The sequence below is a fragment of the Castanea sativa genome, chromosome 7 (assembly GCF_040712315.1).
Source record: "Castanea sativa cultivar Marrone di Chiusa Pesio chromosome 7, ASM4071231v1".
Classification (NCBI taxonomy): domain Eukaryota; kingdom Viridiplantae; phylum Streptophyta; class Magnoliopsida; order Fagales; family Fagaceae; genus Castanea; species Castanea sativa.
This window is the reverse complement of record NC_134019.1, coordinates 23647010-23711159: the sequence shown is the minus strand read 5'-3', so window position 1 is coordinate 23711159 and position 64150 is coordinate 23647010. Positions and strand designations below refer to the sequence as shown.

Below are 64150 nucleotides of genomic sequence, written 5' to 3'. Positions count from 1 at the left end.
GGGTGCGTTTTAGGCAAACGCGGCTTAACTAGGGTCTTAGGCCGCATTTTTGCAAATGTGGCTAAAAAAAATGCGGCCTAAGACCCGCGTGTTTTGTAGTGTTACTAAAAACAAATAATAAATGACGCGATTAAACAGATCCTATCCCCGCAACCATTCCTCGGACTCAGTTTTCAAGGTGACAATATGTTGTCCGGCACGTCTAATTTTAGTTTGAACGTGATAGATCCCTGTGTGTTGGCGTCCCCACTTTATTTGCTAAAGAAGGTGTTCCTGATAGAGAATGGAGTTGTATTGAGTGATTCATTGATGCTCTAGTCTTAAAAAGAAGGGGGAAGGGCGAACACTCAGTGCACGCTGTGTTCCTAATAGACGCGCCCTAATACGTTTTTTATTTTGGCCGACTTGGCCAAACACATGAACATTCCAATCACTTAGGCAAGTCTGAAGGTGTTGTAATTTTTTGTAAAAATCATTAATGAAATTAGGAGATCGAAGCACATGACTTTCATGGTTTGCCCAACACGATACAATAAGATGACGAAAAAGTGGGTGAGTTGGCCACATTGGCTGAAACAAAAAATGTTTATGAGCAGCAGTTTCCCCACCCTCGATCAGTGGAAACAATGATGGGGTGGTGGTCAAAATGGAACCTAGGTAGCGTTAAACAGTGTGCCTTTAAGAAAAGTAATTGCCATGCAGCATTATGGAGGGCCCTATCCAGTCTTTCCCGAATATGGCACCTCCAATCCAAATGTTTATTCGCCCATGTGCACTTGGGCCCACTAGTAGCTAATTCTTAAAAGTCCACACATGGTTAGGCATGAGTGGAAGGCCTGAACAAGAGAAGAAAGAAGAGGTCCGCCACCAAACTTATCATTAGAGTCTAAGAGTTCATTAAAGTCTCCCATTGGCACATTAAATTCAGAAGCTAGCAGTTCTAATTGATTCCATAAATGCAAACGTTTATGTAAAGTAGGAGGGAGATGCATAAATTGCCGAAAAAAAAGCCAAGGAGAAATATTAGGTTGAGAATTTACCCAGATAAGTATGGCGCACTCTGCTCTATCGCACGAACCATATCTAAGTTGCATTTACGATCGTCCCACATGACCCAAATGCCACCCGATAGGCCAATGGGGTCCACTCGGAAATGTCTCAGGAACCCTACTTGCCCTATAACATGTTCAGCATGATTACCACTAATTTTTGGTTCTAGGATGATCAGAATGTCAAGACGATAGGCATTCATAAGATCCTGCACGATTTCAGACAGAAACGGGCATTGCCCGCTCCCCTAACATTCCAAGTTGCTATTTTCATGGATGCAGATGGAGGTGGAAGGTGCATCCGAGTAGGTTGAGCCTAAGAGGTGGACGATGATATCCTCTCATGTGGAGAGGGCAATGGAAAGGGCTGAAACGCCATCAGTGGATCCAAGTAAATTTTGTATTGCGGCGGCAGCACCACACACCCTAGACAAGATATGATGCTGGCAACTAGTGTTCTTAGTGACTCGGAGAAATGCGTTATAACCAACTTGTTGAGATGAAGGTCCACTGAGGACATCATTTCCTCCCCAGTCAAAAAGTTGACAATTGGGAAGGGAAGTGCAACGTCCCCGTTCGTCATGTTTTCTTGTGCTTGGGGTGCTGGGCTTGAAAGAGTGGCGAAGACCCATCTTGTAGACCGACGACGAGGCCAGATATGAAGAGGACGATCTGTTGGACCGGTGGGAGAAGGAGGCAGAGTAGGTGGCACCTCTTTTTGAGGATTTGGCTCCCACTCCAGTGAGGGTGGATCGTTCATGTCCATGCGGGTGGGAATCACCCTGGCATTCCATTGAATCGGTGTGCTCGAATGGAGCACCACCTGTAGAATTGGGATGGGCTGGGGTGAGGTGGGACGGTGGATGAGAGATATATGCGGAATAAGGTGATCTGGTATCATGGAGGGATAAAACGGGGGAGCATCGGGGTCGAGAGATGAGTTGTGATGGGACTGACGAAGTAAAACACGGATGAGATCGCCTCCACAGACAAACCTGACCGATTATCCGCATCACTGACAAGAATGTTAAGACCATTCAATGCTGCCAATAATGTCCCGGACCGTTACAAGACTAGCTGGATGAACCGTTAGAAACGTATTAAATCCCATTACTCAACTGGAGACGTTATCAAGGAAGACATTAACACCACAATGGCTAGAATCCAGAGGGATATATAAAGCCCTCACAACACCAATGCAAGGTACATACATAATCACAAGATATACTGAGCTATTTTTGGTATTTTGATTGTTATCTTCTTCCACACTAACTTTGGCATCGGAGGCATTGTGGCAGGCACCACATCGATGACCATTTGAGTGAGCTCTTGCTTCCGTCGCGACGCCGGAGTGTGACCGGCACTATCTGGACGAACTCATAACGACTGACGAACTTTTGCTTCATCAGTTTGGCGCCGTCTGTGGGAACGACATTCTCGTACTACAGTTTGAAAACGCAGTTCCTACCAACTTCGATATCCAAATGGAATCCAACCAGGATTCAGCGGTCTTGGCTCAGCAAGTTCAAGCTCTTGCAGCCACCGTCGAAGAACTCACCAGACAGAATCAGGAGATGAGACAAAGGCTACAGCAGGAGGAGAACCGATCAAGAGCTGTCCAAGAGGATGAAGGGGACAGCCTCGAGAGAAGTGACCGACGAAGGACCATTACTCCAAAGGAACAGCATTCTGATCTCCTCCAAGAAATGAGAAAGGAGATGGACGAATTGAGAAATGCCATCAAGGAGAAGACGGATCGAAGCCTAGATAGAATGGTCAGGGCAACAGATTCTCCCTTTACCATGGCAATCTTAGAACGACCAGTACCAGCAAAGTTTTGGTTGCCTCAACTTGAGCCTTTTGATGGGCTCAAGGATCCCCAAGATCACCTTAATACCTTGAAGACGACACTGGGCCTTCAACAGCCCCCTAATAAAAAATAATGTGTCATTCCGTCCTTACTACATTGAGGGGAGCTGGAAGAGAGTGGTTCACGAGACTGCCCACTTCATCCATTAACAACTTCGAGCAATTAAGTAGCGCCTTTCTGCGCCATTTTGTCGGAGGGCAACGTCCCAAGAGACCAACGGATCTCCTACTCACTATTAAGCAAGGGGAGAAAGAGACCTTGCGGTCATACGTGAAACGCTTCACTCGAGAGACCCTAGAAGTGGACGACGCAGACGATAAGGTACAGCTGACGACATTTAAAGCAGGGCTTAAGTCCAGAAAATTCGTCGTTTCGCTGGCAAAGAATCCGCCTCGGACGATGGCAGAGATGCTCCTGAAGGCCCAAAAGTACATGAATGCCGAGGACGCACTGGCAGCCATTGTGGACGAGGAAAGGCCAAGAAAGGAGGGAATGAAGAAAGACGAACGTAGGGGGCAAAAGAGGGAGCACCTAGGCCGTCGAGGAAGTGACGTAGATAAACGAAAGGACGAAAAATCTCCACGAACAGTAAAATTCACCCCTCTAATTATGCTTGTTGACAAAATTTTGACACAGATTCAGGATCAACATTACCTTCAATGGCCGAGACCTTTACATTCATCCCCTAACGTGCGTGACAAGAACAAATACTGTCGATTCCACAAAGATCATGGCCATTACACGGAGGATTGCCGAGACCTGAAAGGATAGATAGAGGAGTTGATACAGAAAGGAAAACTGTAGAAGTATGTGAAAAAGGGGGAGTCCAGCAGGTTCAGAGACGGCAATAAGAGCCAGCGCGAATCCTCATCCAAGAATGAGATCCGTCCATCCCAACCACCACAAGATGTGATCAGAGAGATAAGTATGATTGCAGGAGGGCCATTCATGGGGGGATCATACAAGTCTCTCAAGAAAACATGCCAGAGACAAGTAAATAACGTCCATATGGAACCCCCAATTAAAGTAGAGACGGACAAACCAGGATATGTTTTTCAACAAAGAGGATGCTCGAGGAGTAAGGTAGCCACATAATGACCCCCTGGTTATAACGCTCACAATCGAAAGGTTCAACACTAAGAGGATCCTCGTAGACAATGACAGCTCCACAGACATCATGTACTTACCGGCCTTCCAACAGTTGAAACTAGATCCTGGGAGATTGCGCCCATTCGATTCCCCCCTCGTCAACTTCAGTGGGGACAGGGTATACCCCAAGGGCATAGTGACGCTAAAAGTCACAATAGGGACCTACCCGAAGCAGCTGACCCGTCAGTTGGACTTCCTGGTGGTAGATTGCCCCTCCTCATATAATGTAATCATTGGGAGACCCACGCTTAACAGGTGGAAGGCGGCTACGTCCACCTACTGCCTAAAGGTGAAATTTCCAATCGAGGACGGAGTCGGCGAGGTGAAAGGAGATCAGGTCTTGGCCAGGGAATGCTACCAGGCTGTACTGGCTGCGAAGAAAAACCACACGTGGACAATTGAGGAGGAAAAAGAAGACAAAGTAGAAGCTTTGGAAACAGTGGAACTCATTGATAGGGAGACTGCCAAGGTGACGAGGATAGGAACAACCTTAAGCCCCGAGATGAGGAAGAAACTCGTCCAATTCCTCAAGGAAAACTTGGATGTATTTGCATGGAGTCACGAGGATATGCCCGGCATATCACGCCAGGTAATCCAGCATGAGTTGAACGTAGATCCCGGGAAAAAGCCCATCCAAAAAGACGACGAGTCTTTGCCCCCGAACGAAGCCAAGCGATCACCGACGAAGTTAACAAGTTGCTACAAGCAGACTTCATTCGGGAGGTTTATTATCCCGAGTGGCTGGTCAACGTCGTGCTGGTGAAAAAAGCGAATGGGAAATGGAGAATGTGCATGGATTTCACGGACCTAAACAAGGCTTGCCCAAAGGACAGTTTCCCCCTACCTAGGATAGACCAGCTAGTAGATTCTACGGCCGGGCATAAGCTACTGACGTTCATGGATGCTTTTTCAGGATACAACCAGATAAAAATGGTTGAGAAAGATCAGGAAAAAACTGCTTTCATCACAAGCCAAAGGCTCTACTGCTATAAGGTGATGCCCTTTGGACTGAAGAACACAGGGGCAACATACCAAAGACTAGTAAACAAGATGTTCAGCAAGCAAATTGGTAGAAACATGGAGGTTTATGTGGACGATATGCTCGTCAAGAGCAAAAAGGAGTTGACGCACCTGGATGATCTGAAAGAGACGTTTGATACCCTCAGAAAATATCAGATGAAGCTGAATCCTAGTAAGTGTGTGTTCGAGGTAGCCTCAGGAAAGTTCTTGGGGTTCATGGTGTCCTAGAGAGGAATAGAAGCAAATCCAGAGAAGGTACAAGCAATACTCAACATGGCATCGCCGAAGACCGTCAAAGAAGTCCAAAAGCTCACAGGGAGGATTGCTGCACTCAATAGGTTCGTCTCTAAAGCAACGGACAAATGCTTACCCTTTTTCAAGATATTGAAGCAAGCTTTTTCCTAGACTGACGAATGCGAAGCAGCATTTCAAGAGCTCAAACGTTACCTGAGCAATCCGCCCCTCATGAGTCTGTCAAAGGAAGGGGAAAACCTTTATTTATACCTGGCGGCATCAGCCATGGCCGTCAGTGTGGCCCTGATTCGAGAGGAAGATAAGAAGCAGCTTCCAGTTTACTACATCAGTCAAGCCCTCCAGGGAGCAGAAGCCAAGTATCCTAGGATTGAGAAGATTGCATTCGCCTTAATAGTGGCTTCACGGAAGCTGCGACCGTACTTCGAAGCACATCCTATCCTGGTAATGACGGACCAACCAATCAGGAAATCCCTAAACAAACCTGAGTCAGCAGGGAGAATGGTCCAGTGGGCAATCGAACTCAGACAGTTCGACATCAAGTACCATCCCAGAATAGCTATCAAGGGGCAAGCTCTAGCAGATTTCATTGTCGAGTTCATCCTTCCAGAAGATGACGACCGCAGTGATGAGGCGGAACGATGGACGATCCAGACCGATGGCTCATCAGCCCAAAAGAGGGGGGGAGTAGGGGTCATCATAAACACCCCCGATGGAGAAAAACTCAGATATGGAGTCCAATTAAAATTCCCAGCAACCAACAACGAGGCCGAGTACGAAGGGATACCTAACGGGATTGAGACTCGGGAAAGCACTTGGGGTTAAGAACCTGCTCATTCAAAGCGACTTGAAATTAGCAATAAGGCAGATCAGGGAAGAGTATGAGGCAAAAGAGGAGAGAATGCAGAAGTACCTCAAGCTGACGAAACATCTAGCCTAGGAGTTCGATAAGTTGGACTTCGTTCGGATCCCAAGATACCAGAATATGGCGGCGGATGAAATAGCAAAGATGGCCTTGTCAGAAGAAAAACCAACGAACGGGGAATTACTCATGGAGATTCAGAAACATCCCAGCATCGAAGAAGTCCCAATATTTTCCATCCAGAGCGTAAATAACTGGATGGCACCGATCGTGTCGTTTCTCCAAGATGGGCATCTCCCTCGCGACGCCCTAGAGGCCAGGAAGATCAAAACGAGAGCGGCTAGATTTACGATTTTGAATGACACCTTATACAAAAGGGGTTTTTTCATGCCCTACTTGAAATGTGTCAACGAAGAAGAAGCCAAGTACATCCTTCAAGAAGTCCACGAAGGAATTTGTGGAGACCATGCTGGGCCTAGATCTCTAGTAAGCAAAGTTATTCGAACAGGATATTTCTGGCCAACCATGCAGGTAGACGCTGCAGAGCTCGTCAAGAGGTGCAATAAATGCCAGAGGTTCGAGAACGTCCAGAGGCTGCCGGCAGAGAAAATGACGACGATAACCTCCCCGTGGCCGTTCGCACAATGGGGGATTGATATCGTCGGCCCATTGCCCCTGGGAAAAGGACAGGTAAGGTTCCTGCTCGTTGCTATTGATTACTTCACAAAATGGGTCAAAGCAAAGGCAATAAGAACTATCACAGAGGCACGGATCTGTAGCTTCGTATGGAAGAATATAATTTGCAGGTTCGGGATTCCAAGAACAATTATATCAGATAATGGGCGTCAGTTCGACAGCCAGGGATTCAAAGACTTTTGCTCAGGATTAGGTATCAGGAAATAATTCTCGTCCCCAGGACACCCACAGGCGAACGGACAGACGGAAGTGTCAGAATTATCAAAGCCCGACTGGACGAGGTGAAGAGCGTCTGGCCCGAAGAATTGCCCAATGTCTTGTGAGCCTACAGAACAACAGCAAGAACCCCAACGGGAGAGACGCCTTTCAGGCTCACTTATGGCACTGAGGCAGTAATCCTAGTCAAGATGGGTGTGGCCAGCGTCAGGCGAGAAGTATTCCGCGAGAAAGACAACGACGACCAACTTCGAATTAATCTGGACTGCCTGGATGAAATAAGAGACAAGGCCTTCAGCAAGACGGTGAAGTACCAGCGGTAGATGACCGAGTACTACAACAAGAGGGTCAAGCTCAGACAACTTGAAATTGGCAACCTCGTCCTGCGCAAGGTCACCACGGCAACCAAAAATTCCGCCCAAGGAAAGCTCGGTCCTACATGGGAAGGACCTTACAGAGTCGTCCACTACTCCCGGCAAGGCAACTATCATTTGGAAACCCTAGACGGGCAGAGGCTCCCACAACCCTGGAATATTGAGCACTTGAAGAAATACCATCAACAGATGTAACACAGAAATGTACTCATTCCTGAAAATTAATGAAATAAAGATTCAAATAATGTCTTCATACATGTCTCGTCAGTAGTAAATCCCGGAAACCCAATATGGCAAAGCAATAAGATTCCGCCTAGACGGATGTACGTTGCCCACAAAGCTTAGAGATTGTCTCGAAAACCTCTAAGAAAAAGCCTAAGTAATAAGATTCCGCCTAGACGGATGTACATTACTGACGAAGGCGAAAAAGAAAAGAAAAAGCCTAAGTAATAAGATTCCTCCTAGACGGATGTGCGTTACTGACGAAGGCAAAAAAGAAAAGAAAAAGCCTAAGTAATAAAATTCCGCCTAGACGGATGTACAATATTGAAGAAGGCGGAAAAGAAAAGAAAAAGCCTAAGTAATAAGATTCCGCTTAGACGGATGTACATTACTGACGAAGGCGAAAAAGGAAAAAAAAAAAGCCTAAGTAATAAGATTCCGCCTAGACGGATGTACGTTACTGACGAAGTCAAAAAAAAAAAAAAAAAAAAGGAGATAGCTAAAGTAATGTGACTTCACCTAGACGAACGTGCATTGCTGATTGAGCCAAAAGATAAGATCCAACCCTGATGGATACAAGTTGCTAACGGGTCAAAGAGGTTGACGGGTCTTGGAGCACACACAAGTACAACATATGTAAGTAAATACAATGTTATAAAAGTCCAAAAACCCAGGGCAATTACCTTTGTTTTTACATCTAAAAGCCCATAAACACTAGGCTAAAGATATTCTTATCAAAAAGCAAATTAAAAATGTTCTAGAATTTGAGCCTAAAACATGTCAGGCATCTAAAAAAAAAAAGGAGGAAATTTTGAACAAGTAACAGGTTCAAACATCCGGGATGGCATCGTCGTCGGCAGGGGCACCAAGGGCAGGAGCTTCGACGACTGAGACATCAACAGCAGGAATGTCTTCGGGAGCATCAGCAATCGTTGCTTGAGCAGCCTCGTCAACAGAGATCTCCTTGTCCACTTCCTCCATGTCCAGTGTCTCCAAATCTATTCCAAAAGGGTGCTTAATACAGTATCTCCTCAAAAGCTCGAACCCTTTGAAATACCAGCTAAAGAGCACGAAGTTGTACTCCTTAGTCTGCTGAAAACCCTCAATAGCCCTGGAGGCGACGACCTTGATCTTTTTCTTTGCGGCTGCAAGCTGTTTATCCTTTTCCAAAACCAGCTGCTGCTCGACCTTAAGCTCATCGCTCAATTTCTTGACCTCCTCCCTGGCATGATGAACATCCTCCGTCGTAGCTATCAAATCCTTCTTCAGCTTCGAGTTCTCCATCTCCAGGACCTTGATCCGAGTGAGCGAGGACTCAACCTTAGCCCCCTGAGCAAGGTACTCCGAGGAAAGATGAATGGTCTCCCCCAACACCTAAAAAAAAAAAGGAAACACATGAAGGAATTTAACCTTAGTACACCTATATATAATAAAAAAAATAATAATAACTTAGCACGAGCAGGTTACCTGAACGAGCTTATGGAGATGACGACCCATCAACTCATTTGGAGGCAAACCCGAGAACACCTTCAGGTCCTCCGCGGTCATGACCCCATGAGCCCTGTCCGTCGCCAACCTCTCGTCATCCTAGATAGTGGATGAACAAGCAGCCTCCTTCCCCCTATCAGACGTACGAGGCCTTTTTGAAGCAGGGGTCGGGATCTCTTCAACCGAGGTGGCAGGAGAAGCCGTCCTCGGTGCCAAAAATCACTGGAGTGGCCGAAGCAGTCGGAGTGACGGAGGAAACCTTCCCCTTGACACGGAACACCTTCTTCCCAATATTGGACAGCGGTTTGTCCTTCTTAGACTGCATCTTCTCATACATGCCTTTGTTAAATTTCGTCATCATTTCTGCAAAGAAGGAAACACTTATAAAGGAGCAAAGGAACCAAATACAGATATGGGGACCAAGTCTGATGAACTCAATGCTTACTCTTCTCTCCTTCAATGTCGAGGCTCCGCAGGACGTAGGGGGATGGATCAGGGCCAAGGTTGTAAAAAGCAAGCGTCCGCGGATCTACTAAATTGTCCCAGTTTTCGATGGTTTAGGAATACTCAATGGCCTTCTCAACACGTTCCTTATACCTACTTTTGAGCTTAGGCCTCCTTTTAACTGCACAGGAATCAAAGAGGTTAATGACGATAACAGCAGATTCAACAAAGGTAAAAAAGACAAGAAACGATACTGACACACCTAAAGTCAGGGTTCCCCACCGACGAAGCAATCTGGGGATATCACCCCAATCCTGGCTAGAGGGGGTCTCAAAATTGTCCCCGGACACAAAGACAAATCTGGACTTCCAGTACCTGAAGGACGAGGGTAAGCCCTTGACGATCCTAGTTCTTCTCTCCCAAGGTACTAACTCATAATACCCATACTCTTTGGACTCTTTCAAACGATACATATAGACAAGCTCACTCACCTTGATCATCTCCCCGTTAGCGGCCAACCATATTTCCATACAATTAACCACTATTCTCCATGAATTGGGCATAAGTTGTCCAGGAGCGATACCCAGATAAGCTAAAAGCTCCATCACAAACGGATGGACGGGAAGCCTAAGTCCACAAGTGAAAGTGACCTCATAAAAGCACACTTCACCTGGAAAAAACTGACAAGCCATCTCCTCGTCAGTAGGCCGACGAATACGAACCCGTTCCGGAAATTGAAACCTATCCCTAAACCTACCCACGGCATCAGCATCCAACCCACACGCCTCCACGAGGGCATGAAAAGCCCTAACCTCTCTAAATGTCGACGCGGTCGTATCCCCCTCCATAGGGTCGCCGCTAGACGACAACCCAGTCTTGAGATCACTAGACCTAACCTCAGACATTAACCTTTGCTCTCTCACCAAACCCTCGAACCAATCAACTGATTGGCGAAGCAACGAAAACAATTCACCCAAGACAACGCCTAAGTTGTTACCCTCAAAAATGAAATTCTCCAAGTTTGGAAAAACACCTAAGGACCCCCATAACCGAGCAAAAAGAAAGGAAATCGAAGGGCAAGCTACTCTAACCTCAAAATTACTGACCATGGACACCCAAGAAAAATACAGAAAAACAGGAAAGTGCTAAAGTTCCCCAAAAAACCAAGAAACAGAGGCCAAAAAGAAAAGGAAAAGAAATCAGATGTTTGCGAAAAGAAAAGGAAAGAATAGGAAGATGGAAAAGGAGAAAAACATACCTTAAAGAAGAAAAGCAAGAAGCCCAACACCAAGCACGCACCGGCTCAAAGGAAAGTGACAGAGAAGAACTACGTGAAAAAAGACGCTCAGAGAAATAAACTGAAAACTTGGAGAAAATGAAAAGTAAAGTAGGAGAAGAGAAGTTTAAAAATCCAAAAAAAGAAAAACCAAAAATCGGCGGGAAACCCAAGAGTCATACAATGAGGACATAAGCCATTTCCAACCGTATCGTGCCACGTGGCCACGACCAGCATAACGCCGCCACTATCCATTCAATGTAGCGTGAAATCCCAAAGGTCGCCCATAAAAATAAAAATAAAACTTTTCACCTTCCACGATCGTCAGGACACGTCTTGACGACCATGGAACCCGAGGGGGCAGCTGATGGGACTGATGAAGTAAAACACGGATGAGATCGCCTCCATAGACGAACCTAACCGATTATCCGCATCACTGACGAGAATGTTAAGACCAATTAATGCTGCCAATAATGTCCCGGACCGTTACAAGACTAGCTGGACAAACCGTTGGAAAAATATTAAATCCCATTACTCAACTGGAGACGTTATCAAGGAAGACATTAACACCACAACGGCTATAGTCCAGAGGGATATATATAGAGCCCTCACAACACTAATACAAGGTACATACAGAATCACAAGATATACTGAGCTATTTTTGATATTTTGATTGTTATCTTCTTCTACACTAACTTTGGCATCGGAGGCGTTGTGGCAGGCACCACACCGGTGACCATTTGAGTAAGTTCTTGCTTCCATCGCGTCGCCAGAGTGTGACCGGCACTGTCTGGACGAACTCATAACGACTGACGAACTTTTGCTTCATCAAGTTGAAATACGGGTGGTGGTGGAAAGGAGAATGTGGAGGAGAGTCTGAGTCAAGGGAGTGAGGAAGAACGTGGTCCATTCTGGTTCAAAGCTACAATCGGAGTAGTGAAAATAGTGGGATTATGGGAATGCATGTCATCTAAAGACCCTAATATAGAGCTGGAGTTGCATTGTGTGGGAGACTGAGATGGCGCTAAAACAGCCACGTGGGGGTCAGTGGACTCTAAGGTGGACGCTCCCTGTTTCTCCTCTATTAAATCTGTATGATCATTAGTTTCTGATTCCAAAGTTTCCTCAGAAAGTTCAGCTAGGTTGGTATATCTATTATGTAGGAAGTCATCATTAGGTTGACTCCGTTCAGCATCTGCGTGAGGGGATTGGGTCATATGGGCGGTTGGTTGCATCTTTCTAAGTCTACCAAGATTTGAATGAGTCAGTGATATGATGGAGGTGTCAGCTGGAAGGATGAGGTGTCCTTCAGGTAGTTTAGTTGGACGTCCAGGTTTGTTCCTCACATCACTATGGGGTTTCGTATGCCGACGTGTCACTAATAACCATGGACCAAACTCCGATGATGAGTTCGTGTCAAATGGAATCGTAGTGGACTGAGTGTGACCACTTGCAGTGTTATCCCGCCCCATTTCCAAGGACTTGCACTGCTCTTGCGTATGCCCTATCCGTCCATACGAGTAACACACTGTTAGGAGATTTTCATATTGGATACATTGAAGGAAGCTACCTATGGTGACTTGGTTTAATAATGGCTTGTAACAATCAAGTTGGACAAATAAACGAGCAAAACGACCCCTCGCTACCACATTTGAAATGGTGTCTATCTTGATAAAACGTCCTATCTTATTCCCAATGGAACATAGAATTTCAGAGTGAAAAAATTCTACAAGCAACTCTGGTAACCTAACCCGTGCAGCCAATGACGAGACATTGGCATTCACTGCCTGAAATTCAGGCTCCCATCTGCAAACAAATAGATAATGCTCACCAACAAACCACGGACCCCTCTCTAACACGGACATGAAATCAATAGACTGAGTAAATTTAACAAGATAAAAGTCATACCCTAGATCAATCATATGCAAATTACCTTTAGGGCGCTAAATACTTGTAAGCCGTGTCAATAGGGCCTTGTAGCCAAAAGACTTGCCGACCACTTTCACAATGATGCTGGTTTTCCATGGAGCATAAATCTTCTCTTTGACATGGGGAGGTAGCGGCACCATGTAATAGTCCATCACCTCCGTACCATTATCGTTGTTTTCATTGTTATCCATGGCGAACTCATTTTCAACATCCTAGAATGTCTCCTATTCCTCGTCCACCAATATGTCTTGGAGAAGTACATCCCGAAATGATGTACTATTAATCTTGGACTTCTCTTTTTCCTCTGATATGTACTGGTGATCCGTCCTATCCTCTTTTTTACATGTAGAGTTAAGCAAAAATTGAGTTTCAGGTGATGGTTCAGCTGTGGAAAGGGTCTCAGGAGTAATGCTTGTGTTAGTCATTTTCATCCCTTAGAATTCTTCTTTTAGAATTGCTACTTGAAATTCTTAAGTGGAGCAAACTACTTACCTTCAAGATGCTCTTTTACGTTTCCCCAACAACTCTGAAATTAAATCAACTTTAGGGACTATTCATCCACTAAAATCCCTGGGTCCAGATGGCTTCCATGCTCTCTTTTATCAGAATAATTGGGACGTGGTGGGGTCGGATATCTCTAAATTTGTACAGACCATGTTTATCACCTCACAGATTCCGGAAGATTTAACACAGGTGAAACTTGTTTTAATTCCTAAAATTCCTAATCCGGAAATGGTATCGTATCTCCATCCAATAAGCTTATCCAATACTTTGTGCAAGCTTGTGACTTGTGAACAAACTTAAACCTTTCCTCCCAACCATGATCCATCCTGCTCAATCAGGGTTTGTTCCTGGTCGTCGTGCTATTGATAACTACATTCTTACCCAGGAACTCCTTCATTACATTCACCATAAAAAAATAAAAAATAAAAAAAGGTAAGACAAGCCTGTTAGCTGCAAAAATTGATTTGGATAAAGCTTATGACAAGTTACATTGGTCTTTTATTCGTTTCTATCATTTTCCTAACCCAATTATAGATTTAATCTTGGCTTGTATTTCATCTTCTACAGTTTCAATCCTATGGAATGGAGTGATAAGTTCCTAGTTCAAGCCAAATCGGGGTATCCGACAAGGGATCCTTTATCACCCTATTTATTCATCCTCTGTTTAAATCACCTATCCTTGGCCTTGGATCAAGCACTACACACCAAACGTCTTTCCCCCATTCACATGGGAAGACGACCCGTTGGATTCAATCATGTACTTTTTGGGGATGATATTTTCTCATTCTCTCAAGTGACACTCCACGATAGTAGGATTTTATTTGATATTTTTGCTCAGTTTTGTCAATGGTCGGGTCAAATTTGTAATCTTAGTAAGTCGAAAATCTTCTTTTCATGTAACACTCCACCGGAGATACAACACCAAATTGCAGTGTTGACTAATATGCCAATTGTAACTGATCTCGGTAAATACCTAGGCCTACCCTTAATTATTAATAGCAAATCAAACAATACGTTCCAACCCTTGTTGGACAAGATTTAGGATCGCATTTGTGCATGGCAATCAAAACTCCTTTCACAAGCAGGTAGGATCACACTTGTAAAAGCAGTCCTATCTCCTATTACCTTTTATGCCATGCAAACTACCCATATCCCAAAAGGTGTTCTTGATCACATGAACAAATTGATTCGGGGTTTCCTTTACGGCGATACGGCCACGCAAAAACATGTACATTTGCTAAATTGGGAATCCATTACTAAATCCAAACGAGATGAAGGCTTGGGAATTAGGGATGCCACCGCAAGCAATGATGCTTTTCTTATAAATCAAGCATGGTATATATAGTGGAATGATGATACCATGCTGGCAAAATTTATTAGACTGAAACACTGTCGTCGGACAGATTTTCTTAACACTATGTCACACACAAGCTCTCACTCATGGAAAGTGCTCATCCGGGGGCGTAACCTTTTGAAAACGGGTCTTCAATGGGTAGTAGGGACAGGCCACCATATTAATTTCTAAACAAATCATTGGTTGCCACCGGGCTCGATGAGGAGACTTATTCATGGACCCTTACTCTCGCATGAGTATAAGTATAGAGTGGAACGATTTATAAATCTGAATCAACAGTGGGATTTTAGTTCTCTGAGTATGGTTCTACCTGATAACCTCACGCAACATATAATAGCGCAACCTTCAGGTTTGGTAGAGTTCTTCGAGCTTATGTTCAGTAAAGTCGGCCTATTATTTTCTTTTGCAAAATAGGTAGGAGAGCCAAATATAACATAAGGAGTCATGGGATTGGGTTTGGAAGCTTAAGCTGCCCCCTAAGATTCAGTTGTTTATTTGGAAATGTGCACATCAAAGGCTTCCTACGAACTCTTTTCTTTTAAATCGCATGCATCAACCCAATCAGCAATGTTCACGTTGTATGGAAGTTGAAACCCTATTGCATGTACTCCGAGATTTCACATATGCAAAAAACATTTGGTTTTCTTTTCCTCAAAACATGCTCATTCCGGAGTTTTTTCATCTTGATCTTCATGCATGGTGTAAAAGGAATACAAAGATCAGCAACCAAGTGTTTTATGTTCCATGGAGTGTTCTGTTTGCCTTTACGATACGGGCTATATGGCTAAGCAAAAACTCTTTGGTCTTCTCTGGTAAGTTGATACCTTTTCAAGCCTTGAGAAATAACTCATTATCCCATGCTATTGAGTTCTACTTCCTTAGCACACGCACATCAACCTCAGTTCATTTGTCCACATATATATGGATACGGTGGCGTCCTGGGACATACCCATACATCACCATCAATACCAATGGCAGTGCTGTGGGTAATCCAAGCCTAGCGGGTGCAGGTGGATTGGCACATCCACATACAAGAGAATGGTTATGTGGTTTTTTGTTGAAAGTGGATTGGACTTCTAATATAGTGGCTGAACTATGGGGAATAAAGGAGGCATTATTTGCGGCGGCATGGTGGAAGGGACATCAGATAATTATTCTTCAAACAGATTCCCTTTTAGCCACAACATGATTGAATAGCTCTGGTGATTTTCTTGTAGAGTTTACTAATTTAGTTTCTGATTGTAGGTGGCTCCTCAGGCAGGGATGGTAGGTTCGCGTTGAACACATATGGCGGGAAGCCAACGAGTGTGCATATCTGCTAGCCAAGCGGGGTGCATCGCAAATGGAAAGGGAAATCTTGTATGATACTTGTCCGACCTTTTTGGGGAGATGTCTGTACTAGGATGCGATGGGTTTTGTTTCATCCCGACGAACTCGTGGTAGTAGCTAAGATGCAATTTCTTTTGGTTTTGTGTTAACCCGTTGGTAGGCTATCATGTGTGTGTGTGTTCTTACTGTTGGAGTTTGGTGTCTGTTGCAAGGGTTTTTGTGATGTATTTTTAGGCTTGGGCAATGTGTATTGTATTATATTGTCATGGTGTGGTAGGGTGTAATATCTGAACTCTCAATTGTTTTTCTTAGAATAAAATTTCCCTGATATGCAAAAAAATAAATAAATAAATAAATCTAGAAATACAAAAACTTTACAACATATTAAGATAACAAGATGCTAGTTTTATTATATACCAATCAAAAATATATTATCTTAATCGATGCCAGGAAAGTTTTGGATTTTTTTTTTGTATTATTAATAAAGTATGCATTAAATATTTATGATTTGGAAAACACGTTGAGGGCATGAATGGATCGAGGTGGAAAAGTGTCTTTGGAGGTGATGAAGAGCCAAGTGAGGTTTCAAAAAAAATAAAACAAACCAATAGGTGGTGTGGATTTTTTATAGAGGATCAAATATATAGTAAATTATCTTATCAAAACAAAGTAGGATTTGGTGCTTGTTTTTTCTAGTCAAAATATCTGGAAAATCAGTTGTCTGTATAGACCTTACCTACATGGGTGGTGGATAAAGATAAATGGGTCCTATACTAACACCATAAAATATCTTTTGTCTAGTGTAGTATTTCTGTCTTAAATTTTGCTAAGACTCTGGATTCATGGTTTTCATTTTTCCATTAAATTAAGAAACCTTTGAATCTTAAGGGGGAAAAGAAAATCTATCTAAAATTCTACTTGAACCTTGGTTCTTTTTATTTTTCACTAAAAAATCTTAAAAACTTTCACAACCCAAATTTTCAAAGATTAAACTTTGGTTCTTGTTTTCCCATTTTCAAAAATCAACCCTTTCAAAGATTAATTAAATTTACATATAATTTCTATTTAATCTGTACATCTGGCATACAAATTAAGGAAATAAACTAATAGTTTGTGACTCATGTACAACAATAATATAATCTAAAAAATAATACTAAATCTAGCTTGAACCAATTTTAATTAAAAAAATTATTAGAGGATAACACATTAGACACCAAGTCAAATTCTTTGAAACTTTCCCCATAATATTTCAATGTTCAAATTTTGATGATTTCATCAATTCTTTTCAAACCTTTTTTTTTTATAATAATCTAGTTTATTTTAGATTTGGCCCCTACTGCCCACCAAAATAAGAATTTTATTCCATTTGAGTGCAGTTGTGTAGGACCAACGTAATCTTTTCCCTTTGTAAATCAAATCTAGTATTGGTTGCTGCTAACAATGATTTCTTCAATCATTTGAGAAGGCTCCAAGTCCAAGGTATTGATCCAAACATCCATCTTTATCGTTACCATACACATTCTCTCATACACATTGGGAAAACTTATTTTTTGTCAAATTTTTGTATGGGATTGATTTCTTTTGATGAGTACTAAACTTTGGGGTACCAAACTATTGGGGTACCAAATTTTTCTAATGAGTACCAAACTTTAGGGTTTCTCATGCTTTCTCATTAAGAACATGTTTGGTTCATTGGTTGTGTATTTAACACATTTTCCTCACTTGTACATTTTTCATGCTTTGGTCATGCATTGCACATAGCCACCTCTTGCACAAACCTTTGCTACCCTTGTCATGCATTGGTCTATACCTTATCTTTTCATCCTAGCATGTCATGTTTACCTTATGCTTTGTAATATTTTGTTTTGTCTTTTGTTTGAGCTTCATTTCTTATTCATCTTGCAGCCCCCATGCATCTTTATCCTTGTTCATACCTTCATCTCTTGCCCTCATTTCTCCTTGAACCTTTGTCTATTCATGTCAAGAGAGTATACTCTAGAGTAGTATACCAGAGAGTTTTTATCATTTCTATATGACTCTTATGCACATTCTTAGGGGGAGAAATTCTATTTCTCGTGCACATTTGTAGGGGGAGAGATATTCCATAGGGGAGATGCATATACCAAGGGGGAGAAGATACTGTGTTAATAAGAAAACTTTGTCATTTCTGTTTTTCTTTATGTTTTTTTTCTTGTTTGCTTTATGGTGATGTCATATTTAGTGTCTTTGCTTTGTTTTTCTCATTGCATCATGTTTGTGTTGGACATGCATACATCCTTATGCTATTGTGCTTCATTGAATGCATGCTCGGATGATCATTTATTTTGCTATGTGATCATTGTAGTCATTTCTATATAACTGTTTTTGTGTATGGTCAAGTTGCTCATATGTTTTACATCATGTTTACTTGAATGCAATTTACTTATTACATTATTGTTGACACCCCATTTTGCAACCCGCATTTAACCTCACATGGAGGGTAAAAGGGTAATTTTGCCTTGGAAATATGCATCTTGATTCTGGTCATTATATCCTTAATCTCATTTCACCAAAATGATCTTGATGTTGTAACGATTAAATCGACTGGTCATAAGCCCTAATCAGACCACCAGATTGAAAGTTATCATCAAATTAAGTTTTAATGGCTGGGATGCACTATCACAAATTGAGTCCAATTATATGTGATTATGAACAATTGATTTTAATTGGTTATAAGTATAATCAATTTGAGATCAATGATGTGTCATAATTTGATTGGTTAGGACTACATTTTATGGTAGGGTTGCACACACCTAATTAATTAGATAGTTAGACATTAATTATTCAATGAGTAATTTGTGCAATTATCTTTTAATAAGAATAAATTTGGAACCAATTAAATCTGAAATGGGAGTGATTGGAGCCATTTAATGTTAATTGGGAGTTAATTTGGAACCTATTAAAGTTAATTATGCTGAAACCATTTTTTAACAAATGACCTCTGCTCACTTTTTCATCGATATCTCTCAGAATATTTTGAATCTGTGAATGAAGTTAATTTTCCCAGAAACTAGAAATCTTGGGCTTCAATTTGAGCATAAGAACGAGACAATTCCGATCAAAATTGAGCTAGATATGATTTTTTGAAGTTGACTCTACAGGCTGTTGTAGCAGCTACGGGAAAACCGAATTTTGGCTTGCTCCTCACTCCCACCAATCTTTACATTTAATGCTCTAAATTTCCCCCAATGCTAAAATGAGGTCTAGGTTCATGATCCTTTGTCAACCCTCATTAATGACCTTCCATTCATATTTCCTCCACCACTACTATATAAACCCCCCCCCCCTCTCTCCTTCATTCTAGGACAAAAAAACCCCCCTCTCTTCTCCTCTCTTGAGTTCTAGGAAGTTGAGTAATCTTGTCATATCTTGGTCTTCTTGAGACTCAAGATATTGAGTGAGACTCACTCTTCCTCTCATAACTCTTCTTTTCCTCCACCCTTTTGGACCTCCCTCAAGAGTCTCCTCATCCACCATATGGATCTTGCATGAAGGTATAATATCTTTCCCTAATTTGTTTTTTGTGTTGCTATGATGAGAATTTAGGATTAAAGCATGATAGTAATTATTAAAATTCTCTTGAATATGTTTGGATGCTCTTAAATGTTCTTATGTGTTCTTTACATGTTCTTGGTTGTTCATCACATGTTCATGCATAAACACTAGTTTTGATTTTAAATCCACATCAAAAATATGAAAAACATGTTTGTTTAATAATTCTTTCAAATCCTTGAATCTAGGATATCACCATCCACACACATTCACTATAATTTATTTTTCAATCCAAATGAAATGCTTAATAAATTGAATTAGGGTTTATCACATGCACACACATTAAATTCAACATGCAAATTCATTGACATATTGGATGATATGATATGAATGTTGGCCACCATAGTCTAGAAGACCGGTTTCACCGGGCAAGGTGGGTGCCTAACACCTTCCCACCTTGTAACATAGCCTCCGAACTTAGATCAAGGGTTAGTAGATCAAATGATTATCCATGTAATTTTCAATTTTTAGATTGTAAGTAGAAAACAAAGCCATCTACTTTATTTTAGATTGTATCTAGGACCAAAGCCATGTAATTTTCCTATGATCAATGTAAATTCAATTGAAAATTAATAAAATGAGGAATTTTTCAATTTTGGTTTTCTTATTTTTCCAATAATTAAATAAGTGGCGACTCCATTGTAAAACCCTTAATCTAAAGAAGAAAATATAACTAGTCAAACCTCCATTTTGAGAGGCAATAACACGACTCCACCCATTCACGTGGGTTTGGCCTGACACTTTCTATAAAACGGGCCGGGGGCGCGGTCTCTCACAATTATACTTGTCCTTTTATTACTTGTTTTACCTTGAGGGTCTAATGTGTTTTGTGCAAGTGTTTCAGGTTACAGGTATATATGTTCCAAGTGCATCACAACTTCTAGATTTAGGTGTGGGTGAGTTTTGTCATTGTTCACAAACTCACGTTTATGTCTAAAATCTATTTTAGAGTGTTTTGTCACGGAATAGCCAAAAGGGGAGATTGTAAGGTTGAATTTGATCAACCATGTGTTGGCTTTATTCCATGCCAAATTAGCTTGTAATTCAGCATGTAGAAACCCTGTATTTAGGTGGGAATAATGTAAGGGTTGTGTGTGAGAGAGTATGAAGAAACTCTAGTTGTGTGCATTCAATAGGAATCTCGCGACTGGATCTCACGACTGACTTTCGACTGGCAAGTCACCAAAGTGCCACACGTGTGAAGCATGCAGGAAGCTGAAGGGCCACGACGGCTAGAGAACTACAGAATAAAAAGTACAGTCTAGCCTAGCAGTTAACTCACGACTCATTCCAGTCCTGAGGACAAGTCACCAGAATGCCCTGTTTTACTGAAAACTAACTTTTCACATTCCATCTTATAGCCCACTATAAATACCCTTATACCCATGAAATATAATGTGCTGAAAAACGAGCCTATCGGGAGAAAAACCCTAAGAGTGGTTTCTACAACACACCCACCCTATTAAAGAGAGCTACTCAACCTTAGAGAGAAATCTTTGTAATCTCTTCTCATTCCCTCTCCCATTGTTATACCCGTTGAGAGGAGATTTGTACCCAAACACTACCCACACCCATTTAGAGTGTTGAGAGTGTTTTTAGAGTTTGGGAAGCATTGGAAGATGCCAAGGATGGCAGATGCAATATGGAGCTTATTGTGAGATCCAGAAAGCTAGAGAAGACACGGTTAGACTTAACTAGTTGGTAGCAAGAGCTTGGAGGGCTCAAGTACATTGGGTAGAGTAGGCTTGGATGGTCTTTTGTTATTCATGTACTCCAACTTTATTCTCTAGTGGATCATTTTACCGCTTGGAAGGCGGCGGAGAGGTTTTTGCCGAGTTCTAAGGTTTCCTCTACGATAACACGTGCCGGTGTTATCCTTGTATTTGCATCTCTCTTCCCTTATTCTTTACCTTTTAATTGCTGCTGTATTTGTGATTAATTATGGTCTAGAGTGTTTTACCAATTTGAGTTTAGCTTATATTCATCATTCCGCACATATATTATTTGTGTATAAGCTTGTGTTGGTAATTTTGAAATTAGAGGTCTAAACATTTATTAATGTTTTATACTTTAATTGAACTTTCAAACTACTACATATAGAGTTTTACTAATGTATTCCCTAAAGGCATATGTTAGTAAATTATTTTAGCAAACTTTTTATGGAAAAAATAATAATAATTAACTGATTTGACAGCTTTTTCAAAAAAGTTTTCTAAAATATATGGTTAACATATGCTCTAACATTAACCAGACCCATATATAGACACACACACATATTAGTTCAATCAATGTAATTCTTATTAACACTCAAAATACCAACAATACTAAACGACTAATTGAGTATCCTAAGGTTATTTTTTTTCCCCTAAGTTTCTCTTATTCCTATGAAAACAACCATAAGTCTATAACATTCAAGAAATTAAAATTTAAGAATATAACAAAATTAAACTACAATGGCAGTGTTGGTGGTTTTGGGTGTGGTGAGTTGCGATTCTTAGGTTTCAATGGTTGGGGGTTACGGTTGTGGGTGGTGGCTATCGATGTTAAGATCGATTGGATTGATCTTTTTCTTTTTTTTTTTTTTTTGCTATGGCAATGATCAGCAATGGTTTTTTTGGTTGTTTGGGTCTCATTTTTTACTTACTGCAAACAATTTTACTTACTAATTAACAAATGTAGTTTCATCCCTGGGAACAATTAGCTCTCAGTTAAAATTACTTTAAGCAATTGAAAATTTTTAATTCAATTTTTTTTTCAATTTTGGAAGTTGTATAAATTTGCTTATTGCATCAAATGTAGAACATGGTATGAAAAGGATAAAATTGAGATGGACGGTCAGATTTTACAGAAACAACTTTGGGCGGATGCACTAGGGTGACGGACGAATAAAGTAACGCGACTACATAGTGAGTGAACGGATTAACCTTGTTGGACGAACAAGAAGGTAGACGGACACTAAAGTGGAAAGTGGCCAAAGCCACGTGGCACCTACATGGTTTACTTGGTCGTCAAGGAACCTCAAACAGAAGTAACTTGTGCTCCACGAATTAACCCCAGTCAACAGAATCTCTATATGGAAAGGATCACGCCAAATATGCACATATATAAGGATCTTCTCTACAAAGAAATGTTCCTCTCGGCCAAGGAACCAAGGTCGGTTCCCCCACTACTATAGAAACTCAAAACCCTCAGAAACCAAGGTACGCATAATTTACCCAGCTCTGGCACTCTAGAGTTGTGACAATTTCCTGACTTAACCTTCGGAAGGTATTTGGCCAATACCACACCAGTACTCTCTTAAGGTATTCTCTTTTGGTGTTGTGCAGGTGTTGTGTTGTGTTGAGCACGTGAAGACTGTGAGGCTTACTGGTGATTTCCAGCATCATCATGGTATATACATACCTTGGTGTTCTCTTTACCTACATTTCTTCATGTGACTCTGTGGTCCATTAATACCTTGATATACATATAGGATTTCAATTTACAACAATTATCTTATGTGTCAGATATAGGATATATTGATGAAGCACGGGTGCGTTTGCGAGTGCGGATGCGGGTGCGGCCGGGTGCGTCAATTAAAAATTTTCTAAAAATATTTTTATTTATATTTTTAATATATTTCTAAGCATACTTTTTCACATTATATAAACAAATACTAAATTTAAGAGTAATAATAAATAATAACTAAAACATGATGTTCATAAATTAAGTACAACCCAAGTTTAAAATCTTTTTTTTTATTCTCTCCATTCACTTGCCACTCCAGTGCCAACAAGTCAACAATACATCACATTTGGTCTCATCAGAATGCCAACGTTACCTTTTTTTTATTTTTTATTTTGTTTACCCAAGGCTTCCATTTCCCAAAGCTTAATCTACACCACACCTTTTAAAAAAATCTCTACACAAAGTCAGCCTTTTACCTCTACATATTTTTTCTTCTTTCGTCTTCTTAACCTTCGTATCTTCCCACTCCAAAGAGCACAGAGACGAGTGAGAAAAAGCTGAAGAACAATGCGTGTTTGAAGTGAGGGAGGCTGAGTGTCTCACAGTGGGTTGGTAGGGTTTGTTATTAAGTTCAAACGGTGAGTTTTGCACCTTTTTTTTTTTAATTTCGGTTTTTTGGCGGTTTCGCCCGATATGGCCCGAGTCGACACGAATTAGCCTGATTCAACGCACATCGGCCCACATCGGTGCCACGTCGTGAAAAAAAAAAAAAAGCTAGACACAGCACCAACGCGCAGACAGCGGCGTCCCTCGCACGTCGCCGCGTCGAACGCGGGTGCAACGGGCATTTTGCCACGTCCATGCATCCCAGATACACATATTGCTTTAGCTGATCATGCTAGAATTTAGACGACTTGCATATTGCGAAACTCATTTCACTTTTCCATTGTTAATATTGATCCACCATCTCTTTTATCTATTTGTAACATCTCTTTCTTTTGTTTGAAAAATTATATATAAAACACTAGTGGAGCTGAAAAATATCTTGATATCAACTGGGATGAACTTGGATTTAATCCAATCCCAGCAGATTACATGTATGTCATGAAATGCTCAGAAGTGGAGAATTTTACTCATGGAAACATTATCCCCTTCCCTATGCAAACATTGCAATTAATGGGACCATTTGCCGGAGTCTCAAACTATGGTCAGGTGAGAGCATCTTTCACTCTGAAAAGAAATATAATACCCAATTGTATCATTTGGTTTGTAAACAAATGTATTATTGGTCATATTTAAATAAACCTCATTTAAATGCTCATACTAATCTCCAAAGATTGTTTCCATTTAACTTGAAATAAAGAGAGATTAATTATTTTTTATGATTAAAGCTGTTTTCTTGAATGTGACAATAAACAGTACATTACATGTAGTTTTAAAAATCAGATTGGCCGGTTCAACCTTGAATTGGCCAATATTCTGGTTCGGTTATGTTAAAAAAAATTTAAGATAATGGACTCTTTGACCCTTAGGTAGAGTTTATTTATATTATTCTGCTTCTTTTTCCTTTTTTTTTTTTTAAGAAAATGTAGAGCTTAAACCCTCCTGGCTAGCTGTCCGTGAACACTCACGTAAAAAATAAACACTATACCTTTTAATTTTTTTGCATAATTTAAGATGAAAAAATTCACATAAAAGTACTAAAAATTATTAGATATTTTTAAATAAATATTATTAATTTATAAACTTATCATATATTAATAATTTTATTTAATTACAAATTTATAAATTTAATTATTTATGATGTCATTGATTCGACTATCAATCTAAATCCCGATTGGACCAAAGAACCAATAACCAATCTTTTTTTTTTCTTTTTTTTCGGTCCGATTTTTGAAACCATACTTACGTTATTTAAATATTAAAACACTAATGCAATTGCACTTGTAAATTTATAATTTTTAATCGGAATCATCTGTTGTCATGTTTTTAGGGATTATTTGAAGGTCTAAAGGCATACAGGAAGGATGATGGTCATGTATCGCTCTTTCGACCAGAACAAAATGCTCAACGCATGAAGATTGGTGCTGAGGGAATGTGCATGCCATCGCCATCTATAGAGCACTTTGCTGAAGCTGTAAAGCAAAGAGTCCTGGCCAACAAGCATTGGGTATTCGATCACTCCCTTCTTGTCTTTTATTCCTCTTAATGTCTCAACCACGCACTTTTTTGAATCTTTAGAAGTTTGTGTTTGATGAAATAGTAAACTCCCCCAGGGAAAGGATCGCTCTATGTTAGGCCATTGCTCATTGGAAGTGGACCTATTCTGGGTTTGGTACAAGCACCAGAATTCTCATTTCTCATATTTGTTTGCCCTGTCGGTGTTGGAAATTATCATAAGGTGTGTTATTGGCTATGCTTATCTGGCCTTAGCTTATAGAGGAAAACTATATATACTAGTTTATCAACAACAACAACAAAAAAATAGACTCTACATATATTTATCCCCGTTACATAAACTACATTACATGTAGTTTTAAAAATAGGTGTAATGTCTCTCACATGGGGGATAGGGATACGGCTGGATGCATGAGAGCCAACCCAATATGAGTGGCATTACACCTAACACCCTCAACAAACAATAAAGTTATGTGGTTAAAAAAACAAGGTCACCTTTTGAATTTTATATTAAATTGTTATATTGATTAAAGAGATTAATGTAAGATAAGATTTTTCATAATTTTTTTTAATAACCACTGACACAGCCTGATATAATTGGAGCATTCACCTGGATTTACAGCTAACACCACTTTTATTTATTATACTTCAATCATCATAGGTCAAGTTATGTCAATAGTTGAGAAAATGGTTACTTCCTAAACTTGTTGGTGTTGCCTTCCTAAAATGGTTGTTATAGTTATGAAAGTGGTGTCTCCTAAACTTCTTGTTAATTAAAAGTTATTTTAATGAAGATGAATATGTTTAGTGAATCCTGCTTATTTCCTTACAAGATCATAGAATAAAGAGAAGGTAACTATCAAGTATTGAAGATTTTTCAAGAGCTAAATATAACGTTAATCAACTACTTCAATTAGCACATCAGCATGTCTTTTATAATATCTTTTTTTTTTTTTTTGATATATATAATATCTATATTAGTATCTTGAAAGGTGTTGCCTTCACATATTGCAATGTTGTTGTTGTTTGTTTTTTCTATAAAATAAGGTCCCTTAAACTAGTTGGTGGAAGATAAGACCCATCGTGCCATCAAGATTCAAGACCATCACCAACTACTGACCGGTAGGCATTACTTCTTTGGGCTTTTGCTTTAACAATTCTAGCGCTGCTTGTGCGATTAATGTTCACGAGTAAGGCCTTCAGTATTTATTGGACTAAAACGAGATGCTATTCCCATTACCCACTCGTTTTTTCTGTATGGGTTCAAAAGGAGGATCAAGTGCCAACTCTAGGCCTAGGTTTAAAGCCCCCACTTGTCCCATAAATTTATAAAGATCCCAAAGCCCCCAATTATAAAAACAAAAGGCTTCCAAATTGTAATAAAATTAAAAAATAAAATAAAATAAAATAAAAACTAGATTTAAAATTTCAAAATAATAATAACATTAAGCAATAGAAATCCAGCCCAATTAAAGCCCTAAACTCTTTCACCAAAAAAAAAAAGATACAAGTACGTAGAATATTATTTAATTGATATTTAAAATGTTTCTTAAAAAAACAATTAAAATTTATCGCTTAGACCTCAAAATGTACCATATTAACCATGTGAAGATCATCGGTCTAATTTTATAAGGTCTACTTAACACATTATCATGTCAACAGCTTCGTTATGATATCTTGATTATATTGATCAGTGATTTTTTTTTTTTTTTTTTGGGAGGGGTGGGGGGGGGTTACAAGTTGTAAAAAATAAATAAACCAGTAATTGCTGGTTGTATAACTATATTCATCAGTGATCACTTATGCAGAAGTGTTCCCTTCCATTATGTAGATTTACAAAGCAATAACTCAAACAAAGGTCAGAGGATTCCCTGATGTCCTATTCATAGATGCGATTACTAAAAAAAATATCGAGGAGGTTTCATCTTGTAATATTTTTATTGTCAATGTATGATTAATTCTTGTGATGTTTTATAATAATCAAAAAATGAAGTTAGAAATGTTACAAATTTATAATAATCAAAAAATGAGGTTAGAAATGTTACAAATTTATATTTATATATATATATATATATATATATATATATATAAATATAACAGGTCATTTTTTAATCACATAACCAAAAAAATTTGTAAATTATTTATTTATTATTATGCTTCACTTTTCATAATTTGATAGTTACAATATAGATATAGGGATTTTTGGACCCTAAATATCTTCATTAGAAGACTAGGAACGGCAATTGAACTACAGGGCTCTAGACTTATTTATTATGTTGTTATGTGGTAAAAATTATATTTATTGTCATTTCTAATTTATAAATTCTTAAAGATAAGTATGTTCCAATTAATTTAACTCGTAAAGTCTCTTGTCTCTCAAATAAAACATCTAAAGTTCAATCTCCATATATACCAAAAAAAAAAATCTTACTCTGATAATAAAGAGTAATCATTATGGAATGGACATCATAAATTTGAAATATTATTCAATTCTTATTTATTAAAAAGAATCTTCAAGGAAAATTTTAGTAAGTTTGGTATTTTACTTTTATCATTTAATCTCCTCCATTTTTCTGATGCTACACATGAGCTCTTATACTGATAACATGTTGAAGAAGCTGTGAACGACAGAAGTAAAAAACTCAAAAACGACAGAAGGAAAATAAGACTAAAGAAAGAAACGACAGAGGAAAGAAGTAAAATGAAACGGGGCGCTTTGTTTAGTAAACCCACACAAGCCACACGAGGGAAGGAAACACAAATTCAGTTACAAGGGAAGCCAACTGTCAAGTTGCGGTTGGTCAGTTAATTGAAAGTTAGTTATTGTGCCCAGAGCTATGCTCTGTTTCTGATTCTGGATTTGTATATAAGTTCTGTTAGATTATAATTAAGAGTTAATTCATTTTTGTAAGATTTTAGAATCAAGTTTGTTAATAAGAGTAAGCTTTCAATCCTCTGTTATTTTACATGGTATCAGAGCATTTTCTTTCATTTTCTCACTTGCCAAACAGATTTTTTTCCTTCGTTTGTTTGATTGCACATGACTTCAGATTCGTCAAGTGCACCCTCTTCTTCTTTTGCACCAACTGCAAATGCAGCTATGGCAGATGAATCTGCCAATAACCCCTTTTTCTTACCAGCGAATGAAAATCCTGGTTTAGTTCTCACATCACAACCCCTCACTGGTCCTGAGAATTACATGACTTGGGCGAGATCTGTGTTTTTGGCTTTGAGTTCCAGAAACAAGTTTGGATTTGTCAATGGTTCAATTTCAGAACCAGATCCAACTTCACCTTTGTTCAATTCTTGGAATAGGTGTAATACTACGGTTCTTTCATGGTTGACTAATTCCCTCAGTTCTGATCTCAAGGCTAGTGTAATCTACATTAATTCTGCAAAAGATCTATGGATTGATCTCAAGAACAGGTTGTCTCAAGATAACACTCCACGTTTGTTTGAGCTTCAAAAGGAAATTTCTCATTTGGTTCAGGGATCACTCTCAGTGAGTTCCTATTTCACTAAATTCAAGACTTTATGGGATGAATTTGTGAACAATCAGCCTTTCACAATTTGCAATTGTCCATGTGTCTGTGGCTCCAAGAAATCTCAGCTTGATGCCCAGCAAAAGGAGCATGTGTTTCGTTTTTTAATGGGCTTAAATGACAACTATGGCACTTTAATTGGACAAATCTTGCTACTTGAGCCTTTTCCCTCTCTTAACAAGGTATGTTCATTGGTTTTGCAAGAAGAAAAGAAGTTCAAGCAAGTTCGGCAATTGGATCCTGTTGCTATGCATGTGAATGGTCCTAGAAATTTTCAAGGAAATCAAGGTTATGCTCGTAACAATGGAGGAAAAGGGGGCAATTATAAGAGGGAGAGACCAGTTTGTACTTATTGTGATTTCACTGGTCACATTGCTGACAAATGCTACAAACTTCATGGATATCCCCCAACAAGGTATGGAAAAGAAAAAGTCAAAGCCATGGCTAATCGGATTACGGGAGGTTTTGGTTGTGATGGTACAAACTTCGATCCCAAGGTGATAAGCCTAACATTGGCAACATTGGTTTGCATACTCCTTTTGGTGTTCCACAGTCAGGTTCTGGTTTTAAGCCTTATCAACATACCTCTCACATTGGTCCAATATCTCAAGTGTCCACATCCAAGAATTTGTTATCAACATACCTCTCAATCCCAGTGTCCAATATCTCAAGCTCAATGTGAACAGCTTCTCAATTTTTTGAAGGCACATAATGCATCTAGCTCAGGTTTTGGTACTGCAAATGGTATTTGTACTCAGTCTGCATCACAAGTTGCATCAGTGATGGCATCAGCACTTCCATCCTCTACAGCTACTTCCACTTCATCACCCTCTTCCAATTTCTCAGGTAATCCCTTTTGGATTCCTCCAAATTTGTCCCATTCTATATTTTCAGCACAAGTCATTGATAGGCAGTGTTTTAAGTCCAATTCTTGGATCATTGACACTGGTGCCACTGATCATATGGTGCACTCAGTGTCTCAACTGACCACAATCACTTCTCTTGTCCATTCTTGTGTCTATTTGCCAAATGGGGAAAGAGTCATTGTAACACACATTGGAACTGTGCAAATTTCTTCCACACTCACACTTACAAATGTCTTATGTGTTCCTTCTTTCAGCTTCAATCTTATTTCTGTTAGTAAACTTACTCAGGCCAATAATTGTTGCCTTATTTTTCTTGGTGATTGGTGTTTCATCCAGGACCTTGCTCAATGGAGCATGATTGGTCTGGGTAAGGAATGCACTGGTTTGTACTTACTACAAGCTTCTGTTCCATCTTCAAGTTCAGCAGCTCTTGCCACCAATGTCAATCCCATTTCTCCTTCAGATTTGTGGCATTCTAGATTAGGTCACCCTTCTTTGTCTAAGCTTCAATTGATGAAATCATCTGTACATATTGATGTTTCTAATAAAACTTCTTGCTGTGATGTTTGTCATTTTGCAAAGCAAAAAAGGCTATCTTTTCCTTCTAGTACTCATGTAACCTCTAATCCTTTTGAATTGCTTCATTGTGATCTATGGGGTCCCTTTTCAACTGCTACCTATGATGGTTACAAGTATTTTTTAACCATTGTGGATGACTTCACTAGATGCACATGGGTCTATCTGCTTAAACACAAATCTGAAACTCAATCTTTATTCCCTAAGTTTGCAACCATGGTTTCTACTCAATTTAATTGCACAATTAAAACCATTAGAAGTGACAATGGCACAGAGTTTTTCCTAAAAGATTTTTTCCATTCCAATGGAATTTTGCATCAACTTTCTTGTGTTGATACTCCTCAACAGAATGGCATTGCTGAGAGGAAGCATCAACACATTTTAAATGTGGCCAGGGCTTTGTTGTTTCAGTCTAAACTTCCTTTGTGTTTTTGGGGTGACTGCATCTTCACAGCAGTGCATCTCATCAATAGAATTCCTTCCAAAACCTTAAGTAATAAAAGTCCTCATGAAATGCTCTTTCAATCAACCCCTTCTTACCATCATCTGAGGGTTTTTGGCTGCTTGTGTTTCATCTCTACCTTGTCTCACAATAGGCACAAATTTGCACCTAGGGCTAGAAAATGTGTGTTTCTTGGCTATCCTCATGGTATTAAGGGTTACAAAGTTCTTGATCTTCAGTCTAATTCTGTTTATGTTTCTAGAGATATTGTTTTCTATGAAACTGTTTTTCCTTTTGCTGAAAATCCTCAACCTTCTACTTCATTTTTGGATAATTTTGTTTTCCCTCATGCTTCTGTTGATGGTCTTCAATCAAACCTTGTCTCCTGTCCTTCCTCCACTCCTATACCTAACCTTAATTCTCTTCCTCTTCCTATCATTGATTCTTCTCCTGACATTGTTTCTGCAGAACCACTTTCTGTGGATTGCTCTTCTTTTGAGCCTGTTCCTCTCCCAGATTCCACTGCTTCTCAGCCTTCTAATTCCCTTCCTTGTGATTCCAACCCCCTTATTTCTCTTAGAAGATCTTCTAGATCTCACAAACCTCCCTCCTACTTGACTGATTACTCTTGTACCTTTGTCAGTACCAAACCTAGTTCTGGTTTGCCTTATGATCTTTCCCATCATTTGAGCTATTCTCATCTTGGCCCTACTTTCCATTCCTTTGTCATGGCTGTCTCCTCTACTCCATCAGATCCTGTCTCTTTTCACCAGGCAGTTCAATTTTCTGAATGGAGAGCTGCCATGGACAGGGAAATAGAGGCCTTAGAAATGAACAACACTTGGACATTAACCCCATTGCCTCCTGGTAAGTCTGCCATTGGTTGCAAATGGGTTTATAGAGTTAAATACTTACCTGATGGTACTATTGAGAGGTATAAGGCTAGGCTTGTTGCAAAGGGGTTCACTCAACAGCATGGATTGGATTATTCAGAAACCTTTTCCCCTGTGGCCAAATCAGTCTCAGTTAGGATTGTTCTGTCATTGGCTGCTGTGAAAGGTTGGTTCCTCCACCAACTGGATGTAAACAATGCTTTTCTTCATGGTGACCTTATTGAGGATGTCTACATGTGTTTACCACCTGGCTTTCACAGCAAGGGGGAGTCTCATTTGGTCTGCAAATTAAACAAAAGCCTCTATGGTCTCAAACAAGCTTCTAGACAATGGTTTGAGAAATTTTCCTCAACTATTATGCAAATGGGGTTTATTCAATCCAAGTCAGATTACTCATTGTTCACTCACACACAAGGAGCTTCATTCACAGTTTTATTGGTATATGTTGATGATATACTCTTGACAGGAAACAATGTTGCTTGTGTAAATAATTTGAAGAAGGTCCTTGATGCTAAATTTGGATTGAAGGATCTAGGTTCATTGAGGTATTTTCTGGGATTAGAAGTTGCTAGGACAGATGAAGGTATTAGTCTCAATCAAAGAAAGTATGCTTTGGAAATACTCAAGGATACAGGTTTTATTGGTAGTAAACCTGTTAAGTTCCCCATGAACAAAATTTGAAGTTGTCTAAGCATAAGGGTAAGCTATTGGAGGAACCAGGCCAATACAGAAGGTTAATTGGAAGACTTTTATACCTCACATTAACAAGGCCTGACTTAACTTATGTTGTGCATAGGTTGAGTCAGTTTGTCTCACAGCCAAGGGAACCCCACTTGCAAGCAGCTCACAGGGTGCTCCAATTCATTAAAGGATCACCAGGTAAAGGCATTTTCTTCCCCAGTAATACACAGTTGCATATTAAAAGCTTCTGTGATGCAGATTGGGCTGGTTGCCCAGATACAAGGAGGTCTCTTACTGGTTATGCAGTGTATTTAGGAGATTCTTTGATTTCTTGGAGATCAAAGAAACAAGGAGTTGTGTCCAGATCTTCAGCTGAAGCTGAGTATAGAGCCATGGCAAGTGTGGCATGTGAGGTCACTTGGGTTTTACAATTGTTGAAGGACTTGAGGATTGAGCATTCAAGACCTGCCATGTTATTTTGTGATAATCAGGCTGCCCTTTACATCGCAGCAAACCCAGTTTTTCATGAAAGAACTAAGCACATTGAGGTGGACTGCCATTTAGTGAGAGATAAAATTCTGGAAGGATTGATCAAGACTTTCCATGTTGCTACAAACTCTCAAGTTGCAGATATCTTTACAAAGCCTTTGGGTTTTTCATCTTTTGTGAGATTGTCAGAGAAATTGGGGTTGAGAGACATTTTTCTACCTAAATCATTGAAGAAGGATTCTGAGCAAGTACAATTGGCTTCCTTAGTTCAAGTCTCAAAGTCTGATACTCTGGACTTGAGGGGGAGTGTTGAAGAAGCTGTGAATGACAGAAGTAAAAGACTCAAAAACGACAGAAGGAAAATAAGACTAAAGAAAGAAACGACAGAGGAAAGAAGTAAAATGAAACGGGGTGTTTTGTTTAGTAAACCCACACAAGCCACACGAGGGAAGGAAACACAAATTCAGTTACAAGGGAAGCCAGCTGTCAAGTTGCGGTTGGTCAGTTAATTGAAAGTTAGTTATTGTGCCCAGAGCTATGCTCTGTTTCTGATTCTGGATTTGTATATAAGTTCTGTTAGATTATAATTAAGAGTTAATTCATTTTTGTAAGATTGTAGAATCAAGTTTGTTAATAAGAGTAAGCTTTCAATCCTCTGTTATTTTACATAACAAAAAAATTTCAGAAACTATATGTACGGACAATTTAGAAGTTTAGTTTATTTATGTAACTCAATACAAATGGAGAATCACATATTTTAATCACACATTATTTCTAGAAATTATTGTATTTACATAAATATGTTGTAAGGTAATGTTATTTCAACCCCAACAACGTGTGGAACAATTCTGCCTGGCTTCACTCGAAAAAGCATCATTGAGATTGCACTTGGTTTTGGATATTAGGTGATTGTGCACTAATAGAAACTAACCACCTGATGGTATGACTTAATGGTAGGAAATCCTAATGACCCCTCATATCTAAAAGTTTGAGAGTTGTGAGTTCGGAGTAGTAGCAATATTCATTATTGTTCAGACAGTCTCAACACCATACAAAAGTATGTAAAGTTTAAGTGGATTAGGGACAATGACCACACGCATGAGCCCCTTCTTACAGCCAAAAAGAAAAAATGTTACTACCTACATATACGTTGGTAATGAAAATATAAATTGCCTTTCAGAAATTTTTTTATTCTAAGGTATTAAACTTACATAATTAAAAAATGATAACCTGATCAATAATGTGAAAATTTTGATCAGGTTGAGGAACGTGTCATCCCGTGGAGGATTTGTTTGATGTTGATGAAGTTTTTTGTACAGGGACTGCTGTGGTTGTAAGTCCCGCTGTTAGTATAACCTACAAGGATAAAAGGTAGTTGTAACTATCAATTCAGTTCATTTTCATATATATATATTTATAGGGTAGAGGTAAACCTATAGCAATAAGCACTGTTTGGTCTTATAGGCCAAAGCCTTTATAAGCAGGATTGAATGCAAAACTGGAGCTGAAACAGTGTCTAAGAGACTCTATAATATGTTAACTGGAATTCAAACAGGCCGTATTGAGGACAAGATGGGATGGCCTGTCGAGGTTGATTGAGCCTCTCTTCACTCTCATTTACCACACAACTTTGTTTCTTTTTCTTTTTTCTTTTCTTCGATTTGGACTAGAATGTTGCATTTCTAGAGTCCATCCCAACCTTTGAGAGAATTTTCTTCTCTTTGTACATTTTGTTTTATTTCCCTCTCGTATCACATGGTGTTAAATTATTGTGCCCCTTTTGAACGAAGCACTCAAAACTAAAACCGCAAGATTTACGACTGTAATCTCCTTTTAAGGAACCTGATATTTCCAGTTAATATGGATATCAATAAAATGGGCAATAGAGGATTTTATAATATTTAACTTTGGGGGTTAATTACCTTCTCATGGGATAAAGGGAGTAATACTCAGAATGGGAAATAATTACAACCAGCTTGCTGAAGAGACAACATTGAGATAAAATATATATATACACACACACACACACTAACCTAGAGAATTTTCTCAACAAAATAAAACCGTGACCAATTAGAAAATCACAAATTCATTAGAAAATCACAACTGCAAAGTAGAACTGCTCTGAGGATCCAAACTCTCTCTCTCTCTCTCTCTCTCTCTCTCTCTCTCTCTGTGACATTTAACATGCATGTTCGCACTTGGCACAAAGAGAGAGAGAGAGAGAGAGAGAGAGAGAGAAGAAAAACTTGATCATCCTAATAGTAAATTAGCAGATCTTGCTGGAATTAGTGATTCGAGTAAAAGTTCCTTTCTCTCTTGCTACAATTCAAACGCACCAAATAAAAATGACACCACCAATACACAACCAGAGCCTGAGAGGAGCGTGTCCATAAAACATATTAAACTCTGAACCTCCCCAACCCTCGACCAAAAAAAATTTTAAAATAAAAAATAAAATAAAAAACCTTGCCCCACCCCACCTTTCCTAAAGAAGGGAGGGAGATATTTCTTTTACTAAGAATATCATAATCTACTTCTTGGGAATTCTATAATTTAATTATTTGTACAAAAATGGTGCATATCTATGTAACAATTAACCTCAGGATATCAAAGCTAATAACAAATTTCAAGTATCAATCTCTAAACTTAATATTGTTTAGATGCTCTATGAGCAAATCATTCCAAGTATCAGTAATTCCTGGTAAGCACCAGTGCATGCAATCATCATGCTTCTTTCCGCCAGATGTGGATGGATGGGCATCTGCTCTAAACTCACTCATGCGAGTTATGTCCAAAATATGGAAACCAGACGCTTTGAGGGCTTTGTATAGGTGCTCATTCACCAGGCGTGCCTCAACATTTGTTCCATTATTCTTCAATGAGAAAATTTCTTCAACCTGAAAGGTAAACCAAGACTTTTAAACCTTTGTTGTCGTCTTGCAGAACAGAAGCACAACAACAATAGAAGTATGTAGATAGACTTAACAGACCATGCTTCAATATTTACACATATTAGAAATGGAAGTTCCAAGTGAATCACCTGCTCTGGCAACAAAGGCTGTAGCCGTTGACAAGAACCACCTTGGTCCCAGTCACCTCCCTCAAAATGTCTAGGTGATTGTGTACGAAAGAATTTGATCGCACCTGGTTGCAATCTTTTCTCTACAAACAGTACCTATCATGAATAAACATATACTTTATGAGCAAATAACTACACAAAAACTTAACATATGCAGAGTTATATATAACATCTGATCATGTTGAACTCACAACCACAACTTGTCAAAAAAAAAAAAGGGAGCATCTGATCCTGTCAAAATCAGTTCTCATTTTGCTTTTTCTACTTTAATTATGGCATTCTCAGATCAGGTAATCATGTAAAACTATATGACAATGAACTCATGACTGCATTGATAGCTCGCATTATAACCTTTGAATCAGGGAACTCAGACATCCATAGGCATGCAGAGCATGGCCTATCCCCATCTTGCCTACGCAGACAAAATTTTAGGACCAGAAATTGCAGCCATAAAATTTAGTAACAAGCAGGACTTTAACATTACTATAGCTACAAAAACTAGGAAGAGTAAGCCTGCGCTTAATTACAGCACTAGTTATATATGTGCTAGCCTGCAGAAATAAAGTTAGAAGTACAGTTGGACCACTTGTCAAGTGAAAGCATAGATGTTCACAATTACAGAAAGTCAAATAAAGAGAAATTTTCAATCCCATACCATGTGTTTTAAAACCATATCCAGGCCAACATGAGGGGGAATTGGAGGTATGATAGGCTCACCCTTCTCAAAGAAAAGCATGGGTGACTTCACAGGGTCAAATTTTGAAGGAGCCCACCACCTATTAACATGAACCAGAAGGCCAAATCATGATCAGCAGCAATCTCATACCAGGACCTTGTCAAATGCAATTTAACATAATGGATTTTTTTTTTTTTTTTTACTCATCAAAAAAAAATGTCATTTAACATAAATATGGGGGTGCTAGCATGCTACACGTAACTTCTTATTAAATTAATATTTTGAAAATCCTTCCATTTAATTACACATTCTTTCTGTTTTTAGCATACACACCAAATTTCATATTCATAAGATGTTATTTACTACCTGATCTAAATCTTAGGTTTGCTTATAATTTTAAAACACAAAGAACTTGAAATTTAATATTTTATACATAAGATAGTTTGTCATTGATCTCTATTCATTTTGATTTCTAAAAGATATTGAAGGTATAAGGAGACAATGTAATTATGTAATCCAATGATGGATTTATCTGAAAACGCATCCGATGAAAAGAGTTGTAACATTAGCAAAAGTTACACCAAATGTAACTTAAACCTAAATGATGCGGACAAGAATGAGTCCAAGGAAAAACAAGATTAAATACCTAAAGAATCAAGATTTGTGGCCTAGTATTCACTATTCAGCAGCTTATTTTAAGCTTCAAGGGTGTGATTGCCTTCTCCTACCTAAGTGTGATTGCTTAGGAAGGCCTAGGTGTGATTGCCTAGTGTTCTATTTATTCTTTTTTTTTTTCTATTTTATCCACTGTTTCTAACCCAAACAGCCATCAAAGATTCATTCTTTTGTAACCTAAAACCCTTAAACATCAATCTTTATTAAAAAACCCTTCAAGAACTCATCAAGAAATCTAGAATAGTGCTGAATTCTTAAAGATCCTGCATCACTAAACCTATATATTTTTAAGAATTGGTTCGACAAAAGTTTGAAGTAAGCCATGAGAAGTAGTTAACTGAAGATTTCACATATGGGAAAGGACGAACGTTGCCAGCTAAATCTTACCCATAGGGTAGCTATAATTATTGTATTCAAATAATAAGGAAGTCAATTCATCTATTCTCACCAAATATAAGCAACAAAACTTCCCAAGAAACACATTAAAATCTCAAAAAATCATGCAAATTTAAATCAGAGGTAGTTTCTATATTTTTGTCACTACTAAAATAAAGTTAAAAGTTAAAATGATCGGAATCAACAAGGGGAAAAAATCCAAAAATAAAGTCAATTCATTCAGCAAGATACATGCGTTACACATCATATAAGTTATCAATACTCTATGAGATATTATGGAAAAGAAAAATTCACCAGTGTCCTGTATTAAATATTAGAATATCATGGAAGGCTGGAGCCTCTGCCCATGTGCCTTCTGGTACATCAATGTCGACTCTAAAACCCTCTCTATATCCAAGAGACTCCAACGCACCACCATTAGCATTAGCTGACCACCTGCATGGAACAGGAGCAGAGCACAAGCCTGAGCTTTACAATTCAAACTGTGGATTGTATTGTACACACAATCAACTAAACAACTAAGAAAAACAACAATTATATTCAATGCATGATCTTTATCAGTCATCAGTGACTGCATGATCTGTAATTTCAATTTTAGACTGAGCAAAAAAAAGTTCACAGAACTTCAAATTGAAGCCATGCACCACATCCATTACAATTCTTAACCACCAAATGATAAAGTCACTAAGCTGCATGACTCATTGTTGCCAAACACATTCCTATAAAACTCTTCAAAATAATTACCGAGTTAAAACACAATGCCTTTTTTTTTAATTACTTTTTACTAGCAACCAAATCTTATTAATACATAACTGGATGGTAAAATTCCCTTTAAACTAAATCCAGTAAAAAAATCAAAAAGGTGCATTCTGTGTAACATTGTGCTCTGAATCAAATTCATGATAAAAAGACAATTCAGGAATCAGGATGCCATAATCCACATAACATAGTGCTCAGTCTTGAACACATGATGAACAATTTGGGAAGAACTACTGAAAATTCTTAGTGTCCACTTGCCACGAGCTTTTTTTGTTTAGATTTTAGCTTATTTTTGTTTGTGTACAGAAAAAAGCCAAATCAGCTAAACACACACTTAGCATTCCCAATAATCTCACATTTTGTATATCTATCAATAAGTCTAGGGTCACAACAAATTTCACAACTAAAGATGTGGCGACTTGCTAATGGTGGATGATAAAAGAGGTGTCAGTACTGGGCCCATATGAGAATCAATAATAATCTGCCAACTTAGCAGTTTTGAAAAATGCTGTGTATTATTCTATACAAGTATATATGTACATACACACCTCACATTCTGGATTCTCTGGGAAAGCCCTCCATTTCTAGAAAATGTATACAATGTTTCCAATACATGTATTCTCTCATTCACAATGTGTGGGACCCACGCATTGTGAGTGAAAGAAAGAATGCATGTATTGGACACACTGTATATGGCTATTATTCATCTTATTCTTTAGTAACTCATCAAAGAAACTTTAAAAATGGTGAAAATTGCAGCTTAACATACATTAAGGAAAAAAAAAAAGGAGGGAAGAGAGAGAGAAGGTTCTTAGTCCAGCAAAATCAAGTAATGAACAAAAAAACCATGTTTCCAAAAACAAAATGTGAAGAAAGAAAACAAGAGGAAACAATTATAAGTGATGGTGGCAGAAGATATAATATGTCATGCACTTAGATACAGAAAAATCATGACCAGATAACACCTTACCTACCATAACGCGCCAAAAGATTTGTTCGATGATATGCAATGGTAAGATTATAACGAAGAAACGTAAATCCACGATCAGCACCAGCTGGCCGCCACTTCTTCACTTCACTCGAAACTCGCTTCAGGGTGCAGAACAGAGAAACAAACATATTTCTATTCAAGGAATCCCCAACAAACCCTGCACTGTTGAACATTCATAAGGTCTACAAAAAATAGCACCATAATCCCATACATAGAATCCATTGCTAAAAGTACACTATGCGGGCGTGCTGTATAAATACGCAATCAGTATGCAAAAACATTAATATAAGTAATGTATAGCTGCATACCAATGGTAATCAGAACAAAAGATGGTTAAGCAAATTAAATGAATGGAATTTAAGTTGCAGAAACTGTTCAGCAAAATAACAATGTAGCTAAAATCTACAAAAACTACTATTTCGCATTGCAAAAAACACAATTTTATGGTGAAATTAAAAATAAAACCCATTTGAAAATGCAATTTTCTTAAAAACTCAAACAAGAAGCCATTATGCATTTTCATTTAGAATTGATATTTATTCATTGAATTTTATAATTTTGTTTTCCAATTGCACTGATTAACTTTACTAAAGCAATCACATTGATTCACTTTCTCTTTCATTTTTCCTACACTTTCTCGGCAACCAAACAGAAACTAACTGATTCGTTTGAGAGAGAGAGAGAGAGAGAGAGAGTACCGATGTTGGTGTCTCTGAACCTGTGAAGAAAAGCAAGGGGGTCGAATGGCGGGAGATCACAGGTGCGGGGCTTCCATCGCCACGTGGTGAGATCGAAACCGTTGGATTTGTTGTTGGAGATGCAATTCCAGCCCCTGAATATCTCCTTGCAAGTATCGTCGTACCTCGCGGGTTTCGGGTCGGGTTGATGGATCCAGGAGCCATCGGAGTAGTCGCAGGGAGTGGAGTCGGGGGTCCGGGTTTTGAAGGTGCGGTAGTAGGAGTGGGAAGGAGAGGGAGAGGGAGAGGAGGTTTTTCTGGAGAGAGAGAGGAGAAGGAAGATGGAAGCGAAGCAGAGGAGAGAGAGAAATGGGAAGAGAGGGACCTTCTTTGTGTGCTGTTGCTCTCTGCTGGCCATTGCCTATCGCTGGTGGTTCATGTTCACATCATCACTTCTTCATTTCTAGTACTTTTCGGATCCAACTCCAAATAGGTGGCTTTTTCTTTGTTCTTTTTCTTTCTATTTTTAACTACAAACTTGCTGATTGAAATTTCATGCAAGTTCAATTTTAAAATTTAACTAAAAGATATCCTCACCTCAGATAATACATAATATCACATGGTGACTAATTTGATAACCCCCTTTATTTCTTAATATATTTCAAATGAGCAATTTTTAGTGTTTGAGGGCTGTTTGGTATGGTGTTTTGACCAACAGTTTTCAGTGATTAAATAACATTACATGTAAAGATGTCAATTCGGGTTAGCATGTTGGGTTCGTGTCGTGTCGAGGTAGGGGTATTTGACTAAATGGCTCAACCCTAACCCAACTCATTTAATAATCGTGTCATGATCTTTCAACCCTAACCCGACCTGTTAATAAGGCAGGTTGACCTGACCCTACCCATTTGTACACTTAATAAACAAGTCATGTTGAGTTGACACGAATGTAACACAACTCATTTCAACCTGCATAATGTGAAATATAACATCCATCTAAAAATAATTTTTTTTACATCCCAAAAGCAATGCATACACTTCAAATCTTCAACCCATATTCTTGTAATCTTTAAAAGCAATACCCACCAGATCTAGTTTATAAATTATCTCAATAAACCCACTTAAAAGATATGCAGACGATGTTTAACACTAATACAAACACCAAAAAAAACACATGGTACAAGACAAAGGCTACAACCGTGGCCTTAATCAACAATTAATATATCTCATATATTAATAACGGCACGTGGGTTCAAAGTTTAAAGAACAAAAGTGTAAAGTTGTTATTTACAACTATTTTGTGTTAACTTTAATTCCGTGCCAAATTTAATTGTAATTTTGTTCAATCATATTTACCATGTATTTTATGTGGGATTTCATTGTATGGATTGTGTGTGTGAAAGAATGTGAAGACTCAAGCTTGCACTGAAGAATGAGTGGTTTTCGCGGGTATCTTGCAAGTAAACTTTCCGCGAAGTAAGCCACGTGAAGAGCACATGACTGGACTGTGAAGAGTCATGACAATCTGGTGACAACTGGTTTTCGTGAGTATTTCACAAGTAAGGCTTTCCCGTGAAATACCCGCGAAACATTCTGTTATGTTATTTTGGCTTATCGGCTCCATCATGTCTTCACTCGCACTATATATACCCACATTACCCACATACCGTGAAGAGTGCTTTTCAGAAAAAAAACCCTAGCATATACACTTTAGAGTCAGAGATCGTTATACCCACAATCATCTACACAATTCTTTGTAATTTTCCTCATACTCCTACCTTTCCATATCCATATCCTTGAAAGGTTAATAGTCCAAATACTTACTACTCCTAATCAGAGTGTCAAGTAAGGTTTTGGTGCTGCTGGGAAGTATTGGAAGAAGCCAAGTTTTGGCAGATGCAATCGGGTGCATTACGAAATCCGGAAAGCTAGATAAGACACGGTTCCTAGAAGTCTTGTTGGAGTAGGAGCTTGAAGGGCTTAGGTGCATTAGGTAGATTAGGCTTGGAGGGTCTTTTACTATTCGTGTATCACAACTTATTATCTAGTAGATCGATTTATCGCTTGGAGGGCGGTGGAGAGGTTTTTCACCGAGTTCTTCGGTTTCCTCTTCTATAACACATCGGCGTGTTATCTTGTGTTTGCATTTCTCTTCTCTACTCTTTTATCTTTCATTTTACTGCTGTTATATTATGAATATGGCTTAGAGTAGTTTTATTGTTTATTTGCTCGCATTTACTCTATTCCGCACTTAATTTAAGTTAGAGTAAAATCTACCAAGTCGTAATATTTTAATTTGGGGTCTGGACAGCTCTGGTGTTTTTACACAAATCTGAGCTTTCAAAAAGCATTATGTAGAAAAAATAAACACATTAGAGAGAGAGAGAGAGAGAGAGCAATAACCAGTTTAAGATTTTAAGTTTGAGAATTGGGCATGAAACTATAAGATAGTAGAGTGAGTAATACGGCTAAAATTTAAAATAAAATAAAAATTAGATATTTATAAGAAGGTTTAGAGATTTAGGGTTTTTAGGGTTTAGAAATCTAGGATTTGTAAAGTTTCAATTTCCAATTATATCATTTGTAAGTTTTTGTAATTACTCACTTTTCTTTTTAAATTTAAAATATATATTGAATATAAAAGGTATTTGGCAAATCTAAAATAAAATAAATATTTATTTTTTTATACAAATTAAACGGGTTGTGTTAAGTGGGTCATTTCGAGTTGACACAAATAAATTTGTGTGTCAAACGTGTCTATCACGGGTTACGTGGGTTGACTTGCTTATGACACGTTTCTTATTGTATCACTTTCAGGTCGACTCATTTATGACCCAAACTCATTAAGGCTCAACCCGAACCCGAAAAAACCCGTGTCGGGTTCATGGACTGGGTCGAGCATTGACAGTCCTAATTACACGAATTTCCACACACTTTTTCACCCACAGGTATTTCCAAAAAATACAAACAACATTACTATAACAACATTACCAAACAGCCCCTAAATTTTGAAAAATAGGTTTTATTAGTCCCTATGTATAGTTTCCTCTTTGTTTTTTTTTTTCTTTTTCTTTTTTATAAATGACTAAACAATACAATGAGATAATGAGCCCATTTGGATAGACTATTCACAAAGCTTTAAGAGCACTAACATTGGGAATGTAAACACCCCCTAGTTGTTATTTCATAACCTAAATCACCCAAAACCCACTCCATTCGGGTTTGTAAACTTAAAAAAATTTACAACCTATGAATAGTAAGGTTGCATATAATAGTAAGGTTGCATATATGCAACCTCTATTCGTAGGTTGTAAAAAATTATTATTTTAATATGTGATTTTGTATAAAGAGAAAAAGGGAGTGAAGGAAAAAAAAAATAATAATATTTTTTATTATTTTATTAAGTAGTTTATATTATTTTATTGGGTTGTATGTAAAAATAAAATTTGGGATGTAGGGTGAGTTGTAAAATGGGTTGATAAAATAGATAAAGTAGTGTTTGAGAATGCAAAATAGGTTTTTTTTTTTGCATCCCCGGATGCTAATGCTTTACCTGCGTTTTAGTCAAACATGATTTTGTAAACTGTTTGGCTCCACAAAATCAGCACATTTGCATTTTTAAACCTAGATTTTTCATGTTCTAGAAAACACTACTTCTTTCTGCCCTTTGAGAAATGAATTTTAAGTTACCGCTAATTTTTTCTTCTAAAAATCAATATAACGCCAACGATAATCTTAATTACCAAAATACGAGCTTATCCTTTCCCCATGTATATCACCTCCTCTATTCTCTCTGTCATTCTATGCTCTCCCACGGGTTCTTTGTTCTGTGTTCCCTGCTTCTACTTTGTTTGTTGTCGTCATTCTTGATCTCACTTTCCAGGTAACCATTCTTCGTTACCCTTCTATTGAATTTATATTATAGATTTGAGCTTTTTGTATGGTAGGTTACACAATTGTTTGAAACCAAAATTTAAGAACTTATTTTGACTGAGGGGATTTTTTGTTGCTACTATTTTTGTTTCTTCATGAGTTATGAATTTATTAGGGTTTTTGGTTGCTTTGAGACATGCCCATTTTGAGTTTTGGTTAGAATTATTGCTTTATATATGTAGCCACATACATATAGTTGGAATCAGAACTCTTTTTTTTTTTTTTGGGTGGGGATGGGAATAAATGGATAAAGGAGTTTTCTTTATTTTGTTTCTTATTCAAAAATCAGGATTGTGTTTATGGGTTTTTGATATAAAAAAAATCAATTTTTAACATTTATTAGTGATAAAAAGCTTAATGGGTATTCCATGCGATGTGTATTGTTGGATGGCCATATAGTAATAAGAAAAATGTGAAATAAGAGAATATGCATTGTTAGCCATATGTGAAACTTCCCAATAAAGCATAGCTTATGTTGATGTTTTCTTCTAGTTCTCGTGATTCTCTCCCCCCAAAGGTTGCTCTGCCCCCTGTCGTGCACAACAAAGGCTCCTCATATAATGCCAGCCGTGCTTGGCTTTTACCATTTTAGCCCTTAACTGTTTTTTGTCTGGTGCGGGTGTCCTTGCCGACCATTACTGATTGGTCAGTCACCCAACCAACGCCACTTACCAACGCTGGCCATGCCACTCCACCTCACCAAACAAAGAAAACCCTTTTGTTTGTTTGCTTGTCGTGGCACCCCTACCTGCCACGATGTAAGTACTATCTTCCTCTCCGTCCCTCATGGCATGCACCTAGTGGTTCCAACTCAGCTTTGCCTCTTTTGGGTGGTATGTCATCCCAGCAGGATACTGCCTCCAAAAGAGCCTAAACAGATAACACGATAATAGGTTTTTTCCCCTCCCCACCGCCAGACCATGTCCTCTTACCTCTAACCCATGACCCACCACTTCCTGTATTGGCTGGGTACAGGCTAGTGGTGTCTAAGTCTTGCGCGTGCCTTACTTCCATGCTCGTCCAAATTCTGCCCGCTGCTCATGTGTTTGCCGCGGTCTGAAGGTCCATCTGCCCATTCTGCAGTTCATCTTTGGCTTCTTATGGCATAGGCTGCTTTCCCTTACTTTTCATTTATGGCTTACCTTTTTAAGGGCTGTTCATTGCCCGATTATGGGCTGTTCCATGCTTTTATTCTCAACCTTGTTATTTGCTTCCTATCACATCATTCTGTTATGCCTGCTATGAAGTTTACCTGACCTAGGGCTATTGGGCTTCTTCAGGCTTATTGTTCATCCCTTCTTCGACAGCACAATAGACTTATTGGGCCTTTTACTGCATTGCTTGCGGGCTCCCGCGTCCCGCTTACTTCCTTTTGGGGCGTCTCTAGCCCGTTTACTTTCTTAGGGCATCCTTGGCCCTTTCCAATTCTATGCTTCCTATGAGCATTTACTAACTCCTTGGGCTTCCGTGGCCCAAGTATTCTATACTTCATCTTTGGGACTTATGGATTCTCCATTGCCCCTTACTCTCTCTTTACTTGCATTGCTTTGGGTCTGCCATGACGGTTATGGCCCATTCCCGCATTTTCTACATCCATACTGCCCATGGGTTTGCTATTTCTTTCTTTCCGAGCCTTCTTAGGCCCATTTACTTCTTCAGGGTCCACTTGTTTGCTTTATGGACCCGTGATCCATTATTCCTGCCATTTGGGCTTAATGGTGCTTCCACTTTCTTCTGCCCACATTGTTGGGTTTCCTCTTCCTCTTGGGCTTTTTAAAAATGAGCATCTACACATGGCAAAAACTAAAACTTACCCAATGGCTTTACCCAATTCATGGTACATAACTCAAACGGAAAAATTTGATCAACGGCATTTTTTCAGAAAAATTATTAGATAAATAGCATGCGGCTGAAAGTATTTAGTAAGTTAGACTGTTTTTTGGAACTCGAGTTTGTGAAACTCGAGTTCCAACCCAAAATTGAGTTTGGGAAACTCAATTTACTCTTGGATTCATCTGACGTGGACTTATAAAAAAAAAAAGAATCCAGGAACTCGAGTTCCTGTGAAATTTTTTTTTTCCCACATGGAACTCAAGTCTAGCAAACTTGAGTTCCCTCCAGGCAAATTTTTTTTTTTAAATGGAACTTGAGTTTACTATACTCGAGTTCCATGTGGTTTTTTTTTTTTTTTTTTAATCCAGTTCAGATGAATCCAAGGGTAAATCGAGTTTGGGAAACTTGATTTTGGGTTGGAACTCGAGTTTTACAAACTCAAGTTGGGTTGGAACTCGAGTTTTACAAACTCAAGTTCCAAAAACAGTCCAACTTACTAAATTGTTTCATCCTGCATGCTATTTTGCTCATATTTCTCCAAAAATATGATGTTCAGCAAACTTTGCCCAACTCAAACCCATATGTGTGTGGTGTGCCCATTTATGACATTTTCCAATTAATTAATTCAATTTTAAATATATAGATTTGGTTTTTTTCTTGCTTCTTGGCTTCAAAGCTCTTAAACTTGAAGGCAATTCACCAGTTATGTCTAACTTAAGGATGCCAAATAATTATAGAGGAAAGTGTTTTATACGCTAGGCCCACATGTCAGTCTCAAAATGGTCTTATACGTCTAGCTCATACAAGAATTTCTCTTATTATAAACATCACTTGAAGGTTGCCAATTACTCACCTTAAGTACCAAATTGCCGTGGGCTCCATTTGGCTAAAAAAAAATCATCTCCAAAAATGATTATATGTATCAGTAATAATAAATTATTTGAATCTAAGATCCAACTACCAAAAAATAATAGATAAATAAAACTAAGAGAATCAATAGTTATAAACATTCTTTTTTTTTTTTCAAAGATAATAACAAACTAAAATATGTTAATTTGTACAAAACCCACCTCGGTATGAGTCCATCACCAATTCGATCTCCAATTTTCTAAATATCTATTCTTGGATGATACATTCTTGATTGGGAGGATAGAAAAAGTAATTTGTTTGGTTAAGTAGAAAAGTAAAACGATAGAAAATGTAATTTGTATACATTTACTCTCATGCCTTAGTACATAAAAAATAACTTTTTAATAGCTTATAAAAATTAATTTTTTTAATTACTACAAACAAATACAACTAATAAAACATCTAGAAACAGAAAATTAAATAATAATAATTTAAAATTTTGCCGCTTGATATGAAAAAAAAAAAAAAAGAAGAAGAAGAAGAAGAAGCAAAACATCTTCACGGTAGAATAGTAGGATGCATGTATTGTAAGCGTCAAAGTCTTTAAATAATAAATAAATAAAATAAAAAGCTAACCAAGTTAAACCAACATCTGCACAGTTGGGGTAGATGAGTCATTTTTCATCTAGCTCATTGCCACCTGAAATTAGGGGGATTGATTTTTGGTGGGTCCAGTGAGAAAACACCATAAGTCTCATCAGTTTTTTCTCCTCTCATCTCTCCAACCAAACACTCATTAAAATCATTTTCTCTCCAATTTTTTCTCCTATCTTTTTCGTCCTCCCTAAAATCTCTCCATTCAAATATACTCTAAATTAGGTGGATTGATTTTTGGTGGGCCAGGGAGAAAACACCTTAAGCCTACTAGTTTTCCCTTCTCTCATCTCTCCAACCAAACACCTACAAAAACCATTTTCTCTCCCCATTTTTCTCCTCTATTTCTATCGTCCCTAAAATCCACCTAATCAAACAAACTCTTAGCAAGCAAATTAATCTATAAAACTAACAAACTAACATTTACATATTTGGATCAACTCATCTAAAGCTACATGGTTATGATCCACTTATGAAATAGTGGTTTCTAACACCCAAAAGTAGTTTTTGATCCACTCATCACATGTATGAAGAACGCTAATGATCCTACAATATGAACTTGAGATATTTAGGGTTCAATCCCTACTTGATTGAGAGGGAAGATTTGAGATAATTAATAAATGAAGAGAGATTTCAAACCATAGTTGCTTAGGGCTCAAATTCGAAGGGGAATGTTAAATTGGGACACATACAAGTCAGGGTTGGGTAGAATAGATGTCATGTTATTAAAAATAGGCCACCACATAATGGAACAAGAGAGAAAGACCAATGGACTATTTGTTGACTCATTTTTCACCGTTATAGGATAGGACCCTTTAGGGAATGTTTGGTTGGAGTGAAAACAGGGAGGATGAAAAATAGGGTGGAAAATGACATTTTTCACTGTTTGGTTGAAAGGGGGAGGGGGAGAGAAAAGTGGTGGGGCCCACAAGTTTTCTCTCCTCTCCATTCAAAATACAATCTCTCCAAATTGAAGAAAAAATTGGAGTGAAAAGTGAGAAAATATTTGAACAAAACTGCCCCACCTCTTTACTTTTTGTTTTATTTAAGAGAGACATGATGGTAAATTTATACAAACTTTATTTTCAACCAAACCAAAAAGTTTTCCATCCCTCCACTTTTCCACCCTCTCAACCAAACACAAATGAGGAAAACAAAAAAAATTTATATCCTCCTACTTTTCCATCCTCCCTCTATTTTCTATCATCTCACTTTTTCATCGTCCCAATCAAACGAACCCTTAATTTTAGGCTCACAAGCCACAACAACCCATTAAACTAGTTGATCGCACATTGCTGGTTTCACTAAATTTGTTTTGTCTTCAAGTCTTCAACTCTTATCCTATGCAAATCCCTTGTTAAGTAGATCATGAAATCTGAATAAATCCCCTGTCCCAAAGAAACATAGTAACCAATCACCAAAGAAAGAGTCAACCTCAATGTCCTTAATAATAACGATACGTTTGGAACATTGTAATAGACTCTGTAATGTAATAATTATTCCTTAGGAATAACCATCTAGTTGTTTGGTTGTGTTTTTATTTACAAGCAATAGTCATTCCTTAGGAATAACTTTTCTTTAAAATGAAGATTTTTTTTTTTTTAATATAAGATAGAATTTCTACTTTAGCCTAATCTAAGTGTATATGTGTGTGAAACTCCCTCTAGAGACTTAAACCCTGGCCCTTGCCTCTCACACCCACAAGCATTTATACTTGTAGAGTGACCACCGCATCAAGGGGAAACGGTGGTAAAATGAAGAATAATTATTCCTTACTAAAATGATTGTAATAACTATTTCTTAACCTACATAATAAATACAAAAATAAAAATTACTAAAAATCCCCAATCTTACTAACTTTCTCTCTACCACCGCGCACCCTTGGCGCGATAGGCCGAAGTGAGGGGCAAAGGCCGGAGTTCAAGTCTCTAGGAAGGAGCTTCACACACATGTACACTTAGATTAGGCTAGAATAGAATTTCTATCTTGTATAAAAGTAAAAAATAAATGCTCTCTCACTCTCTCTCTCTCTCTCTCAAGAATCAATTCATAATTTTTTTACTATTTTCTGGTTTTGTTATGCTTTATGTTTTTTTTTTTTTCTATTATTGTTTTGACTACTAGTTCTACATTCAAAGCACAATGATGTTGAAAGAGTAAGAAAACCCACTGGGCTAGCATGTTCTTTGTTATGATTTGGTATTGAATTTTGAAAATTATAAATTGTATTTAGTTTTATATTGTTTGTATTTATAAATTGGTATCTATATGTTGTGAATTGTGATAAAAATCACTATATTACTATGATATGATGTTATCAATTTTTTATGTATTAAGATTAATTAATTAAAATAATACTAATCAATTAATCATATTTTTTTTTCAATTTATAAAAGAATATATATTAAGCCATATTGTAAGTATATATCTTTTTTAAAATAGTATTTTAGGAAATTTGGAAAAAATATAATAACATTCCACTATCTTAACATAGGTTCAGGCTTCCACCACAACGTTATCACCAAACAAATGAATACGAAGAGTTACGTCATTCCAATTTATTGTATTACTTGTAATACTTATTCCTATTACAATGTAATAACTATTATAATGTACTAAGCGTGCTCTAAGTTTCAAATATTCTTTGATAGGATATTGATCAGGTTTTTTTTTTCTCTCGTTCGTTTTTCAATGCTTTGCAATCCACCAAATGATTATGTTAACTAGTATTTGTCCTTCCTGTTGGTTCTCGAGAAGGTAAAACAATTCCCATCTACTTGTTTTGATGTTGAAAAAGAACCCCCAAGAAAAAAGTTCTCAGATTTGACACAAACTGGATGGGAGCCGACTCTTCCACAGTTAAGACACAACGATAGTAATAACTAATAACGAATAAATAATAGTAGGTCACTATCTACCAAAATAAAAATAGATCACTTACATGTGAAGCTTCTAAAAGCAATCCAATTATGAAATTATTCAGAAAGTTATATCAATGGCAAAAGCCATCATCAAAGAATCATGATAACTGCTGCATTATATCAATCTTTTGATTACAAATACAAAAGGGAGTTTGGACGTGCTAGTTAATGCATTTATCATTACAAATACAAGTGGGAGTTTGGACATGCTAGTTTATGCATTTATCATTACAAATACAAGTGGGAGTTTGGACATGCTAGTTTATGCATTTATCATTACAAATACAACAAGCATCTGGGAGCTAAAACCTTAAGTGAATACAAAAATGGTTAAAGTCATAGCATGCAATCCATCTTCCACAATAAATACACTGACAAGAAGATCTAGCTCTTAAACAGAAGACAAATGTAGGCTCTGTAATTTCCACAGAATATAAACTTACCCTTCGGGTTCTTAAGATGCTTGCAGGAATAGTTTCTTCTGTCAGCTACAAAGTAAAGATATGATACCTAGGTTTGGTTTTCAATGGTGTGATTTGAGGTGGAAAACTTGGCAGGCTGGCTTATACGACCTCTTGGTTGAAGCCTGTTCAAACTTCTTTGAGGCAGCTTCATTCTCTTCTAACCTATTCTGAACAAAGTATCTTATCCACCAAGATGAGCTTCGCAATTTGGCCTTCACAAAATGAACATTCTCATGTCATGTTCAACAAGTCAATGCTGTAAGTAAATTTTCTTTAACAGGAACCACAACATAACAGCAGTTGCACAACAAAGGCACAAAAAGCAAAGACATCTTTGAAAAGCACCATTCAAGTAATCAATTCTCAACCATCACTTTCCTGGATATCCTATTCTTGATTCAAAATATATAATTACTTAGTTTTCTGCTGTATATAACTGAGAAAAGCATCTAACTCTTTCATGTAATAAAATTTAAAAATATTCATCCTTTTACTTGGATCAATTTAACAAACAAATAATAATTAATAATTTTGTCCAAACCATTGAAATTTATTGATAATTTTCATAACCTTGGCCTCAATTTTGTTCAATTTAACTTCCAAGAAAACTTTGGAAAAGGAAGGAAACAAGATTCTTCAAACACATGCTGAAAACAATTATCGCAAGAATTCATGGTTCAGTTTATTTACCTTAATTTGTATGCAATCAACCATAGAGTTTAGTATTTCACAATTATTCATAAAGTCTTTCTTTTAATGACAATTTATAAATTTACTTCTTTATTCCATCAAATACAAAAACAGACAATATGTCCACAATGTCTTAAAAAAATTGGTTTGCTCAATCATAACCAATTTGTTTATGTTAGACCAGCATATAGTGCACTGAACAGGTCTGAAATGCAGAGTTACTATTTTTCTTTCTTCCTTTTTATTTGTTTGGGGGGGGGGGGGTGAGGGGGGGATGTTCTTGGCTAGCAAAAGGTCTCAAGTTTGAGTCTGACTCTCCTAGTTTTGTGCACTTAGTACAACCTATTGTTCTTCTTTTACTAGTAAGAGTTACACACACCCAATGCGTTGTGAACCCACAGCCTCATCCTCCATCCATTCTTGTGGAAGGGAGAAGTGTCATTTGAGCCATAGCTCCCCGGCAATGAACAGTTTTTCAATTACGTCATCTTTTTCGAATCCAGGCCACATGTTGCCAAATCAAATTGCACAACAATGGCAATAAAGAAGCCAAGAGCTTTGTAGCTCAACTAGCACCTCCTAGTGTTTTCAATGGAGTCATCCAAGATTCAGACCCCCACCCCAACTATTGATGTATTTATACACAAAAAGCAAACAAACAAACAAACAAAACAAAACAAAACAAAACAAAACAAAACCAATGACTAAAGAACATTAAGAAAAACATAATCACTTACTGGACGGCCAAATTTGGACAACTCCGCACCTTTCGCTCTACGCTGACCTGGATAACCTACACATGGAAGAAATCACCAAAATTTTAGAACTTTAAATTTTTTTTGTGGTAAATAAAATTTAAAATAAATGGGGGGAAAATGACTATGTAAAGATAAATTTTGCACGTGTGTGTCTATTACACTATGTCAAGTCCTTTTGCTATTCAAAAGATAATACTGCCTAGGTCACTGATATGATGACAGATATCAAGGGGCATATCTCTAGATAGCAGTTATGAACACTAAAAGAGAATCTCCAGAAGGGTACAATGCTTATTTAATTTGAACAGTACAAGGGTAGCTCCAAGAAGGGTAAAATACAATTAAACCAGATCCTGAAAGTTGAAAGTAAAGTCAAACTATCACAAAAGTGAGAATTGACAATTACAGTATTTACATAAAGGAGAGGGGATGGTTATAAAAGCTTGTCCGAGAGAAATTCAAATATAATCAATACAAAAGCTTGAGCCATCCAAATGGTAATGTCATCCAAGAAAAGAACTGACATTGTTCAGGATGCATAGAACAACCCCAGGTCCCCAATTTTTTTTGAAAGAGGGGGAGGGGCGGGACAAAGATCATTGTTGTTGCTGCACAGGAATTGCATTCTGGGAAGGGAACGTGGCAAAAGAGAAAGAACAAAGGGATATCACATTGTCATTGTTTTATACAGTAGACTTCAGAATAACCATAATTACAAGTGAGTATAGCACCAAAGTTACTGGCCAAGAAACGAGCTAAGTTAGATTATCAGCCATCAATTTGGCAAACCTGGTCTTATTGATCAAATGAAATCAGCTGAATCAGGCCCCATTAGTGTCATCAACTTCTTGTTCATTTTAAGTTTTCAACTAATGAGCACAAAATGTTTCACAACCTGAAAGTACATAAGCCTTATAAGGAATTACCAGAAAATATAACCAAACCATCTGCAGATACCCTCATCAATTCTGGAAGGGTTTTGTTGAGATACTTTGGGGACAAGTATTCCAATGCATCTGACACTATAACAACAGAAAATGATTTTGGCCTGTAGGGCAAAGAAAACTTGATATCAGCCACCCGTACAATGCCTTTACGCACAAGACTCTTGCAGCTGGTATCAGTATCATCTAATTCATATGGTTCCACACCCCATGCTTCAGTATCCTCTTCTTTCAACAATTTAGATACCACCGGACAGGTATCAGGGCCCACATGCAACACTTTACGCATGCTGTCACCATAAGCTTTCTTTAGAATAGGTAATGCTCTCTGAACTTCTAATGTACATGAAACACCACCTGCATATTTGTACTTGTAATTTGTTAATTTTAAAAATAAAATAAAATAAAAAAATCATCTCCCAAAATTTGCATTACTAAAAGTACTAAACAGTCAGACAAATACCGCGGAGATTAGTGATGCTTACAACCAGAGGACAGTGCATGCAAACTACAAAAATATAGTAAACAGATGGTTCAATAATCACCTTTTGCTTACTTCTATCCCAACTCGATAAGATTCAGATTTCACTACATATTCATTATATTGAAAACCCCAAATCAGGGTAAGATGGATGTCAATCAGGATATTAAGAATGATTGGAAAAACCATGAAAGACCTCAAAGATTCTTGAATATAGATCGGGAGAAAGTAAAGGGCATGAGGCTCCCAAAGATAAGGAAACTCATCCTCCCTCTCAAAAAGATTCCAATCCTATGGCCCATCACTATTTCACTCTATTCATCCTCCTATGATTATAAACCTTAAGCCTCTAACAAGTCAACCTTTAAAATCATTAGCAATCAAGCAAGAGAGAGGAAGAGAGAGATCCAACATCTATAGGCATGTGCAGTACCCCTGTATAATACATACTTCAGAATGAAGGCAACACTGCCCACAAAACATATTGTGATACTAGGATCCATAAAGACAGGAGCATAAACATCATTTACCATTCATCGTAGAATTGAAAACTATGTTATCATCCATATGCTTAAGGAAAATCAAACCACCACAAATTTCAGATGGTTTTTAATACTAATCCCATGGATAAACATGTGTGCTATATTTTAATGAAGGGAGGGAAACAATTAAGAAATTCAATGGATCCAGTGTACATGAATCAATAAACAATAACCTTCACATACAGCAAAATACTCAACCGTTGCATTCAATATGCAAAATCTTTGAAGAATTGAAAACCTATAACAACAAGAGTACAAGACAATGTCAATAATATTTACCTTCAACTTTACTTACAACTTCTATTTCACTGCTTGGTTCACCTGTCATGCAAAACCCATTGAACAAAAGACATGTCATAGAAAGTAAGACTGACCTTGGAAACAAAAAGCAAATGAGATTATCAAACTTAGTTCATGAACCTTCCTTTATTTTTTTAGTTTTCTTTTTTCTTTTTTCTTTTTTCTTTTTTCTTTTTTCTTTTTTCTTGAGCTGACCCACAGCTGCAGTCAGACGTCCAACTTCCTTAAGCATTCATTGGTTTGACAAGAGTAGAGACAAGGAGAGGTTCATGAAACTTTTTTGTTCCCAGTAATCAAGTGCACAGACCACATACAAACCTGAACCACTATAGAAATAACCAATAACAAGGATTGCGCCCTGAAATTTTCAAATAACAGTTCTATCAATATTTTTCATATAGAAACGTGGCCAATTTAGGTAACTATATTAAACACAAGCATGTTGTGAATAGACAGTCATTGCAGAGAGGCATAGATAAGAGAGACTTAGTCAGCTATATTTTCTCACTAACAAACAAATAGAATTTGTATTTTGTACATTAATTATTGCTGGAGAAGAATTATGCAAAGGAGAAAAACAAAAAAGAGGCCATAATGAGAACAAAAGGTACCACAACAACTAGTCCGATAGATAGTAGAGGTGATGAGCGTGATTTGGACTGCACCGCACCCACAAATGGGATGTTTACACCATCCCCAATGCGTCGAGCAGGATTTACTGGCCTCCTTGACATAACTTTATAATGGTACTGAGCCTACAAAACCTAGCATAAGTTGAAAAGAATTTCAAATAATGGTGTTTCCAATTTAAAAAAACTTCTTCAATTTTATAATTTTTATTTACTCAATAATATAGAGAAATTCCTATAATCTGATCTCAACAATGTTAACCTTCATAACAAATATATCCTTTATATAGGCAAAACATGGCTTCATGGCACCTGTTATTAAGAAAATGAAATTTCTAACAATATTTCAAATGCTAGAAGGATACACACTTTCCAAGCATAAGCATATATCATCAGCTAATGGAATTGCTTGGCATAAGTACCAGTCAGGTAACTGATGTTATCATGGACCTTTCCAGAAAAATCAAAACACAGCGACATTGGTATAGCTGCTTCATCAAAACTAGAAATTGGCAACAGCTTATGCATGTTGTGTGTCTGTGCTTGTTATATACATAATGCCAAGCGCATCCCAAATGGTAAGCATTTTTCTTTTATGATTAGTATGTTTCTTCCTCTTCTTTTTTTTCTTATAAATTTGATATCTAATAGATCAATTCATACACATTTTCCAACTCTTTGAACAATACTACCCTACTATTTCTTTGCATAATCTATAAAGCTACTTCCAAGTTGTTTATTGCATATCATTGTGCTTCTTGCGGTATCTAATCTTTTCGTCCAAACACACCAGAATTATAGCTATCTCAGACTGCCATTGATGCCTTGAACCACGATGTCACTCATGCCCACTATCTCAAAACCAAAGCAAAACATGCCTAACAAACAAATTAACTTATCATGAAGTAATCATCAAAAAATGTTGCCATTGACATAAAAAGCATTCAAAACAACCTTCACATTCACACAAATCCAAATCAAATCTCACTATGCAAAAGCCAACAAATTGCCCATAACAAAGCTACTTAGCACACCCACTTCACTTTTTCACCACACCCATTTCTCTTATTATAACTCTCATCCAAAAAAGATCCAAAATTTCAATACCCATTTAGCAAAAAATGAGTACAACAACATAAATGTTGCAGAAATATATGTATATCAAAGTGCCAAAGAAACACATAAAAAAACAAGGTATATATTACAAAGTGTGCTAAGCAAGATAAATAATAACAAAGAAAGAAGTTTGAAAGAAGAGGTTAACCTGGATTAAGAAGAATACAAAGCTGGGTCTGAGAGATCTCTCAGAGCTCGATCCAGATCTGTGCTTGGTCTCACTGTGTCAGCTTAACAAAAAGAGAGGGAGCTCTGTGAAAATTTTAGTTACCTCTATTTCTTTTTAATTATTGGACTAGGTGTCAAATTTTTTCTTTTTCTTTTTCTTTTTTTAATTCTAGGCTAATTTATGAAAGCTACTTTTATTTCCATGGGAAAATAATGAGCGGCAATAGGGTTGATAGATACTCGATATTAATTTGAATCTTTTTTTTCATCTAAAAAAATATACATTTTTCTTTATCTAAAAAATATTAATTTGAATTTTTTTCTTTAGAAGGATTAATATGGTAATTTTAAACAATATTTTTTAGAAATATAATATTTTTTTTAAAGGTTATATATTCGCGTAACAATTTCAATACAAAATTACATTTTTCATTTTTTAAATTTGTAAAATTTAAGTACCCTCTTCTCAAAAAAAAAAAAAAAAAAAATTTAAGTACCCTATTTTAGTTTTTCAAAATTTCAAATTTGAAATTTAAGAACCCTATTTCATTATAACTTCTTCTTTTTTTACATAACTAATAATTAGCTGATGTGGATCAGTGGATGTCCAAAATTTATATAGAAAGTTGATGACGTGACTACATAGTTAAATTTTTTTTTTAATTTGAGGGATTAAAGTAAAGCACTTTAAAATTGAATGATCAAAATCATGTGTCCCCCCCCCCCCCATTTGAAAGGACAAAAATACAATTTACCCGTATATATTCAACTGTTTTGGTGAGTGTAGTCAAAATTCATAAATAATCCTAATGCTCATCCTCATTTTGTCTAGTACCTACTCCATCTATTATCTATTTGTGTTTTAGGTCTGAAGAGGATCAAATATGAGACGGATCTCTCTTCGTGAAGCGCGACAGTACGGTCTTGACATGTGGATGGTCGACGGGTCAATACTACTAGGACACGTAGTGGACGGCTGTAACATTTGGCCTCCGTCGGCATTGGTTGGGCTTCATGGATTCCTAACCGGAATCAACTTGCATTTCGCGATAAGTCTAATATGGCTTTGCTTGATCTCCACACAAACGTGAATAAAGCGAGTTCTTGCATTACACGTTTGACCATAACCAAAAGACTCTTATAAGAAAAAGAGCTCTATAAGGAATGCAGAATTGAAGAAGCGTTATCCTAAAAGGAAAGAGTTTCCTGGCCAAGGCATGGATGATTACCCTACATCGATATAAATACCCCAAAAACCCTCATGAATCGAGGTACGCATAATTAACTAGACTCTGGCACCCTAGGGTTGTGAAAAGACTCTAACTTGACCTTCGGAGGGTTTTTGGCCGGCACCATACCGATGCTCTCTGTTAGGTCTTCTCTTTTCTTTTTGCAGGTGTTGTCTCGGTTTGGGAGTGCTTGTAGCTTACTGGTGATTTTTTTCTGCTTCATCAGTTGGCGCTGTCTGTGGAAAAGATAATTAGCCTTTGCTCTATCCCTGAGACAAAGAGTTGCATGGTACTCACTCGATCAATGGTAACAACTAACAATCAAGGCGACGAACCACATGCCACAGCTCTAGAAAGGCAAGTCCAAACGCTTGCGGCGGCGGTTAAGCACCTAATCAAGCAGAATCGTGATTTAGAAGAGCAACTACGGCAAAGGAATGCACACCCAAGCGCACCAGAGTAAGACCAGGAAGGTGCTAGTGCGGAGGGGAGGAACGCGGAAGGGCCTGAGGGTAGCAACGCTCCGACTAGACCGAAGCGGCAGGAGACCAACCGGCCATCCATCTCAGACACCTTACCAACTCACATAGCAGCTGAGATGTAGGAGATGAGGGAACGTATGGATGTGATGATGAATGCCCTCAGAGGACGAATCTCCAGCAACCTGGACGACCTAGTCCATAGAACAGATTCGCCTTTCATAGCACTCGTGAATTCATGCCCCCTTCCTCCAAAGTTTCGCATGCCTCAGGTGGAAAATTACGACGGATCTAAGGACCCATTGGATCACTTGGAATCTTTCAAGACCCTAATGCATCTTCAGGGCGTACCGGATGAAATCATGTGCAGGGCTTTTCTCACCACGTTGAAAGGGCCTGCAAGGGACTGGTACAGTAGGCTGACACCTAATTCCATCGGCACTTTTAAGGAATTAGGCACACAGTTTGTATCACACTTTATCGAGAGTCACCGGCATAAGAAGTCTACTGTGTGTCTGATGAACATTGGGCAACGAGAAGATGAGACTTTAAGATCATACATAGCCCGCTTTAACAAGGAAGCCCTCTCGATAGACGAGGCAAATGACAAGATACTTGTAGCAGCGTTCACAAACGGGCTGCGTAAGGGTAAGTTCTTGTTTTCTCTGTACAAGAATGACCTAAAGACTATGTCCGAAGTGTTTTACAGGGCAACGAAGTACATGAACGCAGAGGATGCCTTGCTGGCTCGAGAGGAAAAACCTAGAAAAAGGGAAAGGCAGGAAGATATACGACCGGATAAGGGATGGAAGATGGCTAGAACCAGAGAACGACGAGAAGATCGACGACCCAAACCACCCACTGGAAGATTCACGAACTTCACCTCGCTCACAGCCCCAATTAACCAAGTGTTAATGCAGATCAAAGATGAAGGAACCCTGACGTTTCCCGGCAAGCTAAAGGGAAATCCGAACAAAAGGCCAAAAGACAGATACTGCCGTTTTCATGGCGATCATGGCCACGATACGACGGATTGTTATGACTTAAAACAGCAAATTGAAGCCCTCATTAGGCAAAGACGGTTGCAGAGATTTGTGAGAAATGAGAGAACGGATTAACTCTAGGAACAAAATCAACGACAGGAGAACGAACGTCCCAGACCGCCCGTAGGAGACATACGGATGATTGTAGGGGGCACTACTTCAGCAAGGTCGTCCAAAAAGGCCAGAACGACGTATTTGCGGATGGTTCAAAGCGTCCAGTCGACAGGTTCCTCACTGAAAGTGACACGACAAGATAACCCCAGCATCGGGTTTTCGGAAGAAGATGCGCAACGCCTTCACCACACCCATTACGACGCGCTCATCGTCAGCATACGGGCAGGGGACTACAACATGCATTGAGTTTTGGTGGACAATGGAAGCTCAGTGAATATCCTCTACTACCCCGCGTTCCAACAAATGGGGATTGGTAGAGAACGACTGATCCCAACAAATGCACCCCTTGTTGGCTTCGAGGGGACAAGGGTCTACCCTTTGGGCGTCGTCACATTGTCTATGACGGTCGGGGATTACCCACAGCAAATAACCAAGGATGTAGCTTTTCTTGTGGTCGACTGTTCTTCTGCTTATAACGCCATCCTCGGACGGCCCACTCTCAATGCATGGAAGGCTGTCACCTCTACCTACCATCTAATGATCAAATTCCCCATCAAATACGGAGTTGGAGAGCTGCGTGAAAATCAGGTGGTTGCACGGGAATGTTACATCGCCATGATGGAAATGGATGACCACCTACAAGCAATGAGCATCGAAGAACAGAGGACGGTGGCAGAACCGGTGGAAGATTTAGAAGAAGTACAACTGGATGATTCTAGGCCCGATCGAACCACGAGAATCGGCACCCTGGCCAACCAAACAGTCCGACAAGCGCTCGCATTATTCCTCAAAGAAAACCAAGATGTTTTTGCATGGAGTCACGAGGATATGCCGGGAATAGATCCAACAGTCATAGTTCACAGGTTGAACGTGTCACCCTCTTTCTCTCCTGTCCGACAAAAGAAACGAGTGTTCGCCCCCAAACGAGACCGAGCCATAGCAAAAGAAGTACGGAAGCTACAAGAAGCAGGCTTCATACGCGAGGTGTACTACCCTGATTGGTTGGCAAATGTAGTAATGGTCAAGAAGGCCAACAGGAAGTGAAGAATGTGTGTTGACTTCACAGATCTAAATAGGGCTTGCCCTAAGGATAATTACCCACTCCCACGTATTGACACCCTGTTAGACTCCACCGCAAGGCATGAACTTTTGAGCTTCATGGATGCCTTCTCCGGCTACAACCAAATCAAATTGGATAAGACTGATCAGGAGAAAACCTCGTTTGTAACGAGTCAGGGGCTTTTTTGCTACAAGGTAATGTCTTTCGGGCTTAAAAATGCAGGAGCCATATATCAGAGATTGATGAACAAGATGTTCGCGCACTAAATTGGCAGAAACATGCAGGTTTACGTAGATGATATGTTGGAAAAAAGCGTAAAGGTGTCTGATCACCTAAGGGACCTCCAAGAGACTTTCAATACTCTTCGGACATACAAAATGAAGCTGAATCCGAACAAATGCACGTTCGGAGTAACCGCAGGAAAATTCTTGGGATTTATGGTATCCTAGAGGGGCATTGAAGTCAACCCAGAGAAAGTAAAGGCGATTATGGAACTATCTCCTCCAAGGACGGTAAAGGAAGTACAAAGCTTGACCGGGAAGATAGCAGCCTTGAACAAGTTCGTATCAAGAGCGACGGACAAATGCCTCCCATTCTTCCACACACTGAAGAGATCATTCGAATGGACAGACGAGTGCCAAAAGGCATTTGAAGAGTTAAATATGTATCTCTCCGCTCCGCCGTTGCTTAGCCCATCTATATTGGGAGAAGAATTGTTCTTGTACCTTGCCGTCTCCTCAGCCGCGGTCAGTGCAGCTCTCATTAGAGAAGAAGGAAAGGTACAAAAGCCTGTGCACTTTATAAGCTGGGCACTGAGAGGAGCAGAAGAGAGGTACCCTCAAATGGAAAAACTCGCGTTTACTCTCGTGACCGCGGCTCGGAAGCTCAAGCCATACTTTCAAGTGCATACCATAAATGTCCTGACAAATAAACCCTTACGGTGAGCAATGAGCAGTCCCGAAGCTGCTAGACGGATGGCGCTATGGGCAATCGAGCTAAGTGAGTTCGATATCTAATATCAACCACGGACAACAGTGAAAAGACAGATATTGGCAGACTTCGTTGCTGAATTCACTACCGCAAAGGATCAGGGGGCAGAAGAGATGCCCGTATGGAGAGTTCATACAGACGGATCTTCCAATAAGCATGCTGGAGGTGTTGGAGTTGTACTCCACACCCCGGAAGGAGACAAGATCAAATGCATGATCTGTCTGGACTTCACTACTACTAACAACGAAGCGGAATACGAGGCCTTGGTAGCAGGACTGGACCTTGCGATAGCGGCAAGAGCTAAAAGTGCGGTTGTCTACTCCGATTCTTAAATCATGGCCAGTCAGATTAACGGGAGCTATGATTGCAAGAATGAAAGGATGAAAAGCTATCTTGAGGAAGTGAAGGGTCGAACGAATAACCTCCAATTCAAGATGATTCAAATCCCAAGGGAGGAGAACCAAGAAGTGGACCGACTCACAAAGGCAGCTTCGGCCAAACCCATGGTCATCCCTGAACAGGTATTGTCCTTCGTCCAGCTTTCATCATTATTAGATGACATTAGCATGCAGGAGGTAAGCAATAAGTGTTGTTGGACGGCTCCAATAATGTCGTATCTCAAGGAAGGCAAGCTGCACGATAACAAAGAAGACGCAAGGAAGTTGAAGGTTAAAGCTGCCCGGTTCGTCTTGATTAAAGACGTCCTATACAAAAGAGGATTCTCCCGACCATATCTAAGATGCCTGAGCCGCGAAGAAGCAGACTACATGATGAGGGAGGTCTATGAAGGAGTTTGTGGAAACCATTCTGGATCAAGGTCTTTAGTGCACAAGCTACTCCGAACAGGATATTACTGGCCAACAATGCAGAAGGATGTCCACACATATGTTAGAGCTTGCGACAAGTGCCAACAATTTGGCAATTTTATAAGGCAATCAACGGAAGAACTTACCCCTATGACGACCCTATGGCCGTTTGCACAATGAGAGTTAGACATCATGGGTCATTTCCCGACAGCGGTAAGGCAGCTAAAGTTCTTAGTGGTTGGTATTGACTACTTCACCAAATGGGTGGAAGCAGAGGCTCTGGCCACTATCACGGAAAAGAATATTCGTAATTTTGTATGGAGAAGTATTATTTGCAGATATGGAATTCCGAAGGTGCTGGTTTCCGACAACGGGAAACAATTCGACAATGACACATTTAGAGACTTTTGTTCTCAGCTTGGGATCAAGAATCACTACTCATCGCCCGCCCACCCGCAGGCCAACGGACAGGTTGAAGTCATGAACCGGTCCTTGCTTAAGATTATCAAGACCCGGTTCGAGGGGGCAAAGGGCATATGGCCAGACGAATTACTAAGTGTTTTATAGGCATACAGGACAACGACGAGAACACCGACAGGGGAAACACCGTTTCGATTGGCGTATGGTAGTGAGGTTCTCATACCAGCAGAAGTAGGATTAACAAGCTACCGTGTGGAAAGCTACAATAAGAGCAAGAATGATGAAGTTTTGCGTTTACAGCTCGACCTTGTGGACGAACTCAGGGCAGCAGCTACACAAAGATTAGCGCGATACCAAGACATGATGGCAAAGCATTTCAACTCCAAGGTTAGGCACAGGGATTTCCAAGTGGGAGATCTGGTCTTAAGAAAAGTACTCGGCGCTACAAAGGATGCCTCCCAAGGAAAGCTGGTCCCTAACTGGGAAGGACCATACCGAATCATTTCATGGCATAGGAAGGGAACGTACTACTTGGAGACTCTAGACAGAAGAAAGCTGAGCCATCCATGGAACACAGAGCACCTGAAAAAAATACTACCAGTAGACAAAGGGCAAAGAAAACAGCAACATTTACCTTCTTATTTCCAGTTTATTTTTTAGATAGTCATAATTTCTACTTACTAAAGCTAAAGTTTTTTATTTTTCTATGAATAATATAGTTTACCAGTCCGTTATAATAAAAGGAGTTTTATTCAGAACGTATGAAATGTGTTTTGCTCAAAATCTACTAAGTCCACAAAGTGGACGGATCATCCAAAAAGAATGAAAATTTATCAAGTTCACATAGTGGACGGATCATCCAAATTGGATAAAAATCAATTAAGTCCACATAGTGGACGGATCATCCTACAAGGATGAAAATATAAGTCCACATAGTGGACGGATCATCCAAAACGGATGAAAACCTATCAAGTTCACATAATGGACGGGTCATCCAAGAAGGATAAAAAGCCATGAAGTCCACATAGTGGACGGATCATCCAAAATGGATAAAAATCAATTAAGTCCACATAGTGGACGGATCATCCTACAAGGATGAAAATATAAGTCCACATAGTGGACGGATCATCCAAAACGGATGAAAACCTATCAAGTCCACATAGTGGACGGGTCATCCAAGAAGGATAAAAAGCCATGAAGTCCACATAGTGGACGGATCATCCAAAATGGATAAAAATCAATTAAGTCCACATAGTGGATGGATCATCCTACAAGGATGAAAATACAAGTTCACATAGTGGACGGATAATCCAATAAGGATAAAAATATAAAGCCCACATAGTGAACAGATCATCCTACAATAAAAAAAAAATAATCCACATGGTGGACGAGTAATCCAATACGGATAAAAATGTATTGTCCACATAATGGACGGATCATCCAAAAGGATGAATGTGTCCAAAAAATGGACGGATCATCCTCTCAAGGATGAAATGTACAAGTCAAATTGTGAGATGGACGGACATTATAGATAAAAGATGACTTAATCGCATACAATTCACAATTGGACGGACCCCTGCGACATGAATAGATTATCTATGATACGAGCAATAAATTAAAAATGCACGACGGATAAAAGCAAGCGAATAAGCTAGTTAAATCTTACAAGAGGAAATATGTCCACAAAAAAATTATGACGGTTCAACAAAACAAATTACGACGGTTAAAATTTTGT

At 38.5% G+C, this 64150-nt stretch overlaps 4 protein-coding genes and 1 pseudogene across 5 annotated transcripts; 3 read left to right on the top strand and 2 right to left on the bottom strand.

Annotated features, from left to right (window-relative positions):
• The first annotated feature begins 2991 nt into the window (after positions 1 to 2991).
• On the top strand, positions 2992 to 3690 carry LOC142644184 (uncharacterized). Its single transcript, XM_075818849.1, has one exon. It carries the CDS (start codon positions 2992 to 2994, stop codon positions 3688 to 3690), a length of 699 nt encoding a protein of 232 aa, XP_075674964.1.
• A 20477-nt stretch (positions 3691 to 24167) lies between these two features.
• Positions 24168 to 34338, top strand: LOC142644183 (branched-chain-amino-acid aminotransferase 2, chloroplastic-like; annotated as a pseudogene).
• Positions 34339 to 35198: 860 nt separating this feature from the next.
• On the bottom strand, positions 35199 to 40477 carry LOC142642071 (protein trichome birefringence-like 13). The gene is made up of 6 exons (XM_075816421.1): positions 40014 to 40477; positions 39295 to 39472; positions 37860 to 38000; positions 36474 to 36594; positions 35780 to 35914; positions 35199 to 35636 (listed from the first exon to the last, which is right to left on the bottom strand). Exons 1-6 carry the CDS (start codon positions 40408 to 40410, stop codon positions 35373 to 35375), a joined length of 1236 nt encoding a protein of 411 aa, XP_075672536.1. The 5' UTR covers positions 40411 to 40477; the 3' UTR covers positions 35199 to 35372.
• A 9771-nt stretch (positions 40478 to 50248) lies between these two features.
• On the bottom strand, positions 50249 to 56390 carry LOC142643631 (putative pectin methylesterase CGR3). Of its 2 annotated transcripts, none has more exons than XM_075818327.1 (7): positions 56255 to 56390; positions 54973 to 55125; positions 54680 to 54719; positions 54341 to 54382; positions 53021 to 53395; positions 52074 to 52129; positions 50249 to 50858 (listed from the first exon to the last, which is right to left on the bottom strand). In XM_075818327.1, exons 2-7 carry the CDS (start codon positions 55093 to 55095, stop codon positions 50706 to 50708), a joined length of 789 nt encoding a protein of 262 aa, XP_075674442.1. In that variant the 5' UTR covers positions 55096 to 55125; positions 56255 to 56390; the 3' UTR covers positions 50249 to 50705. The 2 variants fall into 2 exon arrangements, with proteins under 2 accessions (XP_075674442.1, XP_075674443.1); XM_075818328.1 differs by having other exon boundaries at positions 54973 to 55116.
• A 4471-nt stretch (positions 56391 to 60861) lies between these two features.
• LOC142644182 (uncharacterized) lies at positions 60862 to 61521 on the top strand. The gene is made up of 2 exons (XM_075818848.1): positions 60862 to 61139; positions 61242 to 61521. Exons 1-2 carry the CDS (start codon positions 60862 to 60864, stop codon positions 61519 to 61521), a joined length of 558 nt encoding a protein of 185 aa, XP_075674963.1.
• Positions 61522 to 64150: the final 2629 nt, after the last annotated feature.

What these genes read in the sequence shown, in the direction of transcription:
- LOC142644182 (XM_075818848.1), top strand. Translation starts at nt 60,862, where the DNA reads ATGTATCTCTCCGCTCCGCCGTTGCTTAGCCCATCTATATTGGGAGAA. An exon ending in CTGACAAATAAACCCTTACG is followed by an intron (nt 61,140 to 61,241) that starts GTGAGCAATGAG and finishes AACAGTGAAAAG; the next exon opens with ACAGATATTGGCAGACTTCG.
- LOC142643631 (XM_075818327.1), bottom strand. Translation starts at nt 55,095, where the DNA reads ATGTCAAGGAGGCCAGTAAATCCTGCTCGACGCATTGGGGATGGTGTA. An exon ending in TTATTTCTATAGTGGTTCAG is followed by an intron (nt 54,383 to 54,679) that starts GTTTGTATGTGG and finishes TTTGCATGACAG; the next exon opens with GTGAACCAAGCAGTGAAATA. An exon ending in TGTCCAAATTTGGCCGTCCA is followed by an intron (nt 50,859 to 52,073) that starts GTAAGTGATTAT and finishes CATTTTGTGAAG; the next exon opens with GCCAAATTGCGAAGCTCATC.
- LOC142644184 (XM_075818849.1), top strand. Translation starts at nt 2,992, where the DNA reads ATGTGTCATTCCGTCCTTACTACATTGAGGGGAGCTGGAAGAGAGTGG.
- LOC142642071 (XM_075816421.1), bottom strand. Translation starts at nt 40,410, where the DNA reads ATGGCCAGCAGAGAGCAACAGCACACAAAGAAGGTCCCTCTCTTCCCA. An exon ending in GTTCAGAGACACCAACATCG is followed by an intron (nt 39,473 to 40,013) that starts GTACTCTCTCTC and finishes TCAACAGTGCAG; the next exon opens with GGTTTGTTGGGGATTCCTTG. An exon ending in ATATGGTTTTAAAACACATG is followed by an intron (nt 35,915 to 36,473) that starts GTATGGGATTGA and finishes TATTCATGATAG; the next exon opens with GTACTGTTTGTAGAGAAAAG.